The sequence below is a fragment of the Scyliorhinus torazame genome, chromosome 16 (assembly GCF_047496885.1).
Source record: "Scyliorhinus torazame isolate Kashiwa2021f chromosome 16, sScyTor2.1, whole genome shotgun sequence".
In the NCBI taxonomy this organism is placed as follows: domain Eukaryota; kingdom Metazoa; phylum Chordata; class Chondrichthyes; order Carcharhiniformes; family Scyliorhinidae; genus Scyliorhinus; species Scyliorhinus torazame.
This window is the reverse complement of record NC_092722.1, coordinates 179,549,965-179,622,053: the sequence shown is the minus strand read 5'-3', so window position 1 is coordinate 179,622,053 and position 72,089 is coordinate 179,549,965. Positions and strand designations below refer to the sequence as shown.

Genomic DNA, 72,089 nt, shown 5'->3' with positions numbered 1-72,089 from the left:
CCCTGGTTGGCCCTCCACTGGGACATCCGCCATCGGATGGCAACACAGTTCTCCTTGACTTTGAGCTATTTTAAATATTTTAAGATTTTTAAAACTATTCTGAGTCTACTTGACTTTGAGACTTGACATTGTTAAGGGTTAACTCTTGATGGCCAATTAGTTTGATGAGTCTCAGGGATTTGCCGGCACATTTGCCTTCTGCTTCAGGGATCGGCAAAGGAAATCGGCGTCCTTCTTACTCAGGCTGCATCATTCCGGCATCTCATTGCTGTTAGGCCTCGACACCTAAGACTCCTGGCCAGCCACACAGCTGTTCCGGAGATTTTGTGACCCAGTCCATTAGGCCCACCTCCTTGACTCTCTTCACACCTAACCCCCCACTCTCACCCCCCTCCCTCCATCCCGCACACGTGGCCCGCAAGCACGGCCTCCCCATTCCCCCACGGCACAGACAACAGGAATTATTAAACAACACAGGCGACAGACTTCAGGACCACCCACACCAATCGTGACCCCCCCCCCTATCGTGGACACCACCGCCCCCCCCCCCCCCATCCCCCCCGACACTTCAGCCCTCCCCACCTCTGAAGCTGGCCAGTGGGCTTTGTCACCTTTGACTCTATGGTGTTAGTTGGAGACAGTGGTGCTCACCTCCTCGTTCCCTTTCGAAGATCATGGCACTTGGTTCCCATTTTTAACAAGCAGTCGTAACTCATGCCAACGCCACGCCTGGTGGGTGGGAAGATTCGGTGAAGGACTAAAGATGCGACGTTAACCACACTAAGTATATAATAATGGATTCCAATTCATGCAAATAATGTCGTGCCCTTCCTGGTCGTGGACCTGATCGTGTCATCAGGGAGGGCCTGGGAAAACCGCGTTCTGAAGTGGCCCGTTTTTGGCCTCTCGCGAGATTTAGCAGGCATTATGGGATTTGTGCCTGCGGCTAACACAGCCGCTAAATCGCACTCATTGTAACGTTTGCCATCTTCGAATTTAGTGAGGTCATTCCAGAACCTCAGGAATTTTGGTAGATCATAGCTATCGCATAGCTAGTATCAATATTCTGCCGAGTGAGTTTGCCACTGCCACGGACAAATACCCTGCAGTGTTGTGGTAAGGTTGATCGGTGGACCTGAGTGAAAATGACTGGCCGTAGACGGGCACATAGGAACAGGAGTGGGTCATTCAGCCCCTTGAACCTGTCTCGTCATTCAATGCGATCATGGCTGATCTGAGGCCTATCTCCCTACACCTGCCTTTGGCCCAAATCCCTCAATAACTTTGCTTAACAAAAGATTTCCTAACTCAGATTTAAATTAACAAAGGATCCAGCATCAATTATCATTTGTGGGAGAGAGTTCCAAACATTTCTCCTGAATGGTCTGGCCCCAGTTTTTAGACTATGCCCCCTAGTGCGAGAATCTCCAACCAGCGGAAACAGTTGATCTTTATCTACCCTGTCTTTCCCTGTTAATATCTTGAAGACTTTATCAGATCACCTCTTAACCTTCTAAATGCTAGAGAAACCAGGCCTAATTTGTTTAATCTCTCCTCCACCCCTGAAGTCCAGGTATCATTCTTGTAAACCTACTTTGCAAACCTATATAGCGGGGGGGCAGTGGTTTGTCACTGAGCTAGCAATCCAGTGACCCAGAGTCATTTTCTGGGGGCACAGGTTCAAATCCCGCCATGGCAAATGGTGAAATTTGAATTCAACAAAATCTGGAATTAAAGGCCTAAAGGAAACCATTGTCGATTGTCGTAAAAACTCATCTGGTTCACTAATGTCCTTTAGGGAAGGAAATCTGTTACCTAGTAAATTTTACTAGGTAAAAATTACCTGCTCATGCCTTACATGTGACTCCAGACCCACAGCAATATAGTTGACTCTTAATTGCCCTCAGAGATGCCCTCTTTATTATTGTCACAAGTAGGCTTAGATTAACACTGCAATGAAGTTACTGTGAAAAGCCCCGAGTCGCCACATTCCGGCGCCTGTTCGGGTATACTGAGGGAGAATTCAGAATGTCCAATTCACCTAACAAGCACGTCTTTCGCGACTTGTGGGAGGAAACCGCAAGTTACGGGGACAACATGCAGACTCTGCACAGACAGTGACCCAAGCCAGGAATTGAACCTGGGACCCTGGTGTTGTGAAGCAAAAGTGCTAACCACTGTGCTACCGTCCCGCAGCGACGGCCACATCCCATGGAAGAATTTTAAAAAACTTCCGCCAAGGCCAAAATATCCTTCCTAAGGTGTGGTGCGCTTTTCTGCTCACGGTACTCGAAGTGGGGCCTAACCAGGGTTTTGTGCTGGAGGGGTGGCCAACAGTCGGTCCTCTCCCAACTCCCATTGATAATAAATTCATCCTGCCATTGACGTCAGTCCCCTGCCATTCTGGCTGTTATGTTTGGTCCTTTGTACTTTATGAAGGAATCCACCAAACACTCTGACTTGTCCAAACCAGAACCTTTTATTGAGTTTCGTGTGGAAAGTCCAAGTAGCTGACGTCCCAGCAAGTAGAGTGGATAAACCCTTGGCCGATTTAGTCACCGACATTTGGTTGGTCTCCCAATGAATTTTTCTGTAATTCACTGCTTCCCGAGAGAGGTGACTCACCAAAGGAAAATCCAGGCTTCAGGCGCCTGTTTCACTTGGAGTCTATTCGCAACACCACATGCCTACCTGGAATGGAGTTAATATTCTGCGGCTGTGCATCTCGCTCTGCAGTCTGTAAACCTGGATTTAAATCAGTCAGTAACTGCTGGAGACCTGACACTCTGTTACTTCAGTATTAACCTGATGCCACTGAAAGAAGCTCAGTTCTAAACTGATTTGTTATGTTGTAGGTGTAACATAAGCGGCTTCCTTGTGGTGCACTTGACAAAGGAAGGTTCAGACGTGGAGATAACTTCAACACGTTTATTAAACTATTTACACTTCTATTACTCGGGTTCGACACTACTGCTAATCCTACTATAGCTACACAGACTGACTAACCAGTTGCTGCAATCCACGTGGTGGGTGTAATATTGAATCAACCCTGTGTCTCTACTCACTGACTGTCTCCACTGGAAAGAGGCAGATCATGTGTGTGGTGTCCTTTATATATGGGTTGGTGTAATGCCTCCCTGTGGTCATGTCACCTCCGTGTGTATCGTGAATGTCCATTGGTCGTGTCCTATCTACCTAATCTATTGGTTGAGTGTGTGTGTGCTCCCTCTAGTGTCTAGCTAGCCTACATGCATTTATATTGATGCACATCACCACATCCCCCCTTTTTTATATGTTACATATTTTCTGTACACTTTAAGAAAATTGAACAAAAAACAGGTAGATACGTTAAGGTATAAACAAGTCATGGGAACAGTGATTAAACAATAAGTCCAAATCATTTGTGCGAGTCCAAAAACCATCAATCATCATGGTCAAATGTCTCTCTTGGTTATGAACGTCATCAACGTCCCTGTGCCACAGGAACCAAGAAGTGGTCAAATCACTTCGCTGTCTGATTTGGAGTCCCTTTCTTTTTCGATGTTTGTAATGGTGCTGTCGGATGGCATCTCGTAGCTGATAAGGTGTTGACGTTGAAGATGTACCATCAACAGTATCATTCGAGGTCATGGATATGCCACATGTTGAAGTTGGATAAGACTGTACATACTGGTTCTGGCCACGTGCTGTGCAGGAAGGGTGATCCTGCTGAGAACCGTTGAAGCTTGTCGAATTGGAAACAGAATTGCTGCTCGCATAAATACCTGGTGATGGTGTGAAACTAGAACCTCGCATCTGATAGGAATATGCCTTCTGGCCAGGCTGGGGTGCAGCAAATCCTGGGCTGTAACTAAGGCATTCAGTCTGTAGTGCAGATTGCGCTTGCGGCAGTCCTCCTTCGGTCTTGATTCCATTCGTGGGTAATCCGTAGGGCTGGCCTGTTTGAGAATATGCTGCATAGACTGCTGGCTGCTGCATGCCTGAATACTGGGTTTGTCCATCATGAGCTGTCATTGGCTGCACTGCTGGTGTGGAAATAATGTGTGGATATAGCTGTGGTGAATATTGGTGTATTCCTCTTGGACTGTAGCCGCTGCTGGTTATTACTGACCCAGTGTAATTGTTAAGTGATCCATCTCCTGTCGTTGTGGCATCTGCTGTCACCCTGAGCGTGCCAACACTGAGGTTGCGGCACTCCCTGTCTGGAGTAAAGTCCGGCTTACGTGAATCAGATTCGCCGTTTGGTTGCTCCCCATCTGGAGTCTGGTCTGTTTTAACTGAGTCAGTGTTGGTTTGTTGATGCTCCCCGTCCGGAGTCTTAGCAGGTTCACTGGAGTCAGCTGAGATTTCTTGAACTGCACGTCTGGAGTAGGAACATGCAGAAATGCATTGACTTGTGGAGAGGTTCGAGCAAATGAGGGTGGAAGTATCGTGGTGTCACCGGAGTCACTAATGGTCTCACAGTGATCGTCGAATGCCTCTGTACACACTAGCTGAGGTCTGTCACTTTGCACATCTTGCATGGGAAGTGGGATGCTGTCATCACTCATCTCACATACCGTGGGTAGAGCCTCAGTAGATGCTTGTTGTTCACTTGGGTTGGGTAAATTGTCAGAGTCTTCATCTGGTGGCGCAAACAATGTGGGTGGACTGTCATTGTCATGCTGTTGTCCTTCATTTTGGCTTGGACCGTCATCGTCGCTTTGTTCTTCACTGTAGCACGATAGACCGTCATGGTCGTCCTGCTGTGCACTGGAGCGTGGTAGACTGTCATAGTCTTCTTGCTGTTTACTTGAGCATGGCAGACTTGCATCGTCTGCCGCTAGTTGGTCAGAGGAGGTTGCTAGACCCTCGTGGTCTTGTTCCTGCAAGGGCTGCGCGTTGGAGTCTTGCGTTTCTTCTATCGTGGAGTCTGTCCACGAGCTCGTTGTGGAGGCTTGTGACATTGGAGTCACTTCTTGTTCGTGCAAGGACTGCGCTCTGGAGTCTTGCGTTTCTGCAATTGTGGAGTCTGTCCACGTGCTCACTGTGGAAGCTTGTGACACTGGAGTCACTTCTTGTTCATGCAAGGACTGTGGTGTGGAGTCTTGCATGTCTTCTTTCGTAGAGTCGGGAACCCTGAGCGGGGCATGGACCACGCTCTGTGTGGCAGCAGGCCGCTCTCTGTGGGCTTGTACCGCTCTCTGTCTCTTGGTTTCAGGCCACAGCATAATCCTGCACTCACGAGTCGGGATGTCGTATATACTGGGCTGAAGATCCTCAAATCCGAATGACGAATCCGCGTCTGCGTCGGATTCAGTACGGAGGTCGCCATTGTGCAACACGTCTGGTTCTGGTTCGGATTTGGTACTGGGATAATCTTCCAAGGTGAAAGGTTCGTCCGAGTCATTATCTTCTAGGACCATATCATCACTGTTTGCGTCGGAGCTGGCATTGGGCTCGCGAGGTCCAGAGAAAATGTAAAGGTCGGTATCGAAGTATTCAAGGTCGGAATCATTGGTTTGGGCATAGGTAACTGCTTGTTGCAGGGTTCTTCGGAGGTTTATTTCATTTCCTGGTTCAATTTGAGGCATTGTGCTGTCATTCCAGGTGAAGGAAGGTTGTTTGACGGCTTTAAAAGAATTTTTCTTTGATTTGGGACCTTTCCCCTTTAAATGGGCATGGTCCGGGGCCTCTGACGTCATGACGCATGTGACGTAGCGCATAGGAAGCGTTTGCGCATGCGCAAATCGCTGTTCCTGTACCGGGGGCCATTTTCGTGATTGCGCATGCGTGGCGTCGCGCAACTGCAAAAGTGCAGTCCCTTTAGAAAGATGGCCGCCGATCAAAATGGTTCTCTGCTCCGGGATCTCGGCCCCGTGGTGAGTACTGGCGCTTCTCTTACCTTTTCTTGTTGGTTGGAGTGTGTTTTCCTCACAGTATTTGCCGAATTTGTCCAGGACTGCCTGGAAGTCGCTCCTGTTTTGCCCCTTGGAGAACTTTAATTTTTTTTACGATTTCTTCTGCTCTGGCACTGGCGATGGTGAGGAGAAGCTCTGTTTTTTCAGCATTGGCCAGGTCTTCTAGTTCGGCTGCTACCAGGAAGAATTCAAACATTTGCCGGAATACCCGCCAGTTTTTGCGGAGATCGCCGTGGCACCGGAGCTGCTGCGGAACCCGGATCTCGAACATCTTGCCTGGGTATCATTGCTGGTTTCACTGTACGCTGAGGTATGGCTATATGGATTGAAACAGTTCACTCCTGGTATCATGATTTGTTACGTTGTAGGTGTAACATATGCGGCTTCCTTGTGGTGCACTTGACAAAGGAAGGTTCAGACGTGGAGATAACTTCAACACGTTTATTGAACTATTTACACTTCTATTACTCGGGTTTGACACTACTGCTAATCCTACTATAGCTACACAGACTGACTAACCAGTTGTTGCAATCCATGTGGTGGGTGTAATATTGAATCAGCCCTGTGTCTCTACTCACTGACTGTCTCCACTGGAAAGAGGCAGATCATGTGTGTGGTGTCCTTTATATATGGGTTGGTGTAATGCCCCCCTGTGGTCGTGTCACCTCCTTGTGTATCGTGAATGTCCATTGGCCGTGTCCTATCTACCTGATCTATTGGTTGAGTGTGTGTGTGTGATGTCACTGGTGCTCCCTCTAGTGTCTAGCTAGCCTACATGCATTTGCATTGATGCACATCACCACATAAACAATAACTTTTAAGACTACAGACTCAAACAATACCATAATTAATCAGGATGTGAAGATGCCGGCGTTGGACTGGGATGAGCACAGTAAGAAGTTTTACAACACCAGGTTAAAGACCAACAGGTTTGTTTCAAATCACTAGCTTTCGGAGCACAGCTCCTTCCTCAGGTGAATGAAGAGGTATGTTCCAGAAACATATATATAGACAAATTTAAAGATGCAAGACAATGCTTAGAATGCGAGCATTTGCAGGTAATTAAGTGTTTACATATCCAGAGATAGGGGTAATCCCAGGTTAAAGAGGTGTGAATTGTCTCAAGCCAGGACAGTTGGTAGGATTTCGCAAGCCCAGGCCAGATGGTGGGGGGTGAATGTAATGCGACATGAATCCCAGGTCCCAGTTGAGGCCGCACTCATGTGTGCGGAACTTGGCTATAAGTTTCTGCTCAGTGATTCTGCGTTGTCGCGCGTCCTGAAGGCCGCCTTGGAGAACGCTTACCCGGAGATCAGAGGCTGAATGCTGAAGTGTTCCCCGACTGGAAGGGAACATTCCTGCCTGGTAATTGTTGCGCGATATCCGTTCATTCGTTGTCGCAGCGTCTGCATGGTCTCGCCAATGTACCACGCTTCGGGACATCCTTTCCTGCAGCGTATGAGGTAGACAACGTTGGCCGAGTCGCACGAGTATGTACCGCGTACCTCATGGGAGGTGTTCTCACGTGTAATGGTGGTACCCATGTCGATGATCTGGCATGTCTTGCAGAGATTGCCATGGCAGGGTTGCGTGGTGTCGTGGTCGCTGTTCTGAAGGCTGGGTAGTTTGCTGCAAACAATGGTTTGTTTGAGGTTGCGCGGTTGTTTGAAGGCAAGTAGTGGGGGTGTGGGGATGACCTTGACAAGATGTTCACCTTCATCGATGACGTGTTGAAGACTGCGAAGAAGATGTCGTAGTTTCTCCACTCCGGGAAAGTACTGGACGACGAAGGGTACTCTGTTGGTTGTGTCCCGTGTTTGTCTTCTGAGGAGGTTGGTGCAGTTTTTTGCTGTGGCGCGTTGGAACTGTCGATCGATGAGTCGAGCACCATATCCCGTTCGTACGAGGGCATCTTTCAGTGTCTGTAGATGTCTGTTACGCTCCTCCTCGTCTGAGCAGATCCTGTGGATACGGAGGGCTTGTCCATAGGGGATGGCTTCTTTAATGTGGTTCGGGTGGAAGCTGGAGAAGTGGAGCATCGTGAGGTTATTTGTGGGCTTGCGGTAAAGCAAAGTGCTGAGGTGACCGTCCTGGATGGAGATGAGTGTGTCCAAGAATGCAACCGATTTTGGAGAGTAGTCCATGGTGAGTCTGATGGTGGGATGGAGCTTATTGATGTCATCGTGTAGTCGCTGCAGTGATTCTTCGCTGTGGGTCCAAAAGAAAAAAATGTCATCGAAGTATCTGGTGTATAATTAATCAGCTTCTGGTTAGACTGTGAGACTGATTATGATAATAAAATAGCATTTCAGAGACGGGAGGAGGAGTATCTGAGAAAGGCACTTCACTTCAAGAGGACAGCACGGTAGCACAAGTGGACAGCATTGTGGCCTCACAGCTCCAGAGTCCCAGGTTCGATTCCGGCTTGGATCACTGTCTGCGCGGAGTCTGCACGTTCTCCCTGTGTCTGCGTGGGTTTCCTCCGGGTGCTCCGGTTTCCTCCCACAGTCCAAAGACGTGCAGGTTAGGTGGATTGGCCATGATAAATTGCCCCTTACTGTCCAAAAGGTTAGGCGGGGTCATTGGGTTATGGGGATAGGGTGGAACTGAGGGCTTAAGTGGGTCGGTGCAGACTCGATGGGCCGAATGGCCTCCTTCTGCACTGTACGTTCTATGTTTAGTCATTACGGTCTTGGGCTGACTTTCCTCATCTATTTCATTTTGCTGCATTTAAATATCAGACATTGGTTCTAACTATCACAGAAACTGGCCTTTGACAAGCTCGGGTGGAATTTTCCAATATTCTTCCAATGTGTCGGTCGCAGTGAGGCACTGGAGAGAATCCCAGCGGCGAGAAGACTGGCTGTATATTCAGCCTGTGGCGGCCTGCCTCTGATTCACTACTATTTAATCTCTGCAATCAGTAAGATGCTCCTTTTAAACGCCTCCCCAGCACTTATTCCAATTCCAGTGGGGAGCACGGTTACCAGAAAGACCGCACCACTTTTTACAGAGGGAGCCCTCAGCAAACTCCTCATAGAAACACAGCAAATAGGAGCAGGAGGCCATTCGGCCTTTCAAGCCCGCTCCGCCATTCACTACGATCATGGCTGATCATCCAACTCAATCGCCTAATCCCGCTTTCCCCCATATCCTCTGATCCCTGTCGTCCCAAGTGCTATATCTAACTGCATCTTGAAAAAATACAATGTTGTGGCCTCAACTACTTCCTGTGATAACACAGGCTCACCACTCTCTGGGTGAAGAAACTTCTCTCTGTCCTAAATGGGCTACCCCGTATCCTCAGACTGTGCCCCCCAGTTCTGGACACACCTGTGGTGCACGTACCTCGCAGGGTCCCAGCACCCCTTAAGGACCGCCTCAAGCAGCAGCTGCAGGACCTCCAGGACCAAGGAGCGAACTCCAGAGTCACGGAACCAACCAACTGGGTCAGTTCCATGGTGTGTGTAAAAAAGCCTTCCGGCGAGCTGAGAATTTGCATTGATCCCAAGGATCTGAATCGCAATATCATGAGGGAAGTATTATCCAATTCCCAAGCGCGAAGAGATCACATGCGAGATGGCTCGCGCCAAGCTCTTCACCAAACTCAACGCCTCAAAAGGATTCTGGCAAATCCAGCTCGACAAATCCAGCAGGAAACTGTGTACATTCAATACCCCCTTTGGCAGATATTGTTGCAACAGGATGCCGGTTGGGATCATATCTGCTTCAGAAGTGTTCCATAGGATCATGGAACAAATGATGGAAGGCATTGAAGGTGTTCGCGTCTATGTCGACGACATAATCATTTGGTCCACCACCCCGCAGGAGCATGTCAGTCACCTCCAGTGCGTGTTCAAACGCATACGTGAGCAGGGCCTACGCCTCAACAGGGCCAAATGCTCTTTTGGTCAGACGGAACTCAAGTTCCTCGGGGACCACATCTCCCAGTTGGGTGTGCGGCCGGATGCGGACAAGGTGGCTGCTATCACAGCCATGAAAACGCCAGAGGACAAGAAGGCGGCCCTCCGATTTCTGGGCATGGTTAACCTTTTAGGGAAGTTCATCCCTAACCTCGCCTCTCATACCACGGCTCTCAGGAACCTGGTCAGGAAGACGACAGACTTCCAATGGCTCCCTGCCCACAAGCGCAAATGGAGAGAACTCAAAACAAAACTGACCACGGCCCCGGTCTTAGCTTTCTTTGATCCAGCAAAAGAGACCAAACTTTCGACCGATGCCAGCCAAGCCGGCATTGGGGCAGTGCTCCTTCAACGTGATGCGGCCTCATCATGGGCCCCCGTTGCATATGCGTCACGCGCCATGACCCCCACGGAGCAGCACTACGCGCAGATAGAGGAGGAGTGCCTGGGCCTTCTGACCGGTGTGGTTAAGTTTCACGATTATGTGTACGGACTTCCTCAATTCACCGTCGAGACCGACTATCGCCCGCTGGTCAATATAATACAGTAAGACTTGAACGACATGACGCCTCGCCTCCAGCGTATTCTTCTCAAGCTCCGGTGATACGACTTAGACCATAAGACCATAAGACATAGGAGCGGAAGTAAGGCCATTCAGCCCATCGAGTCCACTCCACCATTCAATCATGGCTGATTTCAACTCCATTTACCCGCTCTCTCTCTCCATAGCCCTTAATTCCTCGAGAAATCAAGAATTTATCAACTTCTGTCTTAAAGACACTCAACGTCCCGGCCTCCACCGCCCTCTGTGGCAATGAATTCCACAGACCCACCACTCTCTGGCTTAAGAAATTTCTCCTCATCTCTGTTCTAAAGTGACTCCCTTTTATTCTAAGGCTGTGCCCCCGGGTCCTAGTCTCCCCTGCTAATGGAAACAACTTCCCTACATCCACCCTATCTAAGCCATTCATTATCTTGTAAGTTTCTATTAGATCTCCTCTCAACCTCCTAAACTCCAATGAATATAATCCCAGGATCCTCAGACGTTCATCGTATGTTAGGCCTACCATTCCTGGGATCATCCGTGTGAATCTCCGCTGGACCCGCTCCAGTGCCAGTATGTCCTTCCTGAGGTGTGGGGCCCAAAATTGCTCACAGTATTCTAAATGGGGCCTAACTAATGCTTTATAAAGCTTCAGAAGTACATCCCTACTTTTATATTCCAAGCCTCTTGAGATGAATGACAACATTGCATTTGCTTTCTTAATTACGGACTCAACCTGCAAGTTTACCTTTAGAGAATCCTAGACTAAGACTCCCAAGTCCCTTTGCACTTCAGCATTATGAATTTTGTCACCGTTTAGAAAATAGTCCATGCCTCTATTCTTTTTTCCAAAGTGCAAGACCTCGCACTTGCCCACGTTGAATTTCATCAGCCATTTCTTGGACCACTCTCCTAAACTGTCTAAATCTTTCTGCAGCCTCCCCACCTCCTCCATACTACCTGCCCCTCCACCTATCTTTGTATCATCGGCAAACTTAGCCAGAATGCCCCCAGTCCCGTCATCTAGATCGTTAATATATAAAGAGAACAGCTGTGGCCCCAACACTGAACCCTGCGGGACACCACTCGTCACCGGTTCCCATTCCGAAAAAGAACCTTTTATCCCAACTCTCTGTCTTCTGCCTGACAGCGAATCGTCAATCCATGTTAGTACCTTGCCTCGAATACCATGGGCCCTTATTTTACTCAGCAGTCTCCCGTGAGGCACCTTATCAAAGGCCTTTTGGAAGTCAAGATAGATAACATCCATTGGCTCTCCTTGGTCTAACCTATTTGTTATCTCTTCAAAGAACTCTAACAGGTTTGTCAGGCACAACCTCCCCTTACTAAATCCATGATGACTTGTCCTAATCTGACCCTGCACTTCCAAGAATTTAGAAATCTCATCCTTAACAATGGATTCTAGAATCTTGCCAACAACCGAGGTTAGGCTAATTGGCCTATAATTTTCCATCTTTTTCCTTGTTCCCTTCTTGAACAGGGGGGTTACAACAGCGATTTTCCAATCCTCTGGGACTTTCCCTGACTCCAGTGACTTTTGAAAGATCATAACTAACGCCTCCACTATTTCTTCAGCTATCTCCTTTAGAACTCTAGGATGTAGTCCATCTGGGCCCGGAGATTTATCAATTTTTAGACCTCTTAGTTTCTCTAGCACTTTCTCCTTTGTGATGGCTACCATATTCAACTCTGCCCCTTGACTCGCCGGAATTGTTGGGATATTACTCATGTCTTCTACTGTGAAGACTGACGCAAAGTACTTATTTAGTTCCTCAGCTATTTCCTTGTCTCCCATCACAAAATTACCAGCGTCATTTTGGAGCGGCCCAATGTCAACTTTTGCCTCCCGTTTGTTTTTAATGTATTTAAAGAAACTTTTACTATCATTCCTAATGTTACTGGCTAGCCTACCTTCATATTTGATCCTCTCTTTCCTTATTTCTCTCTTTGTTATCCTGTTTGTTTTTGTAGCCTTCCCAATCTTCTGACTTCCCACTACTCTTTGCCACATTATAGGCTTTCTCTTTTGCTTTGATGCATTCCCTAACTTCCTTTGTCAGCCATGGCTGCCTAATCCCCCCTCTGATAACCTTTCTTTTCTTTGGGATGAACCTCTGTACTGTGTCCTCAATTACTCCCAGAAACTCCTGCCATTGCTGTTCTACTGTTTTTCCCACTAGGCTCTGCTCCCAGTCGATTTTCGTCAGTTCCTCCCTCATGCACCTGTAGTTTCCTTTATTTAACTGTAACACCTTTACATCTGATTCTACCTTCTTTCTTTCAAATTGGAGATTGAATTCTACCATATTATGATCACTGCCTCCTAAGTGCTCCCTTACTTTAAGATCTTTAATCAAGTCTTGCTTATTACATAACACTAAGTCCAGAATGGCCTGTTCCCTCGTGGGCTCCATCACAAGCTGTTCCAAAAAGCCCTCCTGTAAACATTCAATGAATTCCCTTTCCTTGGGTCCACTGGCAGCATTATTTACCCAGTCCACCTGCATATTGAAGTCCCCCATGATCACTGTGACCTTGCCTTTCTGACATGCACTTTCTATTTCGTGGTGCATTTTGTGCCCCCGGTCCTGACCACTGTTAGGAGGCCTGTACATAACTCCCATTATGTTTTTTTTCCCTTTGTGGTTCCTCAACTCTACCCACACAGACTCCACATCATCTGACCCTATGTCATTTAGTGCTATTGATTTAATTTCATTCCTAATTAACAAGGCAACCCCGCCCCCTCTGCCCACTTCCCTGTCTTTTCGATAGGTTGTGAATCCCTGGATGTTTAAATGCCAGTCCTGAACCCCCTGCAACCATGTCTCTGTGATGCCTACCACATCATACCTGCCAGTCACAATCTGGGCCACAAGCTCATCTACCTTGTTCCGTACACTGCGCGCATTTAAATATGGCACCTTTAATTTTCTATTGACCGTCCCTTTTTGTTTTCTTAGTGTGGTGGACCTTGGTTTACTGAGCCTTTCCATACACTGTGTCATATTTTGTGGGATGGGGACTATCGTAACCTCTCCTGAGTTTTGTCTTTTCGTGCTTTTTTGTATTCCTAAGCAGCTACGCTTCCCACTGATTACTTCACCTCTTGGTTCCCTGACTTTCCCTCCCCCCCCCCCCCCCCCCCCCAATCTTTAGTTTAAAGTCCTATTGACCACCCTATTTAATCTTTTCGCCAGAACACTGGTCCCAGCTCGGTTCAGGTGGAGACCATCCCAACGGTTTAGGTACCCCCTGTCCCAAAACTGATGCCAGTGTCCCATGAAAAGGAACCCCTCTTTCCCACACCACTCTTTCAGCCACGTGTTAACTTCCCTTATTCTTGCCTCCCTATGCCAATTTGCACGTGGCTCGGGCAGTAATCCGGAGATTATGACCCTTGAGGACCTGTTTTTTAATTTGAATCCTAGCTCTTTATAATCTCTAAACAGGTCCTCTTTCCTAGACTTGCCTATGTTGTTGGTACCGACATGGACCACAACAACTGGATCCTCCCCCTCCCTCTCCAGTATCCTTTCAAGCCGGTCAGAGATGTCCCGCACCCTAGCACCGGGCAGGCAACATACCATGCGGGACTCTTTATCCTGCTCACAAAGGATACTATCTATCCCCCTGATAATAGAATCCCCTACAACTACAACTTGCCTATTTACTCCCTCCCCTTGAATGGCCTGCTGAACCATGGTGCCTTGGTCAGCTGACTCATCCTCCTGCAGCCCTGTTCGTCATCCACACAGGGAGCAAGTGCCTCATACCTGTTGGACAGAGTCAAGGGCTGAGGCTCCTGAGTTCCTGACTGCTGGTTCCCTTTACCTGCCTGACTTGCAGTCACACCCTGCTGTCCCTGGCCACTGGCAGGATTTAAACTACTTACTCTGACAGGTGTGACTGCCTCCTGAAACACAGTGTCCAGGTAAGTCTCCCCCTCCCGGATGTGCCTCAGTGTTTGAAGCTCAGACTCCAGCTCATCAACTCTGAGCCGGAGCTCTTCGAGCAGCCAGCACTTACTGCAGATGTGGTCGCTGCAGCTCGCAATGGGATCTGCCCGCTCCCACATCAAGCAGCTCAAGCACATCACCTGACCAGCCATCACTAATTAATTAATTAGTTTAATTTAAGTTTATGAGTTTAGCTGTGTTTTTTTAAATTTGGGGCAGATTTGCTATCAACCACTCAGATCACAGCTTCCCTCTGACGTCACTTTTGGAAAAAAAAACTGGAAAACAGGAAGTTACCGTTAGGTTTTTATACACAGAGACTGCTCCTCCTCCTCCGAACGGCTCCCGAAATTAGGCCCAAAGAAAGAGAGAGAACAAAACAGTAGGGAAAAAGCACCTTCTCCCACTCTTCACCGAATTACCTCACTGCACCAAATTACCAAATTCTCACTCGGTCTGTATCTCTCTCACTCAGGCTGTGTCTCCTTGACCTGCATATACCTACTTCCAGCTGGTATACACCCCAGGCAAAGATCTCATCATTGCCGACGCTCTCTCCAGGGCAGTCAACACTCCGTGTGACCCAGCAGGATTCGTGTGCCAGGTTGACGCCCATGTGGCCTTCGTGGCCTCTAATCTACCTGCCACGGATGAACGCCTCGTCCGAATTCACCGCAAGACGGCAGCTGACCCTTTACTACAGCGTGTCATGCGCCACCTAACAGACGGGTGGCTCAAGGGCCAATGCCCTCAGTTCTATAATGGCAGAGATGATCTGGCGGTAGTAGACAGGGTTCTTCTGAAACTGGACCGCATTGTCATCCCGCAGAGCATGCGCCAGCTCGTCCTGGAACAGCTACACGAGGGCCATCTTGGCGTGGAAAAGTGCCGCCGACAGGCCCGAGAGGCAGTGTACGGGCCCGGCATTAGCCAACACAGTGCTCAATTGCCCCACTTGTCAGCGCTTCCAGACGGCCCAACCACGTGAGACCCTGCAGCCCCATGAGTTGGTCATGTCACCTTGGACCAAGGTGGGCATCGACCTGTTCCACACGCTGGGTACAGACTATGTCCTGATTGTGGACTACTTTTCAAATTACCCGGAGGTGATACGGTTGCACGACATCACGGCATCGCGACATCGTCTGCAGTCATCCGTGCCTGTAAGGACACCTTTGCTCGACACGGCATCCCACTCACGGTGATGTCGGGCAATGGCCCCTGCTTCGCAAGTCAGGAATGGTCCAACTTTGCCAGCCCAGCTGCTCATGGGTCGCACCCTGAGGACGACGGTGCCGTCCATTCATGTCCCAGACCTCGACCATGTTCCGGTCCTTCAGCATAAGGCGGCTCATGACTCCCGTGCAGCTGATCTCCCTGTTCTGGCTCCAAATGACAACGTCCGCGTCCATCTTCCGGATGGTGGCTGGTCTGCAACCGCTGCGGTCCTTCGGCAGGTGGCTCCCCGCTCGTTCCTCATTCATCTACCGGATGGCTCTATTCTGCGCCGCAATCGACATGCCTTTCGTCTCGTTCTGCGCTCGCTACGTGATCCTCCACTGTCGCCTCGCCCTCCTGCTGACCCCGACCTGGACTATTCAGAGATCCCGGTCACTCTGCATCCTCCTCACTCTGACGCATTCCAGCCGTCTCCTCAGCCGGCGGCTCCCGACCCACCCTTGAGGCGGTCAACCAGAATTCGTCGCCCACCTCAGAGACTTAATTTGTGAACTTTGTGGACTTATGGACTTTCTGATTTGTTCTGTTCTTCCGTTTAATCGTTTACATGGTTTATATATAGTGTTCATCTCGTTATTCTTGTGACAAACTGTTTTTCTGCACCAGGCACCTTCCCATGTAAATAGCTTAGTTCTCATGTACATAGTCCTGTAAATATTTCGCACACACGTAGTCAGGGACATTCTCACCATACACTATTTATTGCCACACAGGTACTTTTTTTTTATAAAAGGGGGGATATCATAATATACACCAGTATATCATGGTGCAGACACACACTGATGGACACACAGTGGGACCAATCAACACACACAACACCGCAGCCAATCACCAGTTAGAGCACACGCACTATAAAGACAGGGGGCATCAGAGTTCCCGCTCATTCGAGCTGCAGCTAGCTAGGAGGACAGAGCTCACAGCCTGCAGCACAGACATTCACCATGTGCTGAGTGCATCGACTGATTAGGACAAGGCAAAGGTCTTTAGTTAAAGCTAGTATCGTGTTAACCCACAGTCAGAGTATGTTAAACAGTTAATGATTCAATAAAATAGTGTTGCACTATTTCAAGTGTTGGTGACCTGTATGTGTTCCACGGATCCAGAACACCCAACACATCATTCTTGTTATATGTTCTGGGGGGGAAAAAGTGCCCACGTCGTATGGGTCTCCCCCCAGGCCACTTCCCGGGTGCCCTCTGGCCCCAGCCGACCCATCAGCGGGATGGGCACGGCGGGACTTGGCAGTGACAGAGAGGAGCGGGCAGTGGGGGGGGGGGGGGGTGGGGGGACTTGTAATTTTGGCAGTGGAGAGACAGCAGGAATGGGGGGGGGCAGGAATTGAGGGGAGAGCGGGAAATGAGGGAGGAATGGGCAGTGATGGGGAAGCAGGCACTGAGGGGAGGGAGCAGGCATTGTGCGGGGAGCACCAGCAATACTGCCATGGTGCTCGTGGTGGGGGAGAGAGAGCCCCTGATAATTGTGCCGTGGGGTAGGGAGCCCCCCCAATATTTACGTGGTGGGGGGGGGCTGGGTGGCCGGGAGTTGTTTAACGTCAGTTTTAATAGGGGTGCCCCTTAAAGATGGCGCCCCAACCTCTGTGGAGCTGGCCTTGTCGGATCTATTAGGCCCGCCAGACTGACAACGTAAACCACGCCGGCAATTACCATGTGGCTCACGGTTTGGTCTGAAAACGCGGCCGTGCATCTGAAGACGCACACTTCCAGTCAGAGGCGGACACCCTTGACAAATTAAGGGAATGTTCCACCCAGAGAGTGAGGTCTTGGCTCCGCGACATCAACCAGACAGGAGAGTCTGAAAGGGTTGCTTTGCTTGTCCAGGTACCTCATAAACATTGGTTTCGGGTGGGGGTGGGGGAAGTGCCAGGGTTGGGGCAGGGGCTCCGGACGGAGGTGCAAGAAAGAATGTAAGAAACATGAAGTCCTGAGCATGATCCCACCAGAGATCAACTTGAAGGAAAATTAGAGAAAGCTGAAAATATGGTCGGGCTGAGCCTAAGAAGCAAGAAATTAGAGTGAAGTGGCCTTAGATTGACCCTGAAGTGATTGACGTAATTATATCATCAATTTCTTCAGTTTCAAAAAATGATTGCTTCTCCTGCATCACAGGTGTGTAGAAAACAGCAAGGCCATCTCTCTTCATTCATCAGCCGGCGAGCTGAACATAGGGTCTAAGCAATCGGAGAGTAACAGACAGCTCCACTGATCAAGGACACGGACTTAGCGTTAAAGAAATGCGCACCATTCTATCCATCAATGTAACTTTCAACCTTGAGTTGGTCAAATGTGGCACGAAAGACGCCAAAATATGAGACAAGTTGCTAAAATATGAGCCAGTCTTATGTGGTGGATTTAATGCATTGAAAAGTAATGGAGTACCAATCACACTACCTCTGGCAGCTTCACAAAGTAGCAGGGTCATTGAGAAGGATCCCACTTAACTTGTCACCTCTGATAAGGCGGAGGGAGAGCTGCGACCCTATTTGGCAGCTTACCCAGGCAAGATTTTATAACCAGGAGAAATCTGTTACTCAGAACCTTCAGGAATGAGGCGCAGTCTCCTTTCATTTACTTTAATAGCTCTGCCTTGTCACTTTTTAATCTCTGCTCGCGGCCACATCTGAAAGACGGCTGTGTTTTCCAGCAATGATTTCTTTTATTCTGCAAAGCAGCGTAAAGACAGGGGAAATGAACTCAGTTCTATAGAGAGTCTTTGAGGACATTCAAAAGCACTTTGAATTGCCTTTAGTGTCCAAGGAGGTTGGGTGGAGTTGCTGGGTTGCGGGATAGGGTCGAGCCGTGGGCTTAGGTGAGGTGCTCTTTCCAGGGGCTGGTGCAGACTCAATGGGCCAAATGGCCTCCTTCTGCGCTGTAAATTCTATGATTCCATGACTTCGGGGGGAGATGAGTGGTAATGTCACTGGACTAGTGATCCAGAGGCCCAGCTAATGCTCTGGGGACATGGGTTCAAATCCCACCCTGGCAGCTGACAGTATTTAAGTTCAGTTCTGGAATATGAAGCTCATTCAATAATGGTAACCACTTACTGATTGCCATAAAAACCCATCTAGTTCACTCATGTCCTTTAAGGAAGGAAATCTGCCATCCTTACCCAGTCTGGCCTACACGTGACTCCAGATCCACAGCAAGGTGGCTGACTCTTTACTGCTCCTCCGAAATGCCACTCAGTTCAAAGCAAATCAGGAATGGGCAGCGAATACCACCTGGCCTTGCCAGGGACGACCACGCGCCATGAAAGAAAAACTCACAGCTCATGAAGCACTTTTAAAGTCACTGTTGCAATGTTGTAAGTGTGCACAGCAAGCTCCCACAAATAGCGGAGCGGTAAATGACCTACTTCGCTGACATTGGTGGGGAGGTAAAATGTTTGTTTGGACACCGAGGCAAACTCTCCTGCGCTTTGTCAAAGAGCACCATGGGATCTTTTACATTCACCCTGTGATGATAGGTAGACTATCACCTGTACATAATATGACTAATTCATCATCATCTGCATGTGTATTATAAGTTATATGTTTTACTATTGTAGTTCTAGCATCCGACCAGCAGGTGGGACGAGTATGCAGTCCCGGGACCCGGATGCACCATGTGTTCCTTCCGAAGATGTTTGTACAGCAGCCGCATATTCGAGTAGCTCTGTAGTATCTTAGTGTAAGTTAGTGTTGGACATTTATTCCCAACTGTATTCATCTTCGACATTTTCGTTATTTGTTAGTGAGGTGTTAGTAATAAATAACTTTGTTCAGAAAACAAAGTCTAATGTTCTTTGTTCACACTGCAATATCGAGATTCCACATCAGCCAAGTCAAAGAACATTACACACCCGAGAGGACATATGAGACCCTCAGTTGAACACTTCATCCGAGGTGGAGTGTCAGCCTAAGCTATACTTTGAAAGCCTGGGGTGGGGCTTGAAGCCACAACCTTCTGACTCAAAGGCAAAGTGCGACTTTCCAAGTAAGTCTAAAAGACCAGCCTCCATTCATTGCAACTTTCTGCAGAAAACCTTTTTGTTAGACCACTCATAGATAAATCTCAAAATCACACTCAGGACCACCACTCTCCTTAGCACATGCCACATTTCCTTAGTGTACCAAGTTTAGGATTTTCATTCTAATTCACGCTGGAGGGGTCACGTTGAAGCCGCACTTGGCAAATACTTTCAGTCACTTTTTTCAGTGACTGCTTTATGGTTGTTCGTACTGGGCAGCTGGGGGGGGGGGGGGGGGGGGGGGGGCTGGTTTAGCTCAGTGGGCTGGGCAGCTGGTTTGTGATGCAGATCAAGACCAACTGTGTGGGTTCAATTCCCGTACCGGCTGAGGTAATTCATGAAGGCCCGACCTTCTCAACCTTGGGCAGCACGGTGGCACAAGTGGCTAGCACCGTGGCTTCACAGCGCCAGGGTCCCAGGTTCGATTCCCCGCTGGGTCACTGTCTGTGCGGAGTCTGCACGTTCGCCCCGCATCTGGGTGGGTTTCCTCCGGGTGCTCCGGTTTCCTCCCACAGTCCAAAGACGCGCAGGTTAGGTGGATTGGCCATGATAAATTGCTCTTCGTGTCCAAAAAGGTGAGGAGGGGTTATTGGGTTACAGGGATAGGGTGGAAGTGAGGGATTAAGTGGGTCGGTGCAGACTCGATGGGTCGAATGTATGTTCTATGTTCTATGTTCTTGCCCCTCGCCGGAGGTGTGGTGATCCTCAGGTTAAATCACCACCAGTCAGCTCTTCCCCTCAAAGGGGAAAGCAGCCTATGGTGATCTGGGACTATTGCGACTTTACCTTACCGTACCTGTGTGACAATAAGATGCGGGGGATCCGGCTCAATGCCACACCTCCTCCACCGCACACCGCCCTCATTGCTTCCCCAGTCAAACAGCTTGCCTACATGCACTGACTCAAGGAGAATGGACATTTCACTGAAGAGCTTATGAAAATATACCCAAAATTCAGACAGCGCCAGCCTTCGGGCGGGGGTTAAAAGGAGGAAAGAAATGTCTGATGATTATGTGCATTAAAAAAAAAAATAGCGAGGAGTAATTTAAAAGCTGACATTTGGGGATTCAAAAGAACATTGAGAAACTACTGATGTCTACAGGCCCCCTCAATCAGATCCCGCAGTCTTGTCATTCATTTGTTACTATTCATTATTCCACAAAACATCCTGTGAAAGCTCGGCATTTTAACAAAAAGTGACTAATAGATCGTGTTGGTCACCACATGGTTATTAAAAAAGGTTGGGTTTAACAGCTAATAAAACTGCCGGCTCTGAAAGTTTACAAGTAAAAAGAAACGCATGAAGGAAACAGCTGGGTTAGTTTGAAGGCACAAAGTTGAAAAGGCGCCTGTGCGAGGGGTTTGACTGATTTTCTACCTCAGGGGGAAGCCATTTTTGACAGTTTAGGATACTGCACTTGGCCCGCAAGTGTCCCAGGCCTCAGATCCCAAAAAGAGAATGGTCGACAAAGGTGGGTTTCCACTCCCATTGGCTTCACTGAAGTTGCGTCTTTGAAATTCAGGAGTGGCTTTGATAGTGTTGGGAGTTATTTGGCACTCAAGGCACTCCCAGGAGGCTAAAAATGTCAAATTATAACTTTAATAGGTAAATGTCACGATGGATGTTTTAATGTGACCTATGGCAGGCTATAAGAAAAACTCAGCCATTAATCATTACTTTCCAAGAACTGTAATAATATCAGCAACATGAGGGACAAAATTCAATCATTTTTGATAAAAATAATAAAGCAATAAAAACTCGTCAGTGATATTCTCACTGTAAGCACAACAAAAAAATCCACAAGGTACGATCAGGAAATATTGCACTTTGTAACTCAGCAATGAAACATCAATGCTTAGTATCGCCATGAGTACGTTAAACATGGCCCAGAATGCGGGAAAGGGTGTGCCTTCAACTCTGAACCAGAGCAGTGACATGACTTACCTTTAGCCTTGGAATCCAAACGGGAGTGATCCAATACCAACAATGGCATTTTTCAAGATAAAATCAAATTTGACCCAGAACTTTAACTTGTTGTTTTCGTGTTCCTCTTTCAGGGCTGCTGTCTGCTTCTCTGCTTCACGGTCAGCATTCCGCTCTCAAGATGCCTGGTTGCAGAAGTCGGCTCTGTAGCAATGCCGGTACCAACGCTGGGGAAGCATGGAGCTTGTAAAATGGCATCGGTTTACAGAATGGAATGCGAGAGGTCAATGGTCACAACATCTGTGCAGCTTGACTTCATGCCAGATAGCATGATGGGGGTGAGGTAGGATTTGTAAGGCATTACGCCAAAGTTATACTAGCAATGTTGCCAATAGAGCTCCAGTTGGCATATATAACAATCTTTCTTCAATCCCTTTGAGCTGGGAGAAAAGGCTGGAGTGCACAACAGTGCACCAACTCAATTGAAAAATTAGTCTTTCCTTTGGATCAGAACATTTGCAAAATATATTAAATGACTTTAATTTCCCCCCTCCCCATATTGACTGGGGATCCTTTTCAGCCAGGGGCTCGGATGGAGAGAAGATGTGTCCAGGAGGGATTTTCAATATAGTATGTTGACAATCCAAACAGGGAGGGGCCATACTAGACGTGGTATTGGGGAATGAGCCAGGCCAGGAGATTGATGTTTAAGTGGGGGAGTATTTTGGGCTTAGCAACCATAATTCCGTAAGATTTCGAATAGTCATGGATAAGGACAACAGTAGTCCACGGGTGAGGGTCAATTACATCCAAATTAGACAGGAAGTGGGGAATGTGGATTGGGAGCAGCAATTTGAGGGCAAATCCACGTGGGAGGCTTTTAAAGGCCAGTTGATTGAAGGGCAAGACGGCATGTCCCCACAAAAATGAAGGATAGAAATGGCAGGATTCGGGAACCATGGATGACAAGGGAAAATGTAAGCCTAGTCAAAAGGAAGCATACGGTAGGTATAGGCACCTCAAATCTGACGAAGCCCTTGAGGAGTGCAGTGAAAGTTGGAAGGAACTTAAATGTGGAATTAGGAGGGTTAAAGGGGGCCATAAAATGTCTTTAGTCAACATGGTCAAGGAGAATCCCAAGACTTTTTATGCATATATTAGAAGTAAGAGGATAGCAAGAGACAGAGTAGGTCTACTCAAGGACAATGGAGGGACAAATGGGTGGAACCACAGGAAGTGGGTAAAATCCTTAATGAATACTTTGCATCGGTATTCACCAGGGAGAAGGACATGACGGATGTTGAGGTCAGGGATGGGTGTGTGAATGCTCTTGAGAATGTCAATATAACAAAAGAGTATCCTAAATTGTATTAAGGTAGGAAAGTCCCCGGGGCCCAATGGGATCTATCCCAGGTTACTGGGGGAGGCAAGGGGAGAAATAACTGGGGCCTTAACAGATATCATCACATCCTCTTTGACCACAGGCGAGGTTCCAGAGGACAGGAGAATAGTCAATATTGTTCCCTTGTTTAAGAAAGGAAGCAGGATTAATCCAGCAAATTATAGGCCGTTAACCCTTACATCAGTGGTGAGGAAGCTTTTGGAAAAGATACTGAAAGACAGGGGCCGGGATTCTCCGAAATTCCGGCCAAGTGTTGACGCCAGCGTCAACGGGCCTCCAGGCCCAGGCATTCACTCCTTCCTAGGGGCTAGAATGGTACCGGAGTGCTGTGCGCTGCTCCGGCGCTGAAATCCAGCCCGCCACGGCAAGCGCGGGTCCGCACATGCGCGTCACGGCCATCTCCACGCTGGTCCCTGGGAAATATGGCGGAGCCCTACAGGGGCCCGGCGCGGAGGAACATAGCCCCCACACCCGGAATGAGCCCGCCCGCGGATCGGTTGTTCCCGATTGCGGGCCTGGCCACCGTGGACCACCCCCCCCCCACCCCGAGTCAGCTCCCCCAGCCCCCCCACCAGGATGGCCCCCGCAGCCAGAACACCGAGGTCCCATATGCAAATGACGCCGGCGGGACTCGGAGGGCACTCGGCCCGGCGAGCGCGGAAAATCGGCGGCCCTGCGTCGGAGCAGCGTGGCAGGATTCGCGCACCCCTGTCGGCGATTCTCCGACCCGGCGCGGGATAAGAGAATCCCGGCCAGGATATATGCACATTTGGAGGAAAATGGACTAGTTAGTGGCAGGCGCCATGGTGTTATACGGGGAAGGTCATGTTTCACCAACTTGATTACATTTTTTGAAGAGGCGACAAAGAAATTTGATGAGGGAAGGGCTGTGGATGTAGTTTATATGGACTTTAGTCAGACATTTGACAAGGTTCCACATGGCAGACTGGTACAAAATCTAAAATCACATGGGATTCGAGGTTGACTGGCTAGATGGTTACAGAACTGGCTTCCTTATAGAAGACAGAGATTTGCGACGGAAGGGTGTTTTTCTGAACGGAGATCTGTAGCTAATGGTGTTCCACAGGGATCAATGATGGGACCTTTGTTGTTTGTAGTATATGTAAATGATCTGGAGGAAAGTGCGGATGGTCCGATTAGTAAGTTGTGGGTGACACGAAGATTGGCGGAGTTGCTGATAGTGCCGAGGATTGTCAGAGGATACAACAGGAAATAGATAGATTGGAGTTTAATCTACACAAGTGCGAGGTGATGCATTTTCGAGGATTAAATCTAATTATACTGTAAATGTCAAAACCCTTTGGAACATTAACATGCAGAGGGATCTGGGCGGCAGGTCCACAATTCCCTAAAAGTGGCAACACAGGTGGCCAAGATGATTAAGAAGGTACATGGCATGCTTGCCTTCAACAGCCGGGGCATTGAGTGCAGAAGTTGGGAAATCATTTTGCAGCTATATAAAACCTTGGTTAGGATACATTTGGAGTATTGCGTGCCGTTCTGGTCACCACGTTATCAGAATGACGTGGAAGCTTTGGAGAGAGTGCAAAGAAGGTTCACCCGGATGCTGCCTCGTCTCAAGGGTGTTGGCTATGAGGAGAGGTTGAATAAGCTTGGATTGTTTTCACTGGAAAGGCGGAGGCTGAGGGGAGACCTGATAGAGGTCTACAAAATTATGAGAGGCAGAGACAAGGTGGATAGTCAGAGGCTTTTTCCCAAGGGTGGAGTGTCAATTATAAGGGGTGCACAGGTTCAAGGTGAGAGGGGGAAAGTTTAAGGGAGATGTGCGGGGTATCTTTTTTGCGTAGAGTGGTGGGTGCCTGGAGCGAGCTGTCAGAGTGTGTGCTGGAAGCAGGCACATTAGCAACATTTAAGAGGCATCTGGATGGGTACATCAATAAGGAGGAAACAAAGGGATACGGGTAAGGGCAGATGGTTTTTGTCATTAGTTAGGGCATCATGATTGGCACAGGCTTGGAGGGCCGAAGGGCCTGTTCCTGTGCTGTACTTTTCTTTGTTCTTTGTTCTAATGGACTAAACAACACAACAATGAATCTGTAGATGTGCACACGCCTACGGCAACAAGCTGCAAAATTCAATTTCATTGATGCAGGTCAGGAAATCAGAATGACATCTGTGTACAATTCTGTGCCAGCAAGCCCTGGAGGTAGAGTACACCTTGGGTGAGCTTTCAGCATGAGCTCAAAGTCGTGCCGCAGGTGTGGGAACTAAGCAACGAGGCAAACTGACGAAATGCCGAGTACAAACCAGGTCAGGCCAGTTTGAAACTGCAGGCAGGTTCCCCCAGTGTCCAAGTCAATGTTCACCCTCCATACACAGTTGTGAAGTCTTGCTGTGCACAAATTGGTTGCTGCATTCACGTAACTGAGCAATGAGCAACTTTAAAAAGGAATCGTGGGCCAGGAAGGACTTCCTGAGGACATGAAAGAAAAATTCCTTCTATTCTACAGGGAATTCCCAAAATGGGCAGCACGGTGGCACGGTGGTTAGCACAGTTGCTTCACAGCTCCAGGGCCCCAGGTTCGATTCCCGGCTTGGGTAGCTGTCTGTGCGGAGTCTGCACGTTCTCCCCATGTCTGCGTGGGTTTCCTCCGGGTGCTCCGGTTTCTTCCCACAGTCCAAAGATGTGCAGGTTAGGTGGATTGGCCATGATAAATTGCCCTTAGTGTCCAAAAAAAGGTTAGGTTAGGTGTGGTTACTGGGTTACGGGGATTGGGTGGAGACGTGGGCTTATGGAGGACGTGGGCTTATGGATGCTCTTTCCAAGGGCCGGTGCAGACTCGATGGGCTGAATGGCCTCCTTCTAGACTGTAATTTCTATGATTCTATGAATGATGAATCAGGTTTATCTCATACTTTTTCCCCAAAGCTGACAAAAGCCAATGATTTCTCCCATTGTCCATGGTTAAAGGGTTCCTTAAATGATATCATGTACCTATGCTTGCTACAATTAAGCCTTGACTGATCTTAGCACATCAATTCTAACCACTCGCAAAATTGAATGATAATGTTCAAAAGTGGAAGTGTCCTTTTGACTTTTCCTCCGATTTTCTTTTCTGCTGCAGTTATTTTAACAACTGAAGCAGTTTACTGGTCGATGCAGAACACCCAGCTAGACCCACTCTGCTACATTTGTTCCCTGTGCATTTATCACCCCTCGTTGCTCTGAGCTGATTATGGACTATACCTTCCCTTCATTTTACTTATTGCTTTTTACAGTTGAGAAACTTGCTTGGCTACTTCAGGAAGAATCAATAGTTGAAGACATGGATCACGGTGTAGCAGTGGCAGGTTGAAGAACATTATTAAACCACTGGGTTTTTATGGCGATCCAACAACTTGCTCTGTTTTCCCCCCCTGGAGCTAGCCCACAAGTTACCAGATTTATTCAACCCAATTTGGTGCCTTACCAGGATGGGATTTTGATTCAAATTTGGGCAGTTCATTTGAAAAGGGGGTAACTCTTGCTGCGCAAGGCATTGAAAGAGAATGTTTTTTTCAAAATACAGCCAGCATTCCTGCTCATGTGCATTGGCACCTCTGTCGACCCGTAGTGTGCTAGTTGTGGCTCAGTTGGGATCGTTCTTGCCTGTGACTCAAGGAGGTCGTCGGTTCAGGCTCCACTCCAGGATCTGAGCACCTAATCAAGGCTGACCCTTTAGTGCAACATTGAAGAGTATTGGAAACGCTGGAAGATAGATGCTAAACTATGGCCCTGTTTGCTCTCTCAGGTGGAGCCATGTTTTCCATGGCCCCATTTGAAGAAGAACTGCGGAATTCTTCCCAGTGTCCTGATCCTATATATGTATATATACATATAGCTTAAACAGTGGCTTTTTTCATTAGTCTCATTGCTGCTTGTGAGACTTTTTCTCCCCCATATTACAGGGCTAAGTACATTTCTAACAATAATAAGAATCCTTATTAGTGTCGCAAGTAGGCTTACATTAACACTGCAATGAAGTTACTGTGAAAAGCCCCTAGTCACCACATTCCGGCGCCTGTTTGGGTACACAGAGGGAGAATTCAGAATGTCTAATTCACCTAACAAGGATGTCTTTTGAGACTTGTGGGAGGAAACCGGAGCAGCCGGAGGAAACCCACGCAGACATGGGGAGAACGTGCAGACTCCGCACAGACAGTGATCCAACCTGGGAATCGAACCTGGGACCCTGGTGCTGTGAAGCAACAGTGCTAACCAGTAGTTGATTGAAGTCAAAGTGCTTTGGAATGTTTGAGAGATGCTATGTCAATATGTCTGACTCCTCCGCTTTTGGAATGGGCTTGCATGCAGCTCCCTGCTGAGGAGAAGATTGGCTTCAACTATGAAATCCTCCTCCTGGTTGACCAGCGTTGTAACGTTCACTACTGGGGCTCACGCACAATGACTGCCACTTGCGGTAGGCCGCTAATGGACTGCTCAGGGAACCTTATTGCAATGAGCGGCCTCACCCTTCAGGAGAATTAGGAAGGAAATTGGGATAAAAGGCGCTCCCCCTACCTCTTCACACTTGCTGTCCACATTTGTGTGTGGTCAACACAGACAACCACATAACATAATATAATATAAGCAATGAATTGTTAACATAATGCATACCCCCAAATGACCCACAGGATACAATTCCTGTAGTAGTTAATTTAAGCGAACAAAGCTGACATTTTCTCCTCATGCCATTAATGCTAAAATGATAGTGTTGGCTGGATATTGCACAACTAAAAACACCAATATATAGGGCCAAATTGATACATCACATAGTTTTACATAAAACGTATAGAACAGGCCATTCAGCCCAGCCTATTTATACCTGTATTTATGCTCCACACAACCCTCCTCGTACCCTTCTTCATCTAACTGTTATGGACCAGGGTTTAGAGAATCCCAAAGTGTATCATGGAGTTCACCTGACCCACAACTTTTACTAGATTGTGGTATGGGAAGCACACGGCCCACTCTACAGGTATGGTATAGCAGAAAATGGACCAGTGGTCTTTTAAAACAAAACAATGTTTATTCTATGAACTCAGGTTAACCTTTTTAAAGCAAACAGTGAATATCTTAGCAACCAGTAAATCAAATACACCCACAATGATACAACCCTAAGTAACCTGTATGCTGTCCTTTTAACACCCAATGACTTAACAAACCTTCAAACAGGAGCACATTAGGTTTACATTCAATATTGAGACCTTCTTACACTTCTGAGTTCACCAAATGATCCATAGATAGTCTTTGGGTGGCAGAGATCAACAGCAGTGCCGTTTATTTTAAACTTCAGATTCAGCTCACTGAAAAACACAGACACACCCAAGCTTTTCTCAAACTGAAACTAAAAAGCAGAAGTAGAGCTCTGCTCCACCCACACCCTGACATCACTCCAGTTGGGTGGGGTTACTGGGTTATGGGGATAGGGTGGAGGTGTTGACCTTGGGTAGGGTGCTCTTTCCAAGAGCCGGTGCAGACTCGATGGGTTGAATGGCCTCCTTCTGCACTGTAAATTCTATGAAAAAAAAAACATGAACAGCTACATTTCTTAAAGGTACATTTCTTAAACACCCATATCTTAAAGGGCACTCTCACATGACATAACCCTCTCATCATATTCCTTCCTCTCCCATGTACTTATCTAACTTCCTTTTAAATGCATTTATACCACTGACCTCAACTGTGCGTTCCACAGTCTAATATCTCCTTGGGAAAGTATTTCTCCTGAATTCTTTAGTCAATTTATTGATGACAGCATTATACTTATGGCTCTTAGTTTTAGACTTCCACATAATGGAAATTGTCTTCTCTCGGTCTAAGTAAGTAAAGTCACCTAGTCCCAGATGACCATAGGCTGCCTTTGAGGGGGAGAGCTGACTGGTGGTGATTTAACCTGAGGATCACCACATCTCAGGCGAAGTGGAAGGTTGAGAAGGTGGGGCCTTCATGAATAACCTCAACCAGTACGAGGATTGAACCCACGCTGTTGACTTCACTCTGCGTCACAACCCAGCTGTTCAGCCAACCGAGCGAAAGAAACCAGTTCATTTACAGGGGGTATGAAGTTTCAGCCAGTGATTCAACAGGACATGTCCTGCTTTCTAATTAAGAGCATGGGGTGCAAATCCCGCATGGCCACTAAATCTCACGGGAGGGTCATAATGGGATTCGCCCGGCGAGATCTCGGTTTGAGATCTTCCCATGACCACGCTGGAGGGGGGTGAGGAAGATCCTGGGGTTGAGAGCCAAAGCTTGGCGATGCCCCCAGACATTTCTGCTAATGTGTGATGGGGAGAGAGGGTTGGGGGACAGAGAATAAGCAGTGGGGGGGGGGGCACCCCTAGAGTTTGCGGGTGGGGTCCTCCATGGCGATGGGGAGGAGCGGGGTGGGGTGTTCAATTTTCTCACTGATCAGGGCGCCTTGCCGGCTCTATCAGGCCCCGCCCTGCCACAGTGACAGTGCAATCCCGACAGAGTGTCAGGAGATCGGGACAGAAACACGCCGACTTCCAGTGAAAACCATTTTCTTGGAAAATTCCGCTCATTATGTTTAACTGAACTATCACATTGGCCCAGATGTTTGCCACAATGGTGGGCTGAAAATGGAAATGGCTGAAAATTGTACCGCCCCCGAACCCAGCATTTCCCGTCTTCACGGAAGCAGGACCGGAGTGGGGCTGGGATTTGTACACGCATGATTCCCGGAGAGAGTTAGCCATTCAATCACCACTGAAGCCTCCGTTGAAGAGGAATTTTGGAAAAATTGAATTCTGGGGGAGAATTCATGGGCAGCGCGGTAGCACAGTGACTTCACAGCGCCCAGGTTCGATTCCCGGCTTGGGTCACTGTCTGTGCGGAGTTTGCACATTCTCCCCGTGTCTGCGTGGGTTTCCTCCGGGCGCTCCGGTTTCCTCCCACAATCCAAAGATGTGCAGGATAGGTGGATTGGCCATGATAAATTGCCCTTAGTGTTCAAAAAAACTTAGGTGGGGTTACTGGGTTATGGGGATTGGGTGGAGGTGTGGGCTTAAGTAGGGTGCTCTTTCCAAGTGCCGGTGCAGACTCGATGGGCCGAATGGCCTCCTTCTGCACTGTAAATTCTGTGATTCTATAAAAGTATTGGGTGGAATCTTTCCGAAATGCACTGAGTGTTGGCTCAGGTGACAGAGCTGGTGTGAAGCTCACTGGCCTCACTGCCAGCTTTACTCGCCATTCTGAACAACGCTCTGGGCATTTTAAACGGTGAAGCAAGATACACATTGTCTGATGGAGGGATGTGGCCTAAACATATCAGCAAGGTCACAAATCCCGGGGGCGCCCACATCTCCGACTTAACTAAAAGCCCCCCCCACTGAAGGAAATCGGGCTCCTCCCTCAGCATCAGGGCATCAGACGCCCCCCCTCCAAAAATAACACCGACAACGGACCCCCCCCCCCCCCGTCCAAAATAATACCGACATCGGAACCGCCCCTGCTCCACTTGCAGACAACGGGATTCTCCCCTCTCCCCCCCTACCACACATAAGGGGAAACCCCCCAATGGGGCTCCGTAGAGAGCCTACCCCTGGGAGCGCCAACATGGCATTGCCGGGGGCAGTGGTGATCATAAATTGTTTTAATATTTGAAAACCAGCAGTGATTCGTGCCGGCATGACATCAAAACAACTGGGTGGGTGAATAAGGCGTCGGCAGACATTACAACATCAAGGCTTTGATTTTTATGTCATCATTGGCTACAGGAATAGTGCCAGAGGACTGGAGGACAGCAAATGTGGTCCCTTTGTTCAAAAAGGGGAGCAGAGACAACCCCGGCAACTATAGGCCGGTGAGCCTCACGTCTGTAGTGGGTAAAGTCTTGGAGGGGATTATAAGAGACAAGATTTATAATCATCTAGATAGGAATAATATGATCAGGGATAGTCAGCATGGCTTTGTGAAGGGTAGGTCATGCCTCACATACCTTATTGAGTTCTTTGATAAGGTGACTGAACAGGTAGACGAGGGTAGAGCAGTTGATGTGGTGTATATGGATTTCAGCAAAGCGTTTGATAAGGTTCCCCACGGTAGGCTATTGCAAAAAATACGGAGGCTGGGGATTGAGGGTGATTTAGAGATGTGGATCAGAAATTGGCTAGCTGAAAGAAGACAGAGGGTGGTGGTTGATGGGGAAATGTTCAGAATGGAGTACAGTCACAAGTGGAGTACCACAAGGATCTGTTCTGGGGCCGTTGCTGTTTGTCATTTTTATCAATGACCTAGAGGAAGGCGCAGAAGGGTGGGTGAGTAAATTTGCAGACGATACTAAAGTCGGTGGTGTTGTCGATAGTGTGGAAGGATGTAGCAGATTACAGAGGGATATAGATAAGCTGCAGAGCTGGGCCGAGAGGTGGCAAATGGAGTTTAATGTAGAGAAGTGTGAGGTGATTCACTTTGGAAGGAATAACAGGAATGCGGAATATTTGGCTAATGGTAAAGTTCTTGAAAGTGTGGATGAGCAGAGGGATCTAGGTGTCCATGTACATAGATCCCTGAAAGTTGCCACCCAGGTTGATAGGGTTGTGAAGAAGGCCTATGGAGTGTTGGCCTTTATTGGTAGAGGGATTGAGTTCCGGAGTCGGGAGGTTATGTTGCAGCTGTACAGAACTCTGGTACGGCCGCATTTGGAGTATTGCGTACAGTTCTGGTCACCGCATTATAGGAAGGACGTGGAGGCTTTGGAGCGGGTGCAGAGGAGATTTACCAGGATGTTGCCTGGTATGGAGGGAAAATCTTATGAGGAAAGGCTGATGGAGTCAGCGCCTATTTGATCTGGGGAGGTGGGAGGTCGCTTTGCGGTGTGGAGGGGATGGCCGTTCACGGGAACTCACTATCAGGCCACTCCCTGGGAATCACGTCATGTATGAATTTGCATGTCGTGGAACATTGAATTGCACCCTGCTTTCCGGCCCCAAGGGGATTGTAAAACTGGTGCAATTCAGCTCTGGTGGGCGAACATCGGACGGGTTTCTCCTTCTGAAAGATTAAGAGCTGACGCCGGGTCTGAATGGCGAGTGTTCTATGGCCCCGAAAGGAGGTCCAGTCCTGGAGCAATGCAGGACATGTTAGTGGGCTTGCACCAGCGCCACGTGGAACTACTCCAATTCCGATGCATGTCGGCGTGTGATGCGACGGGGTCCGGATCGGCACTGGAGTGCCCAATAAGCAGGAGCTACAAGTAGCACTCTGCTCCCATCACACCCTCATATCAACACCACAAGTGAACCTTGCCATCGGTAATTCCTCCTGGCGGGGGCGGAGCATCGCAGGGGGCCCGGAAAATGCCAGTCAGGCCCGTTAATGATATACCAACGGCCTTTACTGTACAATTTGCATGCCCATTTGTGCGGCGTGGAACATATTCACGCTACTGTCGCGGCACTGGAGCATGGCACTCCAGTGGGCGATCGCCGCCGTCCTCAGTTTTCGGCTGACGTGCGATTCTCCGCCCGACCGGGTTTCCCAATTCCGGCGTCGCTGGACGGAAAATCCCGACCACAGTCTCCCAAATGCAGCCCAACATTTCGAGCCTGTATGCCACTTCCATATGACCCTTTCATTCAAACTTACCTCACATTTGCTGTGTGAGTTAATCGTAGGGGATTGGAAGACTCCAAATTTTGGGTTGGGGGAAACACACGGCCACTTCTTAAAGGGGGAAATCAAAAGTGAAAAATATCACCTGTTCTGCGAATGGGCGGGTAGCGAGCGTGAAAATCAGAACGGTTTAAATGAATCTTCCTCCTGTCCGTATCAAATGTTTTCAATCAATGAGGAGATACCATTTCCATGGATGGACAGTCAGCAACCAGAGGACACAAATTTCAAGTCATTGGTCAAAGAACCAGAGGGAAGATGAGGATTTGTTTGCTCGAGAATGTACAGCACCGTAACTTCCACTTGAAAATAGTCCGATGTACATTAAGCTCTTTCCATTTTGAGATGTTTCCGAGATGCACAAAAAAGCAATATGTAAATGCAACTGTCCCTCTCGTGAAACCCACCAGTGTAAGACATTGAATAAGTAATGAATGGCAAGATGCATCAAACACAGCAGCACCTTCAAACTATATACTGGAGATTAGTAGCTCCAAGGTCTGCGCTGTTGGTTGTAGAATGACTGATAGGCACTTGAAAAGGAAAAATAAAACAAAGTTTCAGGCAATAAAGGAAGGAAAAAGCCCAATAATCTCTGCAAATAATTCCTGAGAAAGCAGCTTCATCTTAAAAGGGGGTGTGATTCTTCAGAGCTAAATGAAAGCATTTGAAACTTAGTGATTTAAGCGTGTCGATATGAATCTTCTACTTCAAAACATTTGCAATTCTGCTTTCATCAAGATGAATTCAGTTGTCTCTAAATTCATGAGCATAGCAGTCGGAATGCAACAGGTTTGTGTTGAATTGGAGCACAATGAGCTCAGAGCAACCTTCCAGCCACTCTCGAGAATAGACAGAAATTAAACTGTCTAAGTACCATAAATTGATCTGTGTAAGATTTCCCCAAAATGTAGTGGGATGTAATAGGCGGGATTCTCCGAGGGGTGCAAACCTCCGAAACCACGAAAACCGTGCGAAGGCGGCAGGCGCCGCGTGGCCCGGAGAATCGCGAGAGGTGGCCCCAACGTGCGATTCTCTGGACCCCAACGACACTGCGGCCTGGATGGGCCGAAGTCCTGCTAGCGTGGTTCTAATCTGCTCTAAAAAAGCGTCAACCAGTCGTGCTGGCTGATGCTGTGGCCAGAGGAGGTAGGGCTCGGCGTGGGGGGACCTCGGGCTGGCGAAACGGGCACGGCAGTTGCTGTGGGGGGGGGGGGGGGGAGTGGGGGGGAGGCCCCCCCCCCCAGGGTCGGAGGGAGTTGGTGCACGGGGGGTGGTTGGGGAAGACAACCGCGGCGAACGGCATGACAGGGTGGTGCCGACGCCACGGACGCCATTACGGCGGCCACGCTGATGGGCACCCGCCCCGTCGCTGGCTCAGTCCAGGCCTCTCGGCCGTTCGGATGGGTGCTGGACCCCCCCCCCCCCCCCACGGGGCCCCACACGCCCATCCGGCGGCATCCACCGGCGGGTAGATCCAGGGCCGCACCCACGGCAGCCCCCGGTGAAGGAGTGCCATTAGACTGTTGTAAGGTTTTCGGGCAATTCGGCCCTTTTGGAGAAACTCAGAGACTGTAAACTGACTTTCCAGCCAAGGGAACAGAACCAGTTTTCCCAGCAGGCTTGGCCCGCTGAGCTGAGTGGGGACATAAGCACATAAATATTTACAAACACCCCCCTAGGAGCTACAAGGAAGAAGGAGCCAGACAACAAGATAACATCAAGACACAGACAAAGGGGCACGGGAATACACAGGAGGCTTGCATGCAAGCAGGACAATGGGATGGTCATAGCCCCATGCAAATGTAAATGACCTGGCCTCCACCAGAGCAGAATCCAATCAACACCCCATCAACATAGCAGCATCTCCGGAGCAGATGGAAGTCTTTGAAAATCTTCAAGGGAGCTCAACCTCGTTATCTCAAAAAAACAGACTGGAGGCGGACCTAGGGGAGGTACTCCCATCTCGACAGCTCTGACCGGCTCAAAGGGGGCGGGACCAGCGGGAACTTTAAAACTTACCTTTTCAATGCAAAAGGGGCTGGCCGATCACAGAACAAAGCCAGGTAAAGCAATATAAAAGGGGCTGTGTTTTCAATTGGGGGGCTCTTCGTTCCTGGCTCGACCTCTGCACCCCTGACTTGACCTCTGCAGCCTGTGACCGTAAGTAACCCGCAGCAGCTTGCGAAGCTCCCTTGATTTTAATAGTGGTTGAGGCTTTGGGGAAGGGAACTTGTTTTGTGCCTTGTGATTTTGCTAAAACCTGTGTAACCGTAAGAATTTTCGTTGTGTCCGCTATATTACCTTTTGAATAGACTTAGTTGTATTAGAGCATAAGATTTTATTGTGTTTCTTCTGTTGATGATTTTGACCTGGGTTTTACAATAAACCTTGATTTGATGCTAATTGGAGTCGTTTAAATTCTTCAATCCTTCACCAGCGATCTCTGACCAAGTCATTGTTAAAAATACGCCTCACCTTAATTCCGGGTTCAAGAATCGAGGGTCATCTTGAGCGATTCACTCAGGACAGACTGCTGGTTAGGAAATAAACAGCAGTGTCCTATTCTCTCTCTTGGGAAAGCTACTCTAGTGGAGTAGGAACCGGGTGGGGGTTGTACCACCGGCAAGAGAGAGAATCACCTGGGTATTGGTAGGGGTCTGGAGATCTGTGTGATATAAGTCTCAGGCTGTCGGTTAGGAATAAACGGCAGGCTTGAATCAGTGCTCTCTTCAGTGGAAGTGTCCCAGTGCGACATCCCCTGGCCTCTGAAGTTTCAGTGCCAGCTGGAGAGAGACACACACAGACATCCAAACCCCAGATATCGGCCCAGTAGTGGAGTAGCGGAGATGGCACCCTCTACAATGGCGACCGCGGCAGGACCCCGGTGGTTTGGAGTATGTGACTTGGCAGAGGGGGTGAGGGAACGAAGCAAAATGGAGGAGAGAATATCCTCGTATTTGTGGCAAAAGGTCAACCTCACCAAACCTTGGGTTTCAGAATTGATCAATGCGGAGCAACCGGTAATGGCAGCGGCTGCATGGACAGAAAGCAAGGCGCACAAAAGGCACTTGGAGAAGGCAGTTTGGCTGGTTTGCCTGTCCGAGCAGGTAGTCAAGACAGAGGATAGGGTCGAAGAGTTAGAGCAGGAGTTGAGAGAAGTGAGGGCCAGCGCAGGGGACAGCGCTAGCGCAGCGGAACGACTGCGGGAAGAAATGACAGAAATGAAACAGGAAAGCGAGTCTAACCGGTGTGAGAAGGACTATCTCCACTGCCAGATAGTGGAGGGTAAAGAAAAGGAACGGAGGCTCCAGGAACTATATGCTCGGAGTACAGAGCAGTGTAGGAAGCTGGAGGGGAAGTTCCGGGACATCCAGGCAGCGTACCGGGTGGCTCGCGAGGAAGTAGGGGACTGTGCCCATGGGCCGTGCCAGGCACGAATAACGGAGTTGGAGGAGACCTTGTCCAAGTTCAGGGGACAGATACACCTGGTAGGTCCAGGGGGGGTCCCAAGGGGCAAGGTGCTCCTCGCAGCGGATGATTCCCCAAAGGCCAAGGGGAATAGACCGCCTCCTGAGGCACCGGGATCGTGTCCGGGTCGGCAGGGGGGGATCGGGCTGCACGTTCAGGGGCAAGTCCAAGGGGGGTCGGCAGTGTATCCCCAGATAGCGGCGTCTCCTATATGGGTAGCTAGCCCGGGGACAGGGGGGCTACCCAACGAGGCAGGAGAGCTGGACAGTGGGGAGGAGGAGCAGGAACCCCAGGTAGGGCAGATGTGCCCTGTCAGGCAAAGAAGGTATGGTCCCCCGGCGGGGATGGCAAACAGGGGACCGGTTGAGGGCGACATTATCGTTCCTCATGGGGCATCCGCGCTCAGGGGGATGGTGGCCCACGTTCCCAGACTAACTCCAAAGGGGGATCCGTCGCTGCATTTTATGGAGGTGGAACAGGCTGCCAACATCAATGACTGCGACGAAGGGGAGCAAATAAAGATGCTCCTGATGACCCTAGATGCACAGCTATGCAGGACAGTGACCTCTGGGAATGGGGGAAGACCTGACACATGGGCGGCCGCACAGACTGCTGTTCTGGAGGCGATGGGCTTGAATCTGGGGAGCCCTTTCATGAGAGTGGGGGAAACCAAGCAGCAACCAGGGGAATCTCCCACCATGTTCGCAGACAGACTGTGGATTGTCTATATGGAGGCATGCGGGGTTCAAGCGGATAGACGGAATTTAGGGGAAAGAACCGCCCACTGGCTGAAGACCCTAGTTGCCAACTGTCTCCCTAACGTTAGGGCAAAAGCCGAACACTGGTTCGACCCGCAGAGTCCGGACCTTAATGAGGAAGAGGTCCTTAGGAAACTTACCCTCGCATATCGTAATGGGGAGAGGGGTGAGGACAGGCCCCTTAAGGGTAGGGTGCATGAAATCGCGCCAGCAGCCCCTAAGAGAGAGTGGAAGCATGACGGCACCCGGACCTCCGACGAGAAACCGGTATGCTACGGGTGTGGGAAGGCCGGGCATTTCAAGAGGGAATGTAAAAACCCTAGCAAGCAGGAGAGGGCTCCCGCAGTAGAGAGTCAGACCCCGGCGGCAGGAGCAGCTGCCCCGGAAACCTTCGAGGTAAAGAAACTTTTAGCCTTTTTGCAGAGCCTAACAGCTGGGTCGGGACAGGTGGCAATGGCAACGGGCCAGGGCCTGCCCGCACCCACACCACAAGAACCCGTATGACTACCCAGGGAGCAGCCTCAGGAAAAAGGGAGCGCAGGGGTAGTTCTAGCCCCAGACCCTGGTCCGGTCCAGGTGCAGGGTCCCATTCTGGAGGCTGCCTCAGCGGCTATTTGCAGTTTAAATCCCTTAAGGTGGGACCCATGCGAACGCCACATCAGTCAATTTAAATTGTTCCACCCCATAAGGGCAAGAAAGAGCAAGGTGGGGGGAAGACTGGGGGTGGTAGTGGAGAAACCCCCCGTAGAATTAACGACGGTGGGGGAGGTCCCTGACTCCACGGTCACACAACCGGTGACAAGGTGCTGTCCCGAAGGGGCAGTCCCAAAGATACCGACAGTGCTGCAAGCACCCAGCCCAGGGACAGTGATAATTCCCAAGCCCTTACCTGTGGGTCAGGTAGCCTGCCTTAGTATAGAGGCTAAGGAGGCGGAGGAAGTGGAGGTATCACCTTGGGCTTGGGAACCAGTCGGGGGACGAGGGAGCAATCGGGTCTCCAAGCCCCCGGTAAGATGGTCCCCATCACACCTCCCTGTCACCCGGTCCCGCAGTAAGGGGGCCCGAGTAGAAGGGAGCGATGAGGGATCACCGAACCCTGTTGGGAAAGGAGAGGCAAGGGGCAGCCCGAACCCCCGGGAGGGGACGGCCTGGCCCGAGCCGTTGGACCAAACAGGTGAACTGCCCCAGTTTAGCGGGGCACAGTTTTAATTTGGCCACCCGGAGACGGGTGGCATTGTATATAGCATTCCCCCCCTGTTAGTTCTAATTAGTGTGTAGTTGTGTGTGAAGTATTTAGGATCGTGGGAACACAGAAGCGCCTGGTGCAAGGGTAAAATGATGAAGCACCAGGCACTAGGACCCTGGTGCAGCCGGGCTGTAAAACACAGAACCCCAGACAGGCTGCGGCAACTTCAAAGCAGGAGCTGCTGCTGCCACCGGATAGCGGCAGGCACTAGGACCCTGGGGAGCCGGGCTGTAAACACAGAACCCCAGACAGGCTGCGGCAACTTCAAAGCAGGAGCTGCTGCCGCCACCGGATAGCACCCATGCACTTCAAGGTAGGTAGGGCTGTAGAGGCAAGAATGTGTTTTGGTTTTACAGATGGGGCACCCGACGATGTGGAGTTTGCTGATCTTGGCGATGGTGGGACCGGGAGAACTCCGCAGAGGCGAGACAGAAGAGTCCTTCGACTGACCGGGTTAGGGTGACTGAGGGCAGGCGGGTGTGTTCAACCTGTGAGGGGGACGTTCCTTTGGGGAGACGGTGGTGGCCCAGGAAGCTGAGGCTGGACATGAGGGATCGGTCCTCGGACTGGGAACGGACTGGACAACACCTAACGGACCATCACGGGGTCACCGGGTAGGATCACCGTTTGCGGGGATAAGGGGTGGGCTTCTGACCAGGGCATTTATTTGTGTTCATGGGGATCTACCAAGGCATGTCCACAAGGGGCATTAATCACTTTTGTAAGGTGGTGGCAGAACCCAGGGAACGGGATAAATTGACCGCAGTGGGGAGGGATGTGTAACGCCCAGGGAAGGGATGACTGTAGAAGCTACCGAACTGCTGGTTCAGGTAAAGCGACCCCTGCCCACAGCCCAACCGATCGACCCTCACAACTGTCCGATCACCACCAGGGGGGAGCCTGAGAATGGTTTAGTGTTTGCCCCCACAAAGGAAATGTTGTACAGGGGGTACATTATGCTGCCGCCTCAGTTGGACTAAACCTTTCAGCTGCAGGTATCGACGATGGAGGATAAATGAAGAGCCCTCAACGGGAAGAAGCGAAGTGCAGCCAAGAAAGGAGGATCCTTGATGAAATAAACAGATGCAATTGTAAATAGTTGTATGGATTCGCGGGTCCCAGTTACTTGACTGGGATATATGTACAGGGACCCTTACGTTTGGGGTTCCGGTGAAATGTGTACTTGAGTGGGATATATGTACAGGGACCCTTACGTTTGGGGTTCCGGTGCAATGTGTATATGTTACTGTCTGCTTGAATTAAGTATGGTCTTGTCTTTCCCTTTCATTGAAATCAGGGGTAGCCTAGATTAAGGGAACTGTCTTGGGACTTGTAGTTTCGCATGTTGTTGGGGGGGGGACCTACGGTCCACACAAAAGGAAATAATTGCCCTTCACCTGTGTCGATACGGTCCAAGCAGGTAGGGACGTATCGAAGGGGCATCTGTAAGGTTTTCGGGCAATTCGGCCCTTTTGGAGAAACTTAGAGACTGTAAACTGACTTTCCAGCCAAGGGAACAGAACCAGTTTTCCCAGCAGGCTTGGCCCGCTGAGCTGAGTGGGGACATAAGCACATAAATATTTACAAACACCCCCCTAGGAGCTACAAGGAAGAAGGAGCCAGACAACAAGATAACATCAAGACACAGACAAAGGGGCACGGGAATACACAGGAGGCTTGCATGCAAGCAGGACAATGGGATGGTCATAGCCCCATGCAAATGTAAATGACCTGGCCTCCACCAGAGCAGAATCCAATCAACACCCCATCAACATAGCAGCATCTCCGGAGCAGATGGAAGTCTTTGAAAATCTTCAAGGGAGCTCAACCTCGTTATCTCAAAAAAACAGACTGGAGGCGGACCTAGGGGAGGTACTCCCATCTCGACAGCTCTGACCGGCTCAAAGGGGGCGGGACCAGCGGGAACTTTAAAACTTACCTTTTCAATGCAAAAGGGGCTGGCCGATCACAGAACAAAGCCAGGTAAAGCAATATAAAAGGGGCTGTGTTTTCAATTGGGGGGCTCTTCGTTCCTGGCTCGACCTCTGCACCCCTGACTTGACCTCTGCAGCCTGTGACCGTAAGTAACCCGCAGCAGCTTGCGAAGCTCCCTTGATTTTAATAGTGGTTGAGGCTTTGGGGAAGGGAACTTGTTTTGTGCCTTGTGATTTTGCTAAAACCTGTGTAACCGTAAGAATTTTCGTTGTGTCCGCTATATTACCTTTTGAATAGACTTAGTTGTATTAGAGCATAAGATTTTATTGTGTTTCTTCTGTTGATGATTTTGACCTGGGTTTTACAATAAACCTTGATTTGATGCTAATTGGAGTCGTTTAAATTCTTCAATCCTTCACCAGCGATCTCTGACCAAGTCATTGTTAAAAATACTCCTCACCTTAATTCCGGGTTCAAGAATCGAGGGTCATCTTGAGCGATTCACTCAGGACAGACTGCTGGTTAGGAAATAAACAGCAGTGTCCTATTCTCTCTCTTGGGAAAGCTACTCTAGTGGAGTAGGAACCGGGTGAGTGTTGCACCACCGGCAAGAGAGAGAATCACCTGGGTATTGGTAGGGGTCTGGAGATCTGTGTGATATAAGTCTCAGGCTGTCGGTTAGGAATAAACGGCAGGCTTGAATCAGTGCTCTCTTCAGTGGAAGTGTCCCAGTGCGACATCCCCTGGCCTCTGAAGTTTCAGTGCCAGCTGGAGAGAGACACACACAGACATCCAAACCCCAGATATCGGCCCAGTAGTGGAGTAGCGGAGATGGCACCCTCTACACTGTGGCCCTGGCAGGAGGGATGGGCAACAGGTGTCTGGGCAGCGAGGGGGCGGGCAGGGTGGGGGTCATGTGTGGCTGGTGTGCGAGCTGCCAGCCGGGCGACCATGTAGCCTATGGCACCTGGTTGTGGAGGGGGGTATGCGCCATGATGAAACTTTGTCTACCCCCACACATCATAATGTTTGGGCATCTTCCAGCAATGTTGGCCGTAGTGGTGGGGGCCGCTACCCTTCATGAAGCCCTGTGGGAGCTGGAGCAGGGGCGTGACAGGGAGGAGGCGGCGGCTGCAGCAGAGTAGCGGGCCGCAGGGGGCAGGTGGAGGGCCGCCCGCACGGCAGACCGAGGAGGAGGAGGAGGACCAAGACGAGGGGGAGCCACAGGATGAGGATGCCAATGAGGAGGAGGAGGAGGAGAAGGGGGGAGGTGGAGGAGGAGGAGGGGGGAGGAGGAGGAGGAGGTGGTACCACGGAGGGGCCTGATGAGGCCTCCTGTGTACCAGCACCGCATGTCCTTCCAGGAATTCCCGGACCGGGCATGCAGGAGGAGACTCCGGATGAGCCGGGAAACGATCGCCCATATCTGCCACATGATGGCACACCTGGCACCGCGTGGGACTGGGGGAGACACCTGTCAAGGTGACGGCCGCACTCAACTTCTACGCAACGGGGTCGTTCCAGTCGCTGCGTGGGGACCTGTCCGGCATCTCCCAGGCATCGGTGTACAGGTGCATCCGTGCAGTCACTGACACCCTGTATGACCTTGCGGACCGGTACATTCAGCTGTCTGTGGACTGCGCCGACCGGGATGCCGGCGCAGCGGCTTCCGCTGCAGTCGCCAGGATACCCATGGTTCAGGGGGTCATCAATAGGATGCACGTCGCCATGCGGCCACCATCGCCTAACAGGCTGATGTTGATGAACTAGGAGGGGTTCTACTCCATGAACGTGCAGGTGGTCTGTGACCAAATATGATGATGCTGCACGTCTGTGCCCGATTCCCTGGCAGCGTGCATGACACGTTCACCCTGGCCCAATCGTTCATCCCCGGCATGTTCGAGGGACCCCCCACCAGGCTGCGGGGCTGGTTGCTGGGTGACAGGGGTTACCCGTTATGGTTGTGGCTGATGAAGCCTGTATGGAGGCCACAGACCGACACGGAGCACCGCTACAATGAGGCCCATTGTGCGACCTGGGGTGTGGTTGAGAGGTGCTTTGGGCTGCTGAAGATGCACTTCAGGTGCCTGGACTGCTCTGGAGGGGCCCTCCAGTACCCGTCGGAAAGGGTCAGCCGCGTCGTTGTGGTCTGCTGCGTCCTCCACAATATAGCCCAGCAGAGGGGTGATGTGCTGGAGGAGGGGGAGGGGTAGGGGGAGGATCACGACGAAGGGCACGCCTCTCCAGATGAGGAGGAAGGGGAGGTGGGGGTTGGCAATGTACGGGACATGGGGGCTGGACACGGACGGGAGGCTGCCCAACACCACCGACTAGGCCAGCGAGCACGGGACGAGTTGATAACCGCACATTTGATCAACTAGGGCGGGAGGTTTGCTGAGCATGGGCACGGACACCACAGTACGGCACCACCCACCCCCCCTCACCTCCCACAACACCCATCCCCCTCACCTCCCACAACACCCATGAGACCCACCTCCCCTGCCACTGACCACCCTCACCTCCTACACCACCGACCGACCGTACCTCCCACACCACCACATCACCCGCATGCACGCCATGCCCCCAGTACGCATCCACCTACGGCGCAACGAGCTGGGCTCACACGGTTGCTATTCAAAGCGGGTCTGGTCCATGGCATGGAGGATGATGACAGACCGCTCTGCGATAACTTCTGAGCTCCACATCGTGAGGCAATGTCGGACTCATGGCCACAGTAACACCCTCCACCTGGGTGGTCCCTGTATGCGGGCTAGACACTGCATCGCATGGCCCTGTCATCTCGCTGGGGGCGGGATGGCGTGGGCGACTAGGGAGGGGGGCGCACAGCACACGCACCGGGGCTTGACGTCCCATCGCCCTTCACCCACAGTGGCACTCAGTTCCCGCCCCACCCCCGCACGCATCGGACAGAGTGTTACAGTGTGTTTAATTACAGAAGTTCTGTACATGTGCCCTAGCCCCTATTTCTAAGCTGTGTCCTGCAGCCGTGCCAACTTATTAAGTGTCTACCCTTTTGGTCTTACGAGCCCTATGACTAAGTCTCGGTGCTTCCCCAGACGGTACAGCAGAAGTGGAGGCGGACTGCTGTGATCCCTGACCTGTGACTGGGGTCCCCGTTGGCGGTTGTATCCTGGCACGGCCCAGCCTGGATGGGCCAGGCTGCGTCTCGGGCGACCAGGATGGCGTGCTGCCACCCTGTTCTGCCCACTGCCCATCAGGTGCACCAGGAACGGTAGGGGGCAAAACCGAGGTTCCGCGGTGTTCCGGGACCTCCCCTGCTGGGGGACCCGGGGCGGCCCACAGCACCTCCTCCTCCCTCGGGGTGCCCAATGGCCCCCAGGTTTCTCTATGGGACGGGGGCGCAAGCGGAGTCAATCCCCTGGCAATGCCAGTCCTGGAGGCCCGCTCTGGTATTGACCAGGGTCTGCAAGTTAGAAACCAAGGAGCTCAGGGAGTTGGCCATCCCTGTCTGGGTCTGTGTGACGCCAGCCAGCGCCTGGGCAGTGGCACCGATGCCCTCAGCGATGGCCTGCTGCGACTGGGCCACAATGGGGATCTGCAGCTGGCTCTGGCTCATGGCTGCCTGTGAGTGGACAGCCTTGTCCTGGGCCACGGATGCCGCGTGCACAGATAGCCCCATGCCTTGCATGATCCGAACCATATCCGACACCGTCGCGCCCATAGCCTCCACCACGGACGGTTTCGGCCTGGGTGGCAACATGACTGGCACCATTCCCTGCTGCTGCTCGCGGATCCACTCCTCCACCTGTGTCTGCAGGTGCTGGAAACCGGCCGTCATCCCCTTCGCTCGTACCTGGGTCTCTGACTGCATCGGGTCACTGGGTGGCTGTGGGAATTCCAGGAACCCGGGGCCCATCTGGGCGGAAGCCGGTTGCTGGGGCCAGTCTGCCCTCCGACCGTCCGGCCCCTCAGCTGCTCCTACCTCCACCTGCTGTACCAGAGCGGCTGTGTGGTGCTCACCAGTGAGTGTCCCAGAAGCCTCATCACTAAAGAGACCAACCGAGGTGATAGTCTCGGCGATGGTGGAGGGTGTAGGAGATAGCAGTGACGCACAGTCCAGTATGTCCTCGTCAGAGGCAAAGTCCGGGATCACTTGTGACGGTCGGTGGTGCGATGGTCCCTGTGTCACCATCCCCTGTGTGTCCGTCCTCTGAGTGTCCATCCTCTGTGTGTCTGTGTCCTGTGTGTCTGTCTCCTGTGTCTCCGTGTCTGTCCTCTGTGTGTCTGTGACCTGTGTCTCCGTGTCCTGGGTGTCGGTCAACTGTGTTCCTGAGTCCTGGGACTCCATGTCGGGCGTAGACCTGCTGTGACGGCTGCCCTCCTCATCGTTGCCTGCGTCCCAGGGGGCCGCCGACCCTGGCACTGGCTGGGGGCGGGGGGGGGGGGGGGGGGGGGCGCCGCATAGGCTGGCACCACCGCAGGCTGGTCCTGTAAGACACAAGACAGCATGTATGGTTAGACAGGCGGACGGGGATGAGGGGGTGGATTGAGAGGGTGGGGTGAGGGGGTTGATTGAGTGGTGGATTGAGGGGCCTGGGTGAGTGGTGGAGTGAGGGGTTGCGGTGAGGGGGTGGATTGAGGGGTGGAGTGAGGGGCTGGGGTGAGGGGTGGGGTGAGGGGCTGGGGTGAGGGTGGAGTGAGGGGCTGGGGTGAGGGGTTGGGGTGAGGGGCTGGGGTGAGGGGCTGGGGTGAGGGGGGTGGAGTGAGGGGATGGGGTGAGGGGTTGGGGTGAGGGGCTGGGGTGAGGGGGTGGAGTGAGGGGGTGGGGTGAGGGGTTGGGGTGAGGGGCTGGGCTGGGGTGAGGGGGGTGGACTGAGGGGGTGGGGTGAGGGGTTGGGGTGAGGGGTGGGGTGAGGGGGTGGAGTGAGGGGGTGGAGTGAGGGGTTAGGGTGAGGGGTTGGGGTGAGGGGCTGGGGTGAGGGGCTGGGGTGAGGGGGGTGGAGTGAGGGGGTGGGGTGAAGGGTTGGGGTGAGGGGTTGGGGTGAGGGGCTGGGGTGAGGGGGTGGAGTGAGGGGGTGGGGTGAGGGGGGTGGAGTGAGGGGTTGGGGGAGGTGGAGTGAGGGGGTGGAGTGAGGGGCTGGGGTGAGGGGTTGGGGTGAGGGGCTGGGGTGAGGGGGGTGGTGTGAGGGGGTGGGGTGAGGGGTTGGGGTGAGGGGTTGGGGTGAGGGACTGGGGTGAGGGGGTGGAGTGAGGGGGTGGGGTGAGGGGCTGGGGTGAAGGGGTGGAGTGAGGGGGTGGGGTGAGGGGGGTGGAGTGAGGGGGTGGGGGAGGTGGAGTGAGGGGGTGGGGTGAGGGGCTGGGGTGAGGGGGTGGGGTGAGGGGCTGGGGCCAGACAGGGGGATCTCACTTGGTGGCGCGCCCCCGATCTTGGCATTGGCAACCTCCCGGTCCTCAGGTCCGCCAGCGAGATCCAGTGCCCTCTGCTCATGCCCTGTCAGGGGTGCAATACAGGTGTACCCCGTACGGTTTTCTCCCGCTCCCTGCGGTTATGGGCATCCTCATCCTGGCGGAGACACACAAACAGCAGCAGTGTTAAGCGGTCCGACACATGCAGCCCAGAGGTTGGGTCTATGATGGGATAGGTGTACAGGGCACCCGGCCAATGCGGCTGGCAAGGGTGGGTGTGGCCATGTGGGTCATGGCGGGGGTTGTACAGTTATCCTGGGGGGGTAGGGAGGTGTCACATGTGTGGTGGGTAGGGGGGTTGGTGACAGGGGCACAGTACTGGGTACTCACCCTGGCTGCCCAGAGTAGGTCGTTCAGCTTCTTGCGACACTGGTCGCCTGTCCTGGGTATCGGCCCGACGGCATCGCCGCCCACCTCCCTCCACATACGCAGTACGGTTTTGCGTGGGGTCCTGCGGCCGGGTCCGGGGTACAGAGACCCCCTCCTCTGCTCCACGGCATCCAGGAGCGTGTCGAGGTCGCCATCCCAGGACGTTGGCGCTGCACGGCGGGCGGCCATCTTCCCAGTGTCGGCCGTGTGTGGGGGGGTCCCGTTGTTTCAGTGCGCCGCGGCGCTGCGTCAATGACGCAGCGCGCGTATCGGACACCGTAGCCGCTCCCTCCCCTGCGCTTCTCGTGGCGCCCATGCTGACCCCTTGTGGGCCGCAGAATCGGTGCGCTATGGGGCCCGTTGATGCCGGCGTAAAACGCACCGGTGTTAACGCCAGCGTCAACGCTTAACTATCGCTGAATCCCGCCCAATATATTTGATAATGGAAAATGGAAATGTGTGGAAGGTGGTGTGGTGAGAGTGAGAATCAGTAAGTACTGAAACTAAACGGGGGGGAGGGGGGGGGCAGCAGATGAATTAAAAGGGCCCCAAGTCACTGAGAAGTGCAAAATAACTGTGGAAATGTGACAGTAAAACAAATCAGACTCAATTCAGGTCATTTGCAAAAGGACCGGAGGGCAGAATTTCCTTCACATAATGAACTGTAATATTCAGTAATGCATTGCCAGAAAGAGCAACTAAAGATTTGATTGTCACTTTCAAAGGGCAATTGGGTAATTACTTAAAGAGCAAATAAATTAAAGGATTCTGGGGGGTCTCTCAATGGAGTAATTGAACAGAGCTGCCAGAGACACGAAGTGCTCTGATTCTGCAATAGTCCCATTCCATTGGATTTGACTTGTCGATTTGGGCCGACCAGTCAGTGAATTTAAAAGCTCCAAAGTCAAAAGCACTGCGAGGGGCTTTCACATTTCACTGTTTTTATTCTCGATTTCGTTCTCAAGCTCAGCATCGCAATTCCCACTCCTATCGGCCAGCCTCCAGCCCTGGAATGTGCTTTCTGCCAGCCCAAAATCCTGGTGAATCTGTTACTGGTTCGATCCCATCTCCTTCCTTTTTAAAAATTCATTCACAGGATGTGGGAGTTGCCGGCTGGGCCAGCATTTATTGCCTTGAGCTCAAACAGATCATTTAGTACATGAAAAGAAAAGAAAATACGTAATAGGGCAACACAAGGTACACAATGTAAATACCTAGACAATGGCATCGGGTGAAGCATACTGGAGTGTAGTGTTAATCAGGTCAGTCCATAAGAGGGTCGTTTAGGTGTCTGGTAACAGTGGGGAAGGAGCTGTTTTTAGACCATAAGACCACAAGACATAGGAGCAGAATTAGGCCACTCGGCCCATCGAGTCTGCTCCACCATTCAATCATGGCTGATATTTTCTCATCCCTATTCTCCTGCCTGATCCCCTTATTAATCAAGAACTTTTCTAACTCTGTCTTAAAGATACTCAGTGATTTGGCCACCACAGCCTTCTGCGGCAAAGAGTTCCACAGATTCGCCACCCCCTGGCTGCAGAAATTCCTCGTCTCTGTTTTAAAGGATCGTCTCTTTAGTCGGAGATGGTGTCCTCTGGTTCTAGTTTTGAATCTGTTCATGCGTGTTCTCAGACTTTTGTATCTTCTGCCCGACGGAGGAAGTTGGAAGAGTGAGTAAGCCGGGTGGGAGGGGTCTTTGATTATGCTGCCTGCTTTCCCAAGGCAGCGGGAGGTGTAGAAAGAGTTAAGAGATGGGAGGCGGATTTGTGTGATGGACTGGGCTGTGTTCACGACTCTCTGAAATTTCTTGCGGTCTTGGGCCGAGCAGTTGCCATACCAGGCTGTGATGCAGCCAGATAGGATGCTTTCTATGGTGCACCGTAAAGGTTAGTAAGAGTCAGTGTGGACATGCCGAATTTCCTTTGTTCCATGAAATTTCAAGAAATTCTCCGAAATGCCCATTTCAGAGGGCATTTAAGAGTCAACCACATTGCTGTGGGTCTGGAGTCACAGGTGGGCCATGGCAGATGGCCACGACGGATTTCATGCCCTGAAGGAACATTAGTGAACCAGATGGGTTCTTCTGACAACGATGGTCATCATTAGACTTTTCATTCCAGATTTTTATTGAATTCACATTTCACCATCCACCATGGTGGGAGTCGAACCCTGGTCCCCAGAGCATTACCCAAATAATCTTGACTTTTTTAGTCCAGTGACAGCACCAAAGCGTGATCGCCTCCTCATGACTATCTTCAACTTCGGAAGGTGGTAGGAAAAGTATGCTAATAGCTCCTGCCCGAGGCTATTCACTGCTGAAGAGCTGCATTAGATAATAAGTGAACAGTAGAAAGAAAAATAAAGACATCGGGCGGGATTTTGTGATGTCATCAGCGACACGCAGTCATAGGTGAGATGGGTAAATCTGGAGGTTAATTTTTGGCCACTCTCTGAACTTTCCCTCGACAATGCTCGCCGCTGCAAGGATCGGGAAATGTCAGCCATCCATTTATGTAGGGTCTTTCATGACCTCAGGAGACCCTGAAGCATTTGGAACTTTAGATGGTGTTGTAATGCAGGGAACATAGCAACCAATTAACACACAGTAAGGTGGCACAGACAAAAAATGAAATCATGGTATCCCGGCAATTGTCTCTTTTCTCCGTCTATCGCTGTGACCGCGCTTGAAACCTCAATTAAAACCCCACTAATCCTATTGAGGCCTGCCAAAACCCCAGCCAATCAGCGACCTCCTGGCAAATCGTTCCCCTAACCTACTCTACCTTATTTCTTTTATATTTTTAAGTTTAAATAAGTCAAAGATTTCTATTCAAGGTGGAGACTCATTCGACTGTCATGTGAGTGTCTCTTTAAGAAAGGTCTGGTCTTACCACATGACTTGTAGCACGGCTTCAGTGATGTCATTTGTGGGTGGAGCTGGGCTGTGGCTGTCAGGTGAGGGGGGGGGTTTAGTGCTTGGATTTCAGTTTTGGTTTGTTGGTTTGGACTGTAGAAGAGAAGCAGTGTTTCCCAGTTTCCATTCTAAAGCTGTTCCAGGGAACTGAAAGTGCATTGGGTGTAGAAAACTGCCTTGGTAACTTTAAAGGTAGAGTTGCTTTTCGGAAAGAGTTTTGAATCTGCTGGTTGGAGGCAGGATATCAGGGAAAGGATCAGTCCCATTCAAGTGAGGTTACAGTGTGCTGGGCCACACCCTTGAAAGGGGTTTTGGTTTATTGGAGTTTGTATTGAATTGGAACAGTTACTAAGGGGATTCATTAAGAGTTATATACATAGATTACTGTAGCTGTTGTGTTTTTTTTATGTTTGTAATTGATAACCTGGGACCTTGGCGCCGTGAGGCAGCAATGCTAGCCACTGCGCCACCGTGCTGCCCTATTACTATATTATCTTAGTGGGCAGCACGGTAGCATTGTGGATAGCACAATTGCTTCACAGCTCCAGGGTTCCAGGTTTGATTCCGGCTTGGGCCACTGTCTGTGCGGAGTCTGCACATCCTCCCCGTGTGTGCGTGGGTTTCCTCCGGGTGCTCCGGTTTCCTCCCACAGTCCAAAGATGTGCGGGTTAGGTGGATTGGCCATGATAAATTGCCCTTAGTGTCCAAAATTGCCCTTAGTGTTGGGTGGTGTTACTGGGTTATGGGGCTAGGGTGGAGGTGTTGACCTTGGGTAGGGTGCTCTTTCCAAGAGCTGGTGCAGACTCGATGGGCCGAATGGCCTCCTTCTGCACTGTAAATTCTATGATTTCTATGATAACAAATTCTTGCTGTGTTTTATATATGGTGACTACATTCTTATAATAAGCTTTGTTTTGATAAAAGAGCCTAAGAAGTTTGTTGAATCACATCTGAAGTGAAGGCTCTTGTGCTCATCCTAGCCAAATTCAACATAAAAGTTATAGGTCAGGTGAACTTGGTAATACACTTTGGAGTTTCTAAGTCCTGGCCCATCACATTTGCTCAAGCAGCGATTAACTGCAATTACTATATTATCTTTTGTTTAAAATTTAGAGTACCCAATTCATTTTATCCAATTAAGGGGCAATTTAGTGTGGCCAATCCACCTACCCTGGGTTGTGGGAGCGAAACCCACGCAAACACGGGGAGAGTGTGCAAACTCCACACGGACAGTGGCCCAGAGCCGGGATCGAACCTGGGACCTTGGCGCCGTGAGACAGCAATGCTAACCACTGCGCCACCGTGCTGCCCCATTACTATATTATCTTAATAAAAGGATATTACTATTGTAATAGTTTTATAGATGGAATTTAATTTAGGCAAGCATAGTAAGATTTTGAATACAAATCAAATATAACAATTCAGCTTAAGAAACCCTGGTGTACGCATTGTACGGTTATTGAAAAATTAAAGATGTATGTTTTATTCACTTACATTTTTTGTTAAATATGTTCCTTCACTAAGTATGTGCAATACTAATAAAAATGTGTCTGCAAGTGTTGACTGTGCCTTGTGACTCTCGGGATGTCTGAAGAGTATTGTATGCGGTTCACAATGTTTAGTCACCCCTGTCGTACATCCTTGAAACCAAAACGGGAAATCAAATGAGGAGGAACAGAATCCATATTCTATATACACCTGAGCTGGAAAAGCATAAAAAGATTATTAACAACACCGGCAACTTCACCAGCTAGCGAGATAACATCAACAGCATCGGCAACAAGCAGTGGGAACATCAACAATGGTGTCAGCAAGTGACACAATGTTAGCAACGGAAAGGATGACTCCAGCAACACCTCACAAATAGACTGTGCAATGTGTCGGCTCATCCCTGAAAGTGACGAGTACCAAATTCACAAGGCAGAGGCACAACATCCTATCACCACTGTAATGCTGTGAATAATGCTGTTTTTCCTTGGAGAAGAAAACATGCTATCAAAGACTCTTAAGGTGTTCCATTTATTTATAAAAGTCAATTGCTAATTTCTTCAGTTTAGAAAAAAAAGTTAATGATTGGAACAGTTATGGGCTGGATTCTCTGCGGGCGGGATTCTCCAGAAACTGGTGCGATGGGACAGAGAATTGATATCTAGAATGGGTGCAGAGGAGATTCACCAGGAGGTTGCCTGGGCTGGAACTTTTCAGCCATTAAGAGAAGCTGGTTAGGGTGGGGTTGTTTTCCTTAGAGTAGAGAAGGCTGCGAGCGGAACCTGACTGAAGTGTATAAAATTATTAAGGACATAGATGGGCTGGATTCTGCAATTGCCAATGCCAAAATCACGTTCAGTGATTGGCCGGAGAATCCGTTTTGACGCCGAAATCGGGGGCGGTGCCGTTTTCAGATGCTCCGCCCACCTGCGCAGCAGAGCCAGCCACAGGGCCATGAACATGGCCACTGCTGCCTTCCCCTGGTGAGCCATCTCACTGAACAGTATCCAAAACGGTATACCTGCTTTGGAGGGAGATGACCGCAGGGGACCCCTGCACTGCCTACGTACTCTTCCTCTGTCTAATGGTCACCCATTTCCTATCTCCCTCAGTACTCTTTAGCAGCGGTGTGACCAACTCGCTAAACGTGCTTTCCATGACATCCTCAGCATAGTGGATGCTCCAAAGTGAGTCCATCCGCAGCTCCAGAGCCGTCAAGCGGTCTAACAGGAGCTGGACACACGACTTGCCCGTGAAGGAGCCAGGGACAGTGGGCATGTCCCTGCACTCCTACATCGCACAAGAGGAGTTTGACAAGGGTCTGGGATCTCCTGCCGTGTCTTAAACCTTAGGTTAACTTATACAACTACAATGCCAAAAAACATAGATAAATGAAAAGAAAAACTAATTACCACTCACCACTACTTACCAGATTGATTCAAATTTAGCAGGTCATCTCTTGGCCAATCTAATCACAGCCCTCCTGTGATGTCACTCTTCAGGTTCCCCCCAGTCTAAAACCTCAGATTCACTGTTTACCCGCTTACCTTCCCAAGATGCCGTTGGTCCAACCACTCGTCTCTGTTCGGCTCCTCTCTTTAATACCGACCTGCTCCAAGTTACCAAGTTCCAATTCTCTCTCGGGCTCTCTCAAGCACTCAGGCTGGCTCGACACCTTCAGCCAATGACAACACCGATTGTCAACCCCACTGTGGGGACAGGTCCTACTCCTCCACAACTTGCACAGAGTCGGCCCAGCTTTTCAAGGGGTTGTTGTTCACAAAAACTCAGACAGTCTTCATGAGAGAAACCTTTGAATGGTAAGTCCAAAATATACTCCTCATGCTCCCCATGCCAAACTATGCCCCCCCAACCACTCCTTATGGCCCCTCATGCCAAGCTATGGCACTTCCATGCTCAGTCACCCATGATATGCTTCTTAGAATCAACCCATCTATTATGACAATGGGATGTGTAAAAAGAACTTCTTAAAAAACAATTCTTCATTGATAACTTTCCACTTGAAATGAAATGAAATGAAAATCGCTTATTGTCACAAGTAGGCTTCAAATGAAGTTACTGTGAAAAGCCCTAGACTCCACATTCCGCCGCCTGTTCAGGGAGGCTGGTACGGGAATTGAACCGAAATGTGATTTATGTTTACAAGCCAATCAAAGTCTCAATTATCCAGACAATTTAAATTATCAATTGCAGAAACTGCAAGCATTTGAAAGGCCTTCATCACGTTAATATTGTAATATTGTAAGTTAATGTAAGTTAATATTGTGCAATTGACAGAATAGATTAGAGAGATAGAGCTGTCAATTAACATTTCACCTGGGGCTCAGGTGTTTCAACAGTCTAATTGATTTCTGGAATCTCAACCAATCATCATTGTGCATTCTTCGCTGAGAGTCCAGACATCCATTGGAGTGCTGACTGCAGCCCATATCAACCAACCAACCACCTCCCCCCACACTCCCACCACCCCTGCAATGAAAATCTTGTCCCTTATGTGAGCATACCAAGCTCAGAATTTTCCCAACTTCCGCTCTATGCCTCGAGGATGAAAGTCCAGCCCAATATTCCTCGCGGAGGTTGAGTTTATTTTGATCTTTTTTGAGGTTTAAGCTGGGTGTTAACTAAAGCACCAAAGTAAAAAATGCTTGGCGCTGACATCAAATCAGTGTTAAATGCTAATTGGCTTCACAATCTGTTTACTCTTTACTTACCCAGCCCACACTCCTAATGCCCCTGCTAATGCCCTCACCAAAATGACCCTACAGTGCTGAAAATGCAAACACCACAGAGCTGAATATTTCAGCCTTGAGATTGTTTAGGCTGCGTAAGAGGACAGCTCAACCCCATTTGAATGCCTCATCTGAAAAGCCACACCTCCAACAGTGCAGCATTCCCTCAATGGCGCACCTAAGTGTCAGTCTAGGTTTTGTGCTCAAGTCTGTGAAGGGGGTCTAGGCATCCACTACGTCCTGACTGAGGCGAGAGTGCTTTCTGCCAACCGGGCCCTGCTGATACTTTGTCCCATTTTTAAAGACTGTAAATTTATAATGGTTTCAGCCTTAATTACGGAATTGTTACAGTGCAACAGGAGACCATTGTGTTCAGCCCTCCGCATGAGCAATCCACTCAGAGCCATTCTCCTCCCTTCTCCCTGTGACATTGTCCATTTTCTAATAACACTCTAATTCCCTTTTGGACCTGCCTCTCCCACACTCTCAGGCAAAACATTCCCGATCTTAATCACCTTCTGCATGACAATGTTTTCCCTCATATTTTGACAGGTGCCTTAAAGGGAGAAAGCGCAACACAGAGGTTTGCGGCGAGAGTTCCAGAACAAGGAGCAATCACAGGAAAATCATTCAATCAGGTCCGAACATACTGTTTTCAAATGCCTTGCTCTCATCGTAATTGGGGGGCACGGTAGAACAGTGGTTAGCACAGTTGCTTCACAGCTCCAGGGTCCCTGGTTCAATTCCCGGCTTGGGTCACTGTCTGTGCGGAGTCTGCACCTTCTCCCCGTGTCTGCGTGGGTGTCCTCCGGGTGCTCCGGTTTCCCCCCACAGTCCAAAGATGTGCAGGTTAGGTGGATTGGTCATGATAAATTGCCCTTAGTGTCCAAAAAAGGTTTAGTGGGGTTACGGGGATAGGCTGGAAGCTTCGGCTTAAGTAGGGTGCTCTTTCCAAGAGCCAGTGTAGACTCAACGGGCCAAATGGCCTCCTTCTGCACTGTAAATTCTATGTGATAACCCTCACGACATAGAACTCAAAATAACATAATGAAGCCATCGCAAACTGTTGAGGAAAACAGAGCTGGAGTCATCCATAAACTTGTGCATGGTACAAAGTAGGTAATTCTGTGCAACCATCATATCTCTTGGCTGCTTGTCCGCATTCTCAATGGCTTGATTCGTGTTCTGTTCTCAATTTGCAACTTACTGGCTGATTTCTGTCCGGTGGCCACGCATGCATGACAGAACGCTGGCCAACAAGTTTGCCTGCTGCATCTCGATTTTATTTTAATAATGTAACAGATTTTGCAGTAAATGTCACTAGACTGTGCACGAAACAGAGAGGAAGAAAGTGATTTATTGCTCAAAGAAAATGCAAATAAAATTTGTTATTCATTGAAAGTGCACGTCAGAGTTAAGTTTCCTCATTGTGAGCCAATTCTGAGAGCAGAAGATTGGTAATGATAACCTCACGCTTTTGTGAGCAATTTCTGAAGCACAATGGGCGACTGACAGTTAGTCGCAGAGGACATTGAAAGGGAGAAAATAAACCTCTGGTAACTACAGCAACCATCCACCTTCTCCTGTTCAAAAAGAAACATATTTGTACTTCGTCTCCTGCTGAAGGCTGCTGAAAGTCCACGTGCAACCCGAAAATAGGCACCCTCGTGCTTGATGTGAAGGCTAATGTCAGTCCCATGCAACCAAGCTATTTATTTTTGGTAAACCAACTTATTCTTTGAAACGACTTTGTATATTATTAATGGTGGTTATCGGAGAGATGATGGGCGAGATAAGATAGCTACGGTTTGTGGTGGTGGTATCTTCGCAAGTTCGATTGCGAAAGCTATAAAGAACACAATAATGGTTGGGTATAAAAGGCCGGTGATTACCTGATGCATACAGTACGTATGTGTACAGTCCAGCCCTCCAAGAGCAGACTTGACAACTTGCTGAGGAGGAGAGTGTCAGAGCATATGGAGAAAGGTGTGTTAAGTTGCCCAACGAGGAAAACGATGTCTTTTCACAGCTTTCCTGAATGCCGTAAGGAGTTAAGAAGAAATTTCCCAGAGCTTCCCTGGAAATTTCTCTCTTGCCGATTGACAGCTCTTGCCTCCCCAGAACTTAGAATTACAAGTGGTTGAGGAAGGCAGTGTTCAGGGCGGGGTCACAGATATTCAGGCGTCAGCGGACCTGTTACCAGCTCATTTTTTCAGATTTCTCAATGAAGTAAGATCAGTGGGTGTCAAACCTGAACTACCAATTCGAACATTGCATGATTAGTACAGTCTCGAAGACTACATACTTTTATGAAAGGTTCCCACATCGATGCTACGACCAAGAAAGCACAATATACATCCTCAGGAAACTAAGGAAATTTGGCTTATCCACATTGACTCTTACCAATTTTTATAGATGCACCATAGAAAGCATCCTATCTGGCTGCATCACAGCCTGGTATGGCAACTGCTCAGCCCAAGACCATGAGAAACTACAGAGTCGTGAACACAGCCCAGTCCATCAGGCGAACCCGACGCCCATCCATTGACTCAATCTACACCTCCCGCTGCCTTGGGAAAGCGGGCAACATAATCAAAGACTCCTCCCACCCGGGTTATTCTCTCTTCCAACCTCTTCCATTGGGTAGAAGATACAAAAGTCTGAGAACAAGCACTAACAGGTTCAAAAACAGCTTCTTCCCCGCTGTTACCAGACTCCTGAATGACCCTCTTATGGACTGAACTGATCTCTCCACACATCTTCTCTACTGAGTAGTGCTACACTCCGTATGCTTCACCCGATGTCTACGTCTATGTATTTTTATTGTGTATTCATCGCATGTCCTATGTTACTCTTCACTGTACCTCGGTACATGTGACAATAAACCCAAGTCCAAATCCATACTATCTCCTTTTTTAATTATCTGTGACAAATTATACGGCTATTTCTGAGATGCAATGTAATTTTGAGAGTTTGATGTAGCAAAGGCCCATAAGTTCCGTGTATCAGCGGGAAGCAACAACCCGCTGATACTGAGGTAGAAAGTGCCCACTGACCACTGGTGCTCCATTGCAGAGGGATCTGGGGGTCCTTGTTCATGAGTCAAAGAAAATGAGCATGCAGGTACAGCAGATAATAAAGAAAGCAAATTGAACGTTGGCATTTATAGCTAAAGGAATAGAGTATAAAGGTAAGGAAGTGTTGTTGCAACTGTACAAGGCATTGGTGAGACCACACCTGGAGTATTGTGCACAGTTTTGGTCCCCTTATTTGAGGAAAGATGTAATGGAATTGGAGGCAGTTCAGAGGAGGTTCACTGAATTTATTCCAGAGATGAGGGGTTTGTCGTATGAAGAGAGATTGAACAGTTTAGGCCTATACTCTCTGGAGTTTAGAAGAATGAGGGGAGAACAAATTGAGGGATACAAGATGCTAAACGGTATGGATAAAATAGATGTACACGGCTGCTTTCTCTTGTGGGATATTCTAGAATGAGAGGCCTTAGAATAAGAGGTGTCAAATTTAAAATGAGGTTGAGGAGAAACTACTTCTCCCAAAGGTTTGTGAATCTGTGGAATTCGCTACCCTGTAGTGCGGTGGCTGCTGGGACATTGAGTAAATCTAAGGAGGAGTTAGACAGATTTTTTAAATTGGTAATGAATGGAAGGATTATGGAGAACGGGAGTAAGGGGCAGGATGAGATCAACCACGATCGAATGGCGGAGCAGACCCGATGGACGAGCTGGCCTAATTCTGCTCCTATGTCTTAGGAACTTATGATCAGTGCTCAAAAGCCCTGACGAGCGTTCTGACTCCGGCAGCAGCCTTGGGCCTGCGTCGGGACACCCTGCGCAGGCCCCAGCACGACGCAGTTTGAATGTAGTCACGCCCCCTTGTGACACGGGAACTAAGGGAACCCCTATTAAGGTCAGGGATGTAAACTGCAGATTTGTATTGAAGACAACAAGCAACAGGTTTCACAACTGTCTTAAAGGTATGCTCAAGTTTTTTGTACAGTTTTCTTTTTGTTTTTTCTTTTATACAGGCAATGCTATTATTATTGGTTCTTTTAAAGTAATTTTTAATTTCATTTTTATGATTGAAAATGATTGTTATTTAATATTTAGAAGTTAACATAGGTTTTGTTATTCGTTTTAAGTCTGTGAGATTACTATTTACATCTGAACTATATTGTATAACTTTACGTGTGGCATGCTTAAAAGTGTTTCTATGTTTCAATTTAGAATATGGCAACTGTAAATTTAGTTGGGACAAAGAAAAGTTAGGACCTCTCGGACCACCAATAGTAGAGATTTTGAAAATGAAATGAAAATCGCTTATTGTTACAAGTAGGCTTCAAATGAAGTTACTGTGAAAAGCTGCTAGTCGCCACATTCCGGCGCCTGTTCGGGGAGGCTGGTACGGGAATTGAACCCGCGCTGCTTGGTCTGCTTTAAAAGCCAACGATTTAGCCCTGTGCTAAATCAGCCCCTGAAGCAGAACAAAATGTAAATAATACCATCTCCTTATAGATAGTTGCAGAAGGGGTCATAGAACGCTGTTAAAAGATGGTTCTGACCTGCTCATAAGGTTAAAATGCTGCCCCCAGTGCTTTTTGCTTTTAGCTGTTTTTAAAAGAAATTGTGTTTATCATTATTATATTTCTGCCTTGTTTACTTCAGTTATCTTATTCAATGATCTCAGAATTAAATGTTGTGTTTTGATGTTCCAATAAAACATTTGTGGAAGCTTGTAAAGTTTAATGTAAAACATATCTTAACAAAAATAATAGTATAAATACAAAACTTTTATACCATGTTCACATTTAACTTTTAATGTTTAACATTCACAGCTGTATGGCATCTTGTTTAATAACTACCTCAGATTTTGCAAATTTCTTGCAATAAAATATATTTTTTTACTTTAACACAACAATTCTATAGTGTCATGTGAGTGTGCCTTTAAGAAAGGTTGTGTTTCACCACATGGCTTGTAGCACGGCTTCAGTGATGTCATTTGTGGGTGGAGCTGGGCTGTGGCTGTCAGCTGAGAGGGGGGCTAAAATTCTGGTTTCATTTTCGGTTTGTTCGTTTGGACTGCAGGACGTTTCCCTGTTTTCTCTGTTTTTATTTTAAAGCTGTTCCAGGTAACTGAAAGCCCATTGGGCGTGGCAAAACTGCCATGGTAACCTTAAAGATAGAGTTGCATTCCGGAAGGAGTTTTGAATCTGCTGGTTGGAAACTGGATCAGAATCTCAGGGAAAGGACCAGTCCCATTCAAGTGAGATTACAGTGTGCTGGGTCACGCCCTTGAAAGGGGTTTTGGTTTATTGGATTTTGTATTGAATTGGAACATAGAACATATCCGAGATAATCTAGTCCACTCCTCCACCATACCCAGTACCTCTCCCATCACCCATAAAAACAAAACGTCTTTCCGACTAGAGAAAAGGAAGGAAACAGCAACAGCTCTGTTAGTTTTGTTTTTAAGTACCTATGACAAATGTGATATAAAATAGTTACTTTAGAGATATTAGTTACTGGAATGTAGATAGGCCAGTCTGATTCTGTTAGTTCACAGACAAAGGATTTCAGAACGCATGGCAAAGCAAGGGGGAGGGGTGTCCAGCTAAGGAGGAGAAAAGGATGCTGGGTAATAGGAGGCCAGAGGAAGGGATGGGAAATGAGCCAATTAGGATGTATGGCCAGGTCAAGAGGGGTATAGGATGACCTATGGTAATCGTGTATGTGAAACCTGATGCCATTTGAATGTATCAATAGAGATTTCTTTGTTCTACAGACTCACTCGGTTCTGGATAGCTAGGCGACTAGTTGTGTCCTAGGTTTCTGTGAAACGAGTCAGACTTGCAAGTCAAATAAAAATAACTAATGCTATGCCTGCAAATCCATCTCGACTTTTATTGAGGCCAGACTGACGGGTAAAGAAATTTATGATTTGTCACCTAGGTCATGAAACACCGGGCTCAAGAGAGCGTATGAGTCCAGAAGGCAATCCGGTTTTAAGCAGGAAGATGCTGCGGGACCTGGTGCAGGACATTGGGCCATCTGATGGCTCCGTTGGAGAAATGTTTCCGCAGATTGCGGATGTTTTTGTTGCTGGTGTGGTGAGGGCTGCATGTAACTGGCACGTCACCGCGGGTTAAACATGCTGGAAATCAAGGATGTTCAACTGCACCTTGAGCACCAGTGGAATATGTGGATGCCAGGATTTGGTTCTGGTGAGATTGGGCCGTGTGGCAGGGCCTGCACCGCTGCGGCTCCTGGACATAGAATAACACTTATATGTGGAAGAAATCACACATTGATAGACAGATCATTTCTAAGCCAAGGTGCGGGATTCTCCGAAATCGGCGCGATGTCCGCCGACCGGCGCCAAAAACGGCGTGAATCAGTCCGGCATCGCGCCGCCCCAAAGGTGAGGCAGTCTCCGCATCTTGAGCAGCCGGGTTCTCACCTTGAGGGACGAGGCCCGCGCCGGACTGATTTACGCCCCGCCAGCTGGCGGGAAAGGCCTTTGGTGCCCCGCCAGCTGGCGCGGAAATGACTTTGCCGGGCGGCGCATGCGCAGGAGCGTCAGCGGCTGCTCACGGCATCCCCGCGCATGCGCAGTGGAGGGGGTCTCTTCCGCCTCCGCCATAGTGGAGACCATGGCGAAGGCGGAAGGAAAAGAGTGCCCCAACGGCGCAGGCCCGCCCGCGGATCGGTGGGCCCCGATCGCGGGCCAGGCCACCGTGGGGGCACCCCCCGGGTCCAGATCGCCTTGCGAACCCCCCCAGGACCCCGGAGCCCACCCGCGCCGCCTTGTCCCGCCGGTAAGAGAGGTGGTTTGATTCTCGCCGGCGGGACAGGCATTCCAGCAGCGGGATTTCGGCCCATCACGGGCCGGAGAATCGCCGGGGGCGGGGCGCCAACCGGCGCGGCGCAATTCCCACCCCTGCCAAATATCCAGTGCCGGAGAATTCTGCAACCGGCTGGGGCGGGATTCACGCCAGCCCCCGGCGGGGGGTCGGAGAATCCCGCCCAAGCTTCTGGACATGATAACACATTCTCAGGCTTATCCTCTGTGTCTGTTGAGGAACCTGCGAGGGGTGATACTGTGTTTGTTTTTTTGTATGAAAATGAGCTGATATAACTTTCTATTGGTACCAATATGGAACAGTGACGTTTCCTTGTTATTTAATGGTTAGTATGAAAGTTACGTAGTTGATTATCAAATCTTGGTTGCTGTTGACCATTTAATGAACAAAATATTTTTAAGTGGATTCTTGTGGGTACACGTGTCATGTCCCAGACGATGATTATTACATCGCATTTCAATCAAACCTTGAAGCTGGTGCGGTAGGAGCCAATCCACTCAGACCAGTGCTCAAATCTGCCAACCTGCTGGTCTGAATGCCTCAGGGTCAGGTATCACCATATCGTCAGTCATTCGCTCACCTTCTGAACTTTGCTTTCTTCTGCATACACTTAAACAAAGAAAAGTAATTGGGAAAAATTCAAACCAAAGCTTCTTTCCATCAGATCCTGCTCTGACGTTACTGGCAGCAGCACTAAGACAAATTGATCTGCTGCCCACATTCCTCTATTGTAGGCGAACTGTGGACATTGTGGCCTGAGATGCTGTTCACCTGAACAAGAAGCGGGCAACTAGGACTAGCTTAATGGTAAAAAAACTGGGCGGCATGGACTGGTTGGGCCGAAGGGCCTGTTTCCATGCTGTAAACTTCTATGATTCTATAAGCTACCAAAGTCAATCAGTTCAGATGCCAGTCAAGATCTTTAGCATTTTCCCTGGGGGTGGGTTAGTTAATCAGAAGGCTGATGGAAAGAGGTGGCATGTGGTAGCCAACAACGGCCCACAGATTTAATGTGAGCCAGAAGTGCCGCCATGTCTCTTGGCTCCATAAGGAAATACCTAAAAATGATCAACTTGCCACCGGTGCCTTTAGGGCCCCAGTTTAGCTGTCAAGTGCCTAAGGAAACCAGCCACAGCAATCACAACCAAATCAGGTGCAAGGTATAGATACCTACGGGACCTAAGGGCAGCACAGTAGCATTGTGGATAGCACAATTGCTTCACAGCTCCAGGGTCCCAGGTTCGATTCCGGCTTGGGTCACTGTCTGTGCGGAGTCTGCACATCCTCTCCGTGTGTGCGTGGGTTTCCTCCGGGTGCTCCGGTTTCCTCCCACAGTCCAAAGATGTGCGGGTTAGGTGGATTGGCCATGATAAATTGCCCTTAGTGTCCAAAATTGCCCTTAGTGGGGTTACTGGGTTATGGGGATAGGGTGGAGGTGTTGACCTTGGGTAGGGTGCTCTTTCCAAGAGCCGGTGCAGACTCGATGGGCTGAATGGCCTCCTTCTGCTCTGTAAATTCTATGATCTATGACATCTTTTACAAACATGGCGGGCAGCTCACCACTGGCGTGGTATGTAAACTTGGGCATCCATTGTATGCCCGTAAAACTGGCACAGCATGATCCAATTCCTCGGCCATGATTTTTAAACAGCACGATAGCTTTGCAAGGGACAAACATATTACATTAGTACAAACCAAAATAGCAATACATTGCAAAATCTTTTCACAAAGCATAATGCTGAAAGAGACTGATGTTCTTCATTAGCTGAACCCTCAGTTCCACCGTGGAGATCCATTTAGCCAGTGACTCTGCCTTGCAAAAGAAGTGCTCCCTCCACCAAGTAGAGGATGGCTGCACTCACAGTGGAACTGTCAACACTGATATTGCCAATGCCATGTTTTACTGGGTTGAGCCTGTTTTGGGAATCATCTTTCAAGTGCAATTATCGGATTTAGTCCTAAACGGAGACTGTTGAATAGCAAAGTAACTTTGGCAGCAGACAGTCCCGTGCTCTGTTCGTGTTCCATTTGATTACCTCTGCCATTCTCTTCAATCCTTACAGGACCTGTAACAGTTACTGCACAATCCCTGCACGTTCAACATCACCAATTACTATTCAGAACATGCCATTATCTCTCAAACTGCAACGATCAATACTCATCGGAGTGAATGCAAAGATCAGACTGATGTATTTTATTCACAAACAAGTGTGCCTGTTTTCTAGAGCAGTTTTCACCATTTTCCATTTACTCTCGTTACAGTAAAGTAACTGTGGCCAATGATCGGGTGACATGTTTGATTGTGTCTTACGCATCTTCCTGCTACACGGACAATCTACACTATCGGGAGGTATTGCCTTCCTTCTTCTACCCAGGATATCCAGTTAATACACACTGAGTGGAACGTATGGAGGGCAGAATTATGGCAGGCAGCAGTTAAGAGTCCAAGCAAACATGCAGGTTAAGGCAGACTGCCATCGTTACGTACCTGCATCCACTTGCACATGAACATCTGAACACGTCTCAATGTGGTCAGTTCTCACACTATTTCTCCACCGCTCGAAAGTGCCGCAGCCCAATCTCATGACCACCATCTAAGATAACCTGGTTGTACGAACGCTTGTCCTCTTTCTTTCCAGCAAAGGCACACAGAACAGGTAATCAAACCCAACATGTAAGAGTCCCGGAGATCATGCCAACTACCCAAGAAGCACATTTATTGCAGGAAGTAGCCTATCTCCAAAGGCATGTAGAATATTTAGGTCATGCAATTACTGTTGGATAGCCAATAGCCCAGAGTGCACAATTATTGCAGGACAGGCAATTCAACCAATAGAATGACTGCCAATCCTAGCCAAACATTCTAGTAGGAGAAGCAGGCATCACTGCTCAATATGTATTCAATGTGAGGCACATGGTAATGTCCATGCCCTCACATTCGAGACAAATAAAAGAGGAAGCATAGATTCTTGGTAGATGAATGCATTTATTAGCACTATGTAGGCCAAATGCACATTGTCTACCACACACACACGTAACACCTTCCTTGGGGTTGGGAGGGGATGTTCTCTTATTGGTCCCTCAATGTTGTTGATCATTTGGATTTGCATCTTGCACGCAGACTGCCCTTACCACTTCTCCTCACTCTTCAGCACATCGGTGATCGGTGCTGGGTCCACTGTTATTTGTGATTTATATTAATGATTTGGATGAGAATTTAGGAGGCATGGTTAGTAAGTTTGCAGATGACGCCAAGATTGGTGGCACAGTGGATAGTGAAGAAGGTTATCTAGGATTGCAACGGGATCTTGATCAATTAGGCCAGTGGGCCGACGAATGGCAGATGGAGTTTAATTTAGATAAATGTGAGGTGATGCATTTTGGCAGATCGAATCAGGCCAGGACCTACTCAGTTAATGGTATGGCGTTGGGGAGAGTTATAGAACAAAGAGATCTAGGAGTACAGGTTCATAGCTCCTTGAAGGTGGAGTCGCAGGTGGACAGGGTGGTGAAGAAGGCATTCGGCATGCTTGGTTTCATTGGTCAGAACATTGAATACAGGAGTTGGGACGTCTTGTTGAAGTTGTACAAGACATTGATACGGCCACACTTGGAATACTGTGTGCAGTTCTGGTCACCCTATTATAGAAAGGATATTATTAAACTGGAAAGAGTGCAGAAAAGATTTACTAGGATGTTGCCGGGACTTGATGGTTTGAGTTATAAGGAGAGGCTGGATAGACTGGGACTTTTTTCCTTGGAGCGTAGGAGGCTTAGGGGTGATCTTATAGAGGTCTATAAAATAATGAGGTGCATAGATAAGGTAGATAGTCAACATCTTTTCCCAAAGGTAGGGGAGTCTAAAACTAGAGGGCATAGGTTTAAGGTGAGAGGGGAGAGATTCAGAAGGGCCCAGAGGGGCAATTTCTTCACTCAGAGGGTAGTGAGTGTCTGGAATGGGCTGCCAGAGGTAATAGTAGAGGCGGGTACAGTTGTGTCTTTTAAAAAACATTTAGATAGTTACATGGGTAAGATGGGTATAGAGGGTTATGGGTATAGAGGGTTATGGGCCAAGTGCGGGCAACTGGGACTAGCTTAATGGTAAAAACTGGGCGGCATGGACTGGTTGGGCCGAAGGGCCTGTTTCCATGCTGTAAACTTCTATGATTCTATGATTCTATGATCTATCAATGGCCAGAGTTTCCAATGGGCCAATGAGATCATGTTGCACTACTTCATGTGACTCCTCGGTGCACCATCGCACCGACCTTATTGTCCAGTCTACTTTCTTCTGCTACCCACATTGCTTCACAAAGCACCAGCTTTAGCAACCGCCTATCCCCCACCCAAACAGCATGTGCAGCCCACGAAAGCTGAGTACAGTTCATCAGAGCATCAAAATTCCAGCATCTCGTTGTTAGTGATCTTATTTTATGTCCTAATACAAAGTAAGGTGCAAAGATGCCTTTGAAGAAACCTATTCAGCTGTTGAGTATATTTTCTATACAGTATCCATGTTAGTGTCCGCTCTATGGAGCTTCACGGGCAATTTGACATTGCATTGATTCAGAGTAATAGTCAGTCCGTAGCTACTAATGGAACCTACATACCAATTCATCATCAGCTGGAGGTCCTTTCTGGTGCCACAGGTCATCAGCATGAAGACGTTCTTCGGATACTTTAATCGATGCGTGTGAATGACCATGCTGGATGATTGATTTTTTTTTTCATGAATCTAGTTTGACTGACAGGGAATACATGCTCTTTAACCTACCTCTCTAACTGTAGGTGTCAAAACTGAAATTTGTAGCTATCAGGTGAGGAGGTAGTGGGGTCAATAGGGGTCAGAGATCCATTTAGGCTATAGCTGTCTCCTGCTAAACTTGAGTACCTTGGATAATTGATATCTCAGATGACACACAGAATGAATATTTGGACGACCTACTGAACGATAGCCCCTCCTGTCAAACTGCACTGCAGCCAATTTTCCCGCTAAATTCTCTTCACTGTGCTCTACCGTTTGTTGCCCCGCGTGTTCTCTTTCGGTGCCTTTGCCACATTCCCACACACGTCCACACTTTGAAAGGAATGTTGGTTGTGTGAGGCCGGATTGTTCTCTACACGGGATATTCCAGAGTACTGGTTTAGCTCACTAGGGGACCGGTTTAGCTCACTTGGCTAGACAGCTGGCTCGTGATGAGAGCAAGACCAGCAGTGGGTTCAATTAACTCCCGCACCGGCTGAGGTTATTCAAGAAGGCCCGGCCTTCTCAACCTTGCTCCTTGACTGAGGTGTGGTGATCGTCAGGTTAAATCACCACCAGTCAGCTCACCCCCTCAAACTTTACCGTACCTTTACATTCCAGAGTGCTGCGCAGTCGCGCACTGGCACAGATTGGAGGGGACATTGAACTCAGCAGAAAGCAAGGCCTGAGGCATGCCATCCTGATCCCGTTCTGTTATTACTCAGGAACCAACAAAAACTTCCCTGGCCAACTAAACCGCCTCACAAGTCTCCAAAGGGTCAGGGCCTTGGAATTATTAATGAACAAATGTCATATGTAAGGCTTGATTTTGCTTCCTGCTCGTTAGCTCAATTTGATAAATATTGGGAGTATCATAGAATGTCATAGAATGTACAGTGCAGAAGGAGGCCATTCGGTCCATCAAGTCTGCACCGGCTCTTGGAAAGAGCACCCTACCCAAGGTCAACACCTCCACCCTATCCCCATAACCCAGTAACCCCACCCAACACTAAGGGCAATTTTGGATACGAAGGGCAATTTATCATGGCCAATCCACCTAACCTGCACATCTTTGGACTGTGGGAGGAAACCGGAGCACCCGGAGGAAACCCACGCACACACGTGGAGGATGTGCAGACTCCGCACAGACAGTGACCCAAGCCGGAATCGAACCGGGGACCCTGGAGCTGTGAAGCAATTGTGCTATCCACAATGCTACCGTGCTGCCCCATAGTATGTCTATGTGGTGCATCCTGTGGATGGTATACACTGCATCCACAGTGCATAGATGGTGGAGCCAGTGAATGTTTAAGATGGTAGATGGGCAAGTGATCAAATGGACTTCTTTTATCTGAATGGTGTTAAGCTTTCCGAGTACTGTTGGAGCTGTAGCCTCTGCCAGAGGATGGTCGGAACATCAGATAGATTCATGGTTGTACAATCTCTGGCGCCTCTTAATGGCTGAGGGCAAAGTGTTTTGCCAGTGGCATGGAGATGTTTCCAATTTCCCAGCTGTATAGGGCATGAAGCAGCTCAACCAGTTCAAGATAAATAGTAAATGTTGGTGAGAACAGGCAACGCCTTAATAGGTGCATTCTTATTAGTTAGGTACGTGCTTATTACCCGCACACTGCTGTTCCTCATCATATTTCAGACAATTCACTTCAGATCTAAACGTGTAACATGACAAATGGCAAGCGCAACATGCTTGAGGGAATACAACTGACTGATGGATCCAAAGTTCTCCACCAATGTGCTTTATCTCGTGTTATGCCTGGATCTGTTGTAGGCTAATTGAGAGAGATTGTTTGCTATGAATAATCATCAACTCCATTAGCATTTGGTCCTGACTTCCCAGGTTGATAGAGGGCGAAGTAGATTGACCTTGGTCATTTTCCATCTGGAAATCCCCATGTTCCTAATTAATAATACCATATATTCATTTTCTTACAGGCAATTATTCCAATGCGCCAAACAATAATAATAATCGCTTATTGTCACAAGTAGGCTTCATTGAAGTGACTGTGAAACACCCCTAGTCGCCACATTCCGGCGCCTGTTCGGGCAGGCCGGTATGGGAATTGAACCCGCGCTGCTGCCTTGTTCTGCATTCCAAGCCAGCTATTTAGCCCAGTGTGCTAAACCAGCCCCAACACATAACGTCAACAAAAACAATATACATTTTCAGAGCACCTTTACCATAATAACACATCCCAAAGCACTTCACAGGAGTATTATGAAAGAAAATTTGACAGAGTACAAATGACCAAAAGTTTGATCAAAGAGATGGATTTTAAGGAACGTCTTAAAGGAAGAAAACCTTTTAATTCAGCGAGTGGTTGAGGTCTGGAATGCACTATGTGGTGGAGGCAGGTTCAATCGAGGCATTCAAGAGGGCATTGGATGATTATCTGAATCGAAACAAGGGGTAAAGGGAAAAGGCAGGGGAATGGCACTAGGTCATATTTACTCATTTGGAGAGCCGGTGCAGAGATGATGGGCCAAATGTCCTCCTTTTGCACACTCGCAATTCTGTGATTCTATGTGATTCTGAGAGGTGAAGGGGATGAGGTGTGTAGGGAGGGAACCTTAGGGCTGTGGTAGTATGTATTGGGGGTCATGTGGGACTGGAAGCCCTAATGTCATTGGCTGACAGATCCCAGGTCCTGGTTGGCCGTTGACCTCAAGCTCCGCCCTGAAGGCGAAGTATAAGAAGCCGGAGTCTTCCCCCGCAGGCCAGTTTACTATCGAGCTGCGGGGGAACAGACACGCTTAATAAAGCCTCATCAACTTCACTCTATTCGTCTCATGGAGTCTTACAAGGGCTTAGAACCTTAGGCACCTGAAGTCATAGCTACCAATGAAGGAGAGATTAAAATAGGGATGATCAAGGGCCAAAATTGGAGGAGCACATATATCTTGGAAAGTTGGGCACGAGTACAGTGACTGTGAGGGACGAGGCCATGGAGGGGTTTGGAGAAAGGATGAAGATATCAAAATCAAACATTGTCTCACCAGTTGCTACTATAGATCAATGAGCACATGCTTCCTGGGTGAGTGGGACGGTGCAAGCAAGGTCATGGATAGCAGACATTTGGGTGACTTCAAGTTCATGGAGATTTAGAATGAGGAGAGCTTTAGAAAAGTCAATTTTAAAGAGGTTCAAAGCATTGATGAAGGCTTCAGCAGTGGATGTATTGAAGCAGAAGTGCTGTGGGATGATGTTATGGAGATGGGACTAGGTTATCTCAATGATGACAGAGGTTTGGAAGCTCATCTCATTTCTGCCTCAACATCACAGCTCAAATTTCCTGTGTTTATTATCTTTGGTCATCTGGTTAACACATCTCCATTATCATGAATCTGCCTGGAGACAGTAGTAGACAGTATTCAAAGGGCCTCAATTGGTATGCATTGCCCCGGTAGCAAGTTTGGAAAGGCAGTTTAGATAGTACTCAAGTGTGAATAGTTAGTAGGAGAAACAGATTGTAGTCAAATGGGAGGGTCCCTGAGATATACATGTGTTAATGTATAGTCAAGGAAGTTGATGGGGGCAGATAGCCAAATACACAGAAAGCATAATAAAAGAATAACAAAGGTGTAATAGTCCCTGAGAAGGGAGGCAGTGTAACCACCTGGGTTGGCCAATTCCCGACGTAAAATGGAGAACAGCAAAGGCTGAAGGGAAATTCAGCAAACACAGGCAGAAACTAGCAGGTGCAGGTTTACTGTGTATTAGACTCTGCAAAAGCCCAGACAGCATCGATACCAGCAACCATCGGCATAATAATGTAGCAGCCATCTACATACTAATGAGCGATCCCCGGGAACAATCAAAACATTTAAGGTAAACAAGGCCAAGCCAGACTCCTCGGCGCCAGCAGGAGCCAACACAAAAGAGGTTAACGGACACCTAAAGACCGCCCAACGATCAGGGAACCACTCCAGCATTGGAGAAATCGAACCAAGTGATTGGAACGAAGTTCAATCACTTGAAACCAGGTACGGGGTCCGCCCCGAAGGGCGGGAAGCCCCTGGGGACTATAAAGTAAAACCCCCAAGTTCAAATCGTCCTTCTTGACAGGGTCACTCAGCAATGCGAACCAACCCTTGACGGTGACCTATCGAGCTGCCTCCAAAGAACGTAAGTCTCAAGGCAATGCTCGCTACGAGATCGGCGCTCCTAGCTACCAGTCCATACCAGCTTTTGAATCCCGCAGACTCAGAACACGAACGAAAGGCCATTTGTTCCCCTGACCTGGTGGGCCAGTCCGAAGCTAAGTATTGGCCTGTTAGTGATAGAAATAGCTTAGAAAGTAGAGTTTATGCATGAGTAGTGACTTACTGTGTATAGTAAATATGCTTTGATTTGAATCTTACTAATTGGTGTATTGAGTTATGATCATTACTTGAACTGGAACCTCATGGCGGTATCATAAAGATACCTGGCGGCTCTAGAGCAAAAAAACAGAGCCAATTGAACCAACCAAAAGTTAGCAACAGCAGGCAGTTACCATCTAGCAGTCTCAGAAAGAGTAGACAGGCCAGTTTTCAGCCACCAAGCCGGAAGGCCAAGTTTACAGTGAACAGGCTTCAAAGCCTTCGAGCCAAGGCAGTGCAGAAAACATTTGTAACACCATCAAATTAGTCTCTGCGCTATTTAAACTCATTTACTTTAAATAGCTTAACAGCTACCTCAAGTTAAAACAGACAGGAATTTTCCACATGTGATACTGACCAACGTAGCAGCTGTCACACACGTGGGAAATTAACGTCCTCAGTGTACCTTTGAGCTTTAGATGTTAGAGCCAGGCAACCAAGTTTGAAGGACTGAATCTTTAACTTACCGTTAGTTTTGAAAATTGTGGAAGCATCTTAATACTCAGTTGTTTGTTGTTTTTCTTCACACACCTATTGGGGCACAAGATAGATGTTTATATGTATCTGCTCCATAGCTAGTTTTCCCTGGAATAGGCCACTAGTCTATCACCAGAGGCTATGGCTTGAGGGCTACCACACTGTATCAAACATGGCCAACCAGGAGTCTCTCCCATTTTTACCGCCTGCTATGGCTGCATGTTAGAATGATTTGCAGGTTGACACTCAACCTGATTGGTCACATTATTAACGCACCTTCCTTGACCATCAAATCCTGGGTGGGACTTGAACCCGGAGCTTCTGGCTCAGAGGCAGGGTTGATACCCCCTGTGTAACAAGACCGCCTCTAATACTCAGTGCTGCCTGTAAAATGATAGTGCCTGCTGTAAAAATATTTTTAAAAAGCAGTTTGTCTATATAAAATATAGAGCCACAATAAACCTGATTGTCCTGGAGATGAAGAATAGACATTTGCCCTATCTCATACCTTGCCGTAATGAAGACACTGTAAAGTTTGTGTTAACCTGATTTGTGATAGTGTCACATACTTCACTGTCGGCTAGTAACAGGATTTGGTGATAAAGTTCGACATGCCTATCTACTGAATTGTTAAGGAGTCGGAAATGGTTCATAGATTCTTTTAACAGTCTTTTTCTGTTTGAAACCAAAGTTGTGCTTTCTTGAAGTTAAAACCAAGGCCACATTGTTCGTGAATGTATTCTATCATGTAGCTTTACAAATAGTGCAAGATCTTATTCACTATTTGCTTCAGTCATCCCAATGTAAGTAACTTGATATTATTAATGGCGCTAAATGCTCACTATGCTTGCTCAGAATCTCTGAAAGACTAAGAAAGATATAACCTCTTTCACAATATCGCCTGTTGTAATACACCTTTAAGGGATAGCAGCGTGACATCACTGGAAAGGAAATGTGTCATGAGATCCAGTCTTAGTTTCCCTTTTGTCTTTGAGAACATAGATACACACACAGCTCTGCTGCTGACGACTTCAAGCTTTCTCTCTTGTGTATAAATGTTCTCCTCATGTGCCTACTCAAAAAAAATGAACGCAAAACATACTTATAAAATTCCTCATGAACAATTAACATGGCATGGAGCTCAGCAGTGGTCTAACATCTGGCGGAAAGATCAAGCACAGATACGACATGGTGAACAACCTTAGATCGTTCTAACATGCCATGAGATGACCCTTGACATTCTGCTCAGGCCACAGCAGCGTCACAGCATTGAGAGAGTTGAAGTCAAAGTGTGATGACTGCACAGGAAAGTTTGAAGACAAAGTACAAGTAAGTAGCTGGTAAACAGAGGGAGACCTCGTGGTGAGATTGCCCTGCTTAGCCTGTCAGTTCAGTGAGTGGGACGGCGTGTCAAGAGGACCAGCTCCGGGCTAGCTTAGTCGGGAAAGGTGAGTGACCAGGATGTGGACCGGATTGATAGCGAGCGAGGGAGAGTCAAAGAAGAGAAACCCATAAAATTCAGGCCAGAGAATTGTAACTGGTGGAGCTTCAGAAAAACATGCACTCGCACCCCAGCTCAAAGACAAAGCCAGAAAGATTCAAGATAACAGCATCTAGTGGAGAAATGTCCACACAGGATCGACTCATTGCCCACAAACTGCTCTACTATATCTTAAATCTAGATTATTTATTTAGATATTTAGTCTGCTGTACTTTTTCACACTTGCACTCAGCACTAAAACACTCATCAAAATTTTAAATACTTACTGTCTCACCTTCACACAAACTACTTGTGAACTTTGTCTAACTTTCACAACAGCTGAAAATAATGGGCTACATTGGAAAACCGGATCAGAATCAGGTTAAACTTCCACGCTCATCGACCGCTAAAACTATATTTATTGCCTCTATACCATCAGAATATCCAGAATGTTTTCACAAAATTGACAATTTTAAGGGTGGCACGGTGACACAGTGGTTAGCACTGCTGCCTCACAGTGCGAGGGCCTTGAGTGACTGTCTATGCGGAGTTTGCACGTTCTCGCCGTGTCTGCGTGGGTTTCCTCCGGGTGCTCCACTTTCCACAGTCCAAATATGTGCAAGTTAGATGGGGTTGCAGGGATTGGGCAGGAGAGTGGGCCTAGGTATGTTATGCTTGGTAGGGTTGGTTCAGACTTGATGGGCCGAATGGCTTTCTTCTGCACTGCAGGGATTCTATAGGTCGCACGGAGTTGCAATGTTGCATTTGTAGGAGAATGCAAGTCTATCAGTTGATCCACCACATAAGCACAGCATCCATTTAAAAGACATACTGGCGGTCAAACTGGACAGAACGGAGAGTAGAAGAGCACACAGACTATGGAGCTCAATCGAATGTGTCATAAAGAAAGACAGATTATCAAGAGTATGCCTGGATCCACAATATTTAAACACAGCGGTCAAATGCTGTTCTTCCAAAATACCCACACTAGAAGCGTTACATCCGAAATCTGCAGTTGCAAAATTCTTCTCGAAGCTTGATGCCAAGCATGGCTACTAGCGGCAGCACGGTGGCGCAGTGGATTAGCACTGCTGCCTCACGGCACCGAGGTCCCAGATTCGATCCCGGCTCTGGGTCACTGTCCGTGTGG

At 48.9% G+C, this 72,089-nt stretch overlaps 2 long non-coding RNA genes across 2 annotated transcripts; one reads left to right on the top strand and one right to left on the bottom strand.

Annotated features, from left to right (window-relative positions):
* Positions 1–19,454: 19,454 nt before the first annotated feature.
* LOC140392460 (uncharacterized) lies at positions 19,455–59,103 on the top strand. Its single transcript, XR_011935373.1, has 3 exons — positions 19,455–19,581; positions 21,674–21,882; positions 58,948–59,103. It is a non-coding gene; the product is annotated as an uncharacterized lncRNA (long non-coding RNA).
* On the bottom strand, positions 27,973–45,859 carry LOC140392459 (uncharacterized). The gene is made up of 2 exons (XR_011935372.1): positions 45,788–45,859; positions 27,973–28,481 (listed from the first exon to the last, which is right to left on the bottom strand). It is a non-coding gene; the product is annotated as an uncharacterized lncRNA (long non-coding RNA).
* Positions 59,104–72,089: the final 12,986 nt, after the last annotated feature.